The 72,089-nt window shown below is 47.0% G+C and overlaps 4 protein-coding genes across 4 annotated transcripts in view; 2 read left to right on the top strand and 2 right to left on the bottom strand.

The window, feature by feature from the left end:
- The first annotated feature begins 30,133 nt into the window (after window positions 1-30,133).
- Window positions 30,134-43,464, top strand: LOC119391536 (solute carrier family 22 member 7). Its single transcript, XM_037659215.1, has 3 exons — window positions 30,134-30,487; window positions 42,806-42,997; window positions 43,120-43,464. The coding sequence occupies exons 1-3, from the start codon at window positions 30,134-30,136 to the stop codon at window positions 43,462-43,464; spliced, it is 891 nt and encodes a 296-aa protein (XP_037515143.1).
- Window positions 43,465-43,487: 23 nt separating this feature from the next.
- Window positions 43,488-48,521, top strand: LOC119391535 (solute carrier family 22 member 5). The gene is made up of 2 exons (XM_037659214.1): window positions 43,488-44,222; window positions 48,495-48,521. The coding sequence occupies exons 1-2, from the start codon at window positions 43,488-43,490 to the stop codon at window positions 48,519-48,521; spliced, it is 762 nt and encodes a 253-aa protein (XP_037515142.1).
- A 2,332-nt stretch (window positions 48,522-50,853) lies between these two features.
- LOC119391534 (CRISP/Allergen/PR-1) lies at window positions 50,854-51,813 on the bottom strand. Its single transcript, XM_037659213.1, has one exon. It carries the CDS (start codon window positions 51,811-51,813, stop codon window positions 50,854-50,856), a length of 960 nt encoding a protein of 319 aa, XP_037515141.1.
- A 14,331-nt stretch (window positions 51,814-66,144) lies between these two features.
- LOC119391533 (CRISP/Allergen/PR-1) overlaps window positions 66,145-72,089 on the bottom strand; it is a 9,252-nt gene continuing 3,307 nt past the window's right edge. Inside the window, exon 2 of the mRNA XM_037659212.2 lies at window positions 66,145-66,725. Within this exon, the coding sequence (XP_037515140.1) occupies window positions 66,145-66,725 (581 nt within the window). The remainder of the gene's footprint in view (window positions 66,726-72,089) is intronic.

Genomic DNA, 72,089 nt, shown 5'->3' with positions numbered 1-72,089 from the left:
CCAAATAAACGGTTTGAATGAAAACGCCGGCTGCTGTCTTCATCGACGTCACGACCACGTGACAATATATGTGTGTGTGTGTGTGTGCGTGTGTTCATTCGCCAGCAGTTAGAATGCGCGTCATCTATTTTGTCCCCTTACCAAAATTACTTAATTACTAACTTAGAGCTTGCACAAAACCGTGCCGCCCGTTTTATTACTGGAAATTACGAGCGCAAGTCCGGTATTACGAAAATAAAACTCGAACATTCGCTGCACCCTCTTCAGGTTCGCCGGTACGTTTCCCTTTTGTGCCTGCTTCACAGATATATTCATAACACCAGGCCACATTCCCTCCCTTTGAAAACCCCACTGCGCATGTCTAGGCGGCTCCATAATCAGGACAGTTTCGCGCGCACCTTTGGCAAAACAAGGGCGTTTAATTGATTCTGCGCTGCCACATGCCGTTAAACCTTGGAACGATCTCCCTGGCGATATCAGTTCGATCACTAATCCCAAAGCCTTCCACGACCGTCCACTCGAACATTTCATGCTTACATAGTTATTTCTCATTTAATTCTTTCCAGACATGTCACCTCGTACGTTTTTTTTTCTTAAATAGCGTTTAACGCTGTATTATATCACATTGTAATATTGTAAACGTTGCCAAAATTTTTTTCGTTTCTCAATCCCTGACCGTTAATGTTAAATTCGCAATTTTCCCGCTTCGTGCATGCTCCTCCCTTATTTATTTTTTCTACCTGGGTGTTACTGTTCCTCTCCTGGCCATCGATTACATCACAGTATCTCAGTGCACCTTTCCGAATGTATAGTTTAGATTTCAACGTTTTCTGTATTTATCACATGTTATATTTAACCATGTATCGCCCCCTTGCACAATGCTCCGATAAGGAGCCTGTAAGGTATTGTGAATAAATGAATATATAATATAAATGAATGTCTGTTCGAAGCTGTGCGTCGAGCGAAAGCAAGCAGAAATCATGCTTACTTGGTTGACGTAGTCCGGATTTTCAGAGGAGATGGCGACATTTTGCAGGGTGTGTCTCACGCTCCGCACCTTGAGAGAAAAGGAAAATAGCATTGAAGGACATTGTGATGCAACGTACGGTTGTAAACAATTCAAATGAGAAGAGCGCTAATAAATGCGCATTCTTTCCTTCTTGTCACCGGCGGTGCGCATATCAGCATAATTTTTGCTTGCACACTTATACTGAGGCCTAAACCTTCTTTGTAAACCACATAACCACACTGTCCGAGATAGTGCTGTCCAGTCGAACGAACGAATGAACGAACGAACGAGTGAGTGAATGAATGAATGAATGAATGAATGAATGAATGAATGAATGAATGAATGAATGAATGAATGAATCATCGTTTATTTCCACAGTACGAACACACGTTGCGAACACTTGTCGGACTTGTAGCCGAACGCTAGTTCAAGGTCCGATAAACAAAAAGAAGTAAATCTTTACATAGCCGAGAAGAATAATGTCAAAATATAAATGAAGGTGAATTCTCATTAGCAAATAAAGTAAAGTCAAATCAAACTTGTAGAAATTTACATCTTGTTAAAGTGAGCAAGATAAAAAATGTCAGGCCTGCGCGGAAAGCGCAGTCGCAGCGAAAGCTCGAAGAGCGGCATTTCTAGAGCCGGTATAAACTCTCTTGTGGCTACTAATACAAGTACACTACCAACGTACCTACTACGCCACAAATCATAATTTTTGTGAAGTTGGGAAGCATCCACCACGACATTAGAGCTGTGCACGGGCCGCATTTCCGAGCCCGAGCCCGGCCCGGGCCCGCTGACTTTGTCGAAGGCCCGCCCGAGCCCGACGGCAAAGGGCTGCGAGCCCGCCCGGCCCGGCCCGACGTACGAAAACACAATCCCGGGCCCGGCCCGGTTCGGCCCGGCCCGGCTTTTTGAAGGTTCGCCGCGAAAACAAAACATCGTTTTCCGGTAATTTGGCATTTTATTGAGCATATCAAATATGATCAAACGACACATGACGAACGGTCTCTATTACACAAATTACACATTACAAGTAGACTGCCTCATGCCAGCAACAATGGAGTTCGCTCGCCAAAGCCGTCACGTGTATGGGGTATGCCCATGCAAGCTTGCACGAAGGCGATCTACGTCGGGTCACTCGTCGCTGTCGCGTGCATTTTCACTCATATGAGATTTGGCCTCAAATCTAACGCGAACATTCACGTGGCGCCGTCACTAGCTCAGGTGGTGTTACTTCTCTGTCTGTCGGAGTGCAACAGAGGCAGTGTTTTACCTGCTCCCCTTTTGTTTAAAGTAGCGAATGGAAAGGAAAAGCGGTAAAGGGCGGTCGCGGAAAAGGAGCTGTGTGCGTGCTCGAAAACAATTCCCGCTCATTCTCTATATTTCGGGCTTGAGTCGGGCTTTGCGCCGGGCCCGAGCCCGGCCCGACAAAACTCCAAGTAGCCCGAGCCCGGCCCGGGCCTGAGGCGAAAATACGTCGGCCCGCCCGAGCCCGACCCGCGGGCCGGGTCGGGCTCGGGCTTTCGGGCTACCCGGAGCCCGTGCACACCTCTACACGACATTACTCGTCATTCTGAGGAGAAGCGAGGTACCATCTGTAAGGCATTATGTGCAGTTTCTTGATGCGACGGCTGATGACGATGAAGAATTATGGCTGATCCCTTTGTAATAGGTTGGAAGCTTTAAAGGACCCACTAGTTACGTAATTCGCATTGTGTTACGCCCGGTCGTTACTTCACTCTCCCACCACGCTTTATAACATGCGTTAACCGGAGAAACGGAGAGCGAGAGAGAGAGAGAGAGAGAGAGAGAGAGAGGGAATTAACTTTATTCAGACCCCGAGGAAATGGATCATGGGAGCATTATGGGCTTCCTTGGCAACCAATAGAAATGCACTTGCGAGGAACCCGCTACACTATAAATACAGTGAAACCTCGGTGATACGAATCTCACGGGACCAAGAAAAATATTCGTATCATCCGAAATTCGTATCACCAGAAAGCGTGGAAAATGAGCATGCGAGAAAAGAAAGCTGGCGTACATTTTCATTTATTGTTTTTCAGGGCCGCAGCACGTCAGGAAGAACCCTGAATGATTGTCAGTTAAGTTTTTAGATGTCGGCAATCATACCAGCACTCGTAAATATGCGGCCCGTGCGCGCGTTTTTTATTAATGTACCAGGTGCGTTGTGACCCGCGACAGCAGTAGCCCATTCCAAATTCTAGTATGCTTTTTTGCATGACATCGGAGTAGTGTAGCGAAAGTAACGAAAGAAGCGCTTTGACGCGATGGATCAAGGCCACAAAATTACACAACCACGGTCCTGTGTTACGATTTTGTTATCGCGGAGGTGTTGTGGATGTTTTTTTGGGGAGATTTACGGCCGTACCCGCACAAGTGCGAGCTCAACGGTCGCGCATGATGACGTTGTGAGGCCCGACTCCTTCGCCAAGACCGTCCTCGCCTTCTTTCGGTCCTCGTCCACCTTTCATAGTATGTCTGATGCACGAGGCAGGCACGTGTAATCACAGTACAACGACAGCAGCCCGCGTCGACGCGTTAGAAAAAAAAAAGCATGGCGCTAATGTCCTCTGTAATCTAAACGCAAAGGCACACGGAGGCACATAAGAGCCTAAAAGATTCGCGCACAATCTCGGGGGGCCGTGACGCGTCTCTGAATGTTCATTCTGACCGTAGAAAAAGTGTTTTTCTTACAGCGTGATTCTGACAATTTGGCGGTGCGGCGCGCATGCCCACGCTTGCGTTCCCGCGCTCGCACGTGCTTGGCGCATCTTCCGCGGCAGCGCGGACAGCACCTCTTCGTACCTGGGCAGTAGCGTACGTTCGTATCAAACGTCACTGGGTGAAAAGTGATTCGCAACAACCGTACTCCATTACATTGCAGACCAATGAGTCTTGGCCGGGACCAATGAAAAATTTGTATCACCCCGAAATTCGTATGAGCTGTGATCGTATCACCGAGGTTTCACTGTATTGGGTTGGAAGCATTCAACAACCCACTCGTTGCGCAACTCGCTTTGCGTGAAGCCTGGTTACAGAATTTGCGTTGTGTGACGCTTGGTTGTTATTTTACACTTCTATAGCACGGTACATTACGCATGTTAATGTGGTTCCTTCTCGACATGAAGCCTGCTAGGGTCTTTTTGCAAAGCAGTTTCAAGCACCATCATGGCTCTGAGGTAAATTACAGAGCTCCCACGCAGAGGACCCAGGTTCGAACCTTGTTCCATCCTGGAATTTTTTTCTTATTTTGTTTTTTTTTATTTCGAGCGATATTGGTTACGAACACCGGCGGCAGCGGCCGACAACTACGGCGCCATAAACGGCCCTTGGTGTGATCTCATAACAGCTTTCGCTGTAATGACTACCTACAATACAGACTTACAAACATAATTTGCAATACCAAAAATAACACTACAAATTGTTAACACATATAGTAGTAGTCAGCGTACACAGAAAACCATTGGCTGAGCCGGCAGGTCGCGTGATCCCACTTTGACCAATCAGGTGTAAGCGCGCGCATTTAAAATCTAGCGGCCGATTGACATCACTTGATTTCATTAGCCAATCGCATAGACCCGCGCGTATTGACGACGCCGTGACGAAGAGGCGGTGTTCCGGACTCGCGAACCTGAGGCGGTTCTTTAGCGGACAGCCGAGGACTCCGAAGTGCGAAGTCACGAAGCCGAAGCAACACGGTAACGAACGGTTGCCGCCACTACAAAGGGCAGCAAGGACCACTGCAAGGAATGCCGCATCGAGTGTAGACACCATCGCTGTAAGACCATCTTCGCGTATTGGATGGGCCGTAGAACTTTTTTCGTATCCTACTAGAAATTACGGCATCAAATAAAGACATCATTCTTATAGGGATGGTCGATTAAAATTTTTAATCGATTAATCGTTAATTGTTAATCGATTTAGCCTTTAATCGAGTAATTGCTTTCGCTGGAACGTTTTAATCGATTAATCGACATTTTTTGTGGAAGCTTTAAAACCGATATCTCTGTCTGAGAGGCATCGTTCGTGTTTGATATGGACCGAAATCTTTTTATCAGACGTGCTGACGATCGAAAATTTCCTCTTACGAAAGTGCCGGCGACGGGCCCGTTGTGTACAGTGCACGAAAATTCCCACTTTCGCTCTCTGGACACAAGGGGCCCGTCGTCTTTGGTTGATGTCGCGGATTCAAGCATCTGTGGCCATCATCCCTGGACTATTTGGCAGCAGGTCGTATCTTCTCGAAGCCATGCCTACACGAGCTCATCGCAACCGGAGGCGCGTTCGGGGACCACACTGGTTGCAAAGTCGCAGCTGAAACATGCAGTTTGGCGGTGAGGAAATCTCAAGAAAGGAACAAGAGAGACGAGGAGGAAGAAGGATTAAATAAGACGCTCGCTCTCGTAAGCACGACATCTTTTCTCAGTTTGTCGGTTAGGTATTCTGGAAGCCCTACATAATACTATACTTGCGGACTGACGCGACCTTTCCCTTGAGGTCACCCATGAAAAGATTGCACAGAAACATACTGGCCTAAAACAGACCATCGGTACAGGCAACTGCGGGAAATAGAGTGACATGAGTTTCTGCCTCCCGGCTGGAACACACCACAGCTGCGCCAGTATACTCCACAGGTTTCATTTTATCGTTGCCTTAACACGGCGCCACTCGCTCCTTTTCAATCGTGCGTACATCCTGAACTGTGAGCTCTATCTCATGTATCAGACATTACAACATTAATTTCGCGACTGTCCTTCTTTCTTGTTACAGCAGAAGACGGGGGCCTCTAGCTGAAAGCTGTATTTTTCCTTAAATATGCGACCATACAGTATACTACGAAGTGCTACAAGGTCACTCCTTCAAGAGCAATGCACTGGATGCTAGACGTTCGGTAAACCGACGCGTAAAGTTGCAGATTACATAAAGGCTCTATAAGACCCTTTTCACAATTCGCGAGTGCGCATTCCTGCGCTACATTTTCTCTCAACTAATGGCAGCAACATTCGTGCTTCAAGAGAAGACGAGGTCGTAGTTGCACGTGCTGGCGTTTGTCGATTGTGCGTGTTCGAGTCAAGAGAGCCGAGTCTACATTTTCCGCGTCCCAGCGCAAGCAAACCGCGCTTGGACACTCTGTTTGAAGAAGTCACTAGCTGCCATTAATTGGGCTAACTGCATCACAAGAAAGCTAGCTGAACAATTATGAAAATGGTATATACGCTATAAGACGGACAGTTGGGCTAGTTGGTTTACAGCATAATAAAAGATGGTTACTAGCGTCCTTGTCTTCTTTACGTTAGCAAACGTGTCTTATTATGTATATACGGATTACCCAATCCTCTCTCCATCATCATACTTCATCACTCTTTTTTCCCCATTGCGTTTTCCCCGGTGAAGAGTAGAACGCAGGGGCGTACTAGCTCAGACCACCCTCTCTGCCTTGTAATATATTTTCTCTCTCTCTCTTTCGTTGCTAAACAATATTTTATTTGCTAAACAGTAAAACAGAACGGCACTAAGAACCAGTCAGGATATAAGCAGCGCATATTACAGTGCCGCACTTACACAAAAAAGAGTAAAATCTGAGGGTTGAATAAAGTACAAAGAAAGTTGTGATTGACACTACAGGCGACGAAAACTACTCGTTTATCAAGTGTAAGGAGAGATCCGTTTATACGGCAGCACGATAAAACAGCGCGGCGAAAAACGAAAACGAACTAAATAAGCACGTGTGAAATTTACAGAAAAGAATAAACTTCTGTGTTGATAGTTGGCGAATCGCCGTGCTGCTAACTTTCTCAACAGTCCACTTTTGTTTTGTTTCATGGGGTTGCTGCTCCGAACCACATGTATTTTTCTACTAGGTGAAGGAATATCAGTTGCCCGAGATGCTCTGGCGACAACCGACACCTCCTTTGGGTCGCCAGACATCCAGCATGCGAACAAGGGCGCTCGAATGCTACTGACGTAGCAGGAATTGCAAATACTTCATTGCAACCTCAAACACATGATCTAGGCCAGTTAGCATGCTGTGCCAAGTCTCAAGTGAATTCGAATTGGTGCGGCGATCGACTACAGGGTTACTATAGTATGTCTTGAACTGAGAAGGCATTTGGTTCATCGGATCGTCCTCCAGTGCAACTGGTGCAAAGCAGTTGCGTAGAAGTGCGCATCGTGCGCGGTCGACGGCAACCAGCTTAAAGGGACACTAAAGGCAAATATTAAGTCGACGTTGATTGTTGAAACAGCGGTCCAGAAACCTTGTAGTGCTACTTTTGTGCCAAGGAAGGGCTTATTTTGAAATAAAATGACGTTTTAGTGGTCTACATCACGTTAGTGCACTTCGAATCATCCGCCTGAAAGCGGCCTTTCTCACGTCACTGTTGCCGTGCCCAACGTTGCCCGCCTTTACTGCGCGGCGGCGTGCACCATTCGGGCATCTGGCAACATCACATGCACGAGGCATTTTGTCAAACTTCCTGTCAGAGCGACTTTCACGAGCGCGCAAAACACACGCGGCAGTACGCGATACCGAAACTACCACTGAGATGCAACCGCGTGAGCGAATCAGGGCGCCGGGCGAAGCGCAGTTCGGCGAAAACGGAACCTTTGAACCACACGCGCCGTTCACATGTCAACGCCAAAGAAGTTCTTTTTTCCGTGAATCAAACAGAAACCAACAAGCATCATTTAATTAGGTCTCTTGATGCACGGAAGGTTCTTCTTTTATTGCAGCTAGTTTGATTACGAGTGATTAATTGTAGTCGGACTCTCTCACGTCATCGGGGTCACTTCCAAAATTCCCCCCTCATCGCTCATCATGTGATACATTTTGCTTAATTTGTCGGTAAGTGAGGCACTGCTGTTGATAATATTGCTGTTTTGGACGTTGTCATACATTGAGCTTTCACTCTGACAAATTATTATTTGCCTTTAGTGTCCCTTTAATGGGGAGGAGGTTAAGGCAGTAGCAGCAGTAGACGTTGAGCCGGAGAGAAGCGGGCAAGTTCATTTCTGCCTCGATGGGGTGGAGCCGCCTCCTGCCCGGGCTTGAAGCACTGGGGAGTGCTTGGAGTGGGATGCCGTACGCGACGGAGATCAGGGCGACATCATATGTTTCTCTATGGGGTATGGCCGCCGCCACCTCCGGGCTCGTTCTGCTAGCGCAGGAATATGCGCTGTAGTGAAAGCAGTGAAAAAGAGACGATGTGCACGGCATCTGCGTCTCAGGATTGCGCGCCTCGCAGTCATGCGCTCCGGTCAAGGGGCGAGGTTGGGGGGCGGGATTAGGGGGGGGGGTGCCGTAATCGATTAATGGAATAGTTTTAATCGATTAATTTGATTTATCGAGCGGTGGAAATCGATGACGATTATTCGATTAATCGTGGACCTTTAATCGATTAACCGATTAAACGTTCATCGGTTTTACCATCCCTACATTCTTAACGAATCCTGATATTAAGCTACTAATCAATCGTTTTCCTTAAACACTGAGAACACAAAGAAAAATAAGCAACAAAAAACACAGAGACAAGAAAAGGAGAGAAAAGAAAATCATTGTGACAGAAGGTCATCAGCTAAAAATTGTAACCGATTTATAGCGCAATTTAAAAATTCACCGACGAATATGGTACTGCATAATGGGAATTTTGAGCGCAGCTTCGTGTTGGGGCAACGCCAACTGTGTTGCGCAGTCGTAGCAATGTAACATTCGTTAAATATTGGCACAAAAACTGCCAGCGCTCGAGTGCTACGCACAACACTCACTGCACTGTAGATGTCGCGAAACAAGCGAAACGCCGACAGCGACGCCAGGCCTGCGCGGAACGCGCAGCGCAGTCCCAGAGAAAGCTGGAAGAACGGCCTTTCTGGAGCCCGTTGTAAACTCTCTTGGGGCAACTAATACAAGTAGGCATGCAAGGCATCCACTACGCAATAAATAATTTTTGTTAAGTAGGGAAGCACCCACAACGCCATTATTGGTCTTTTTGCGGATAAGCGAGGTACACGCTACACATTTGTAAGGTAATATGTGCACTTTGTTGATGCTGCATGTGGTTGATGACGATGAAGAATTATGGCCAGGTACCCGCTAGAAATCTGCAATGTATTATGTGCAATTTGTTGGTGCTCCTTGTGGCTGATGACGATGAATGATTATGGCTGAGCGTTTTGCAGTGGGCGGGAAGCTTTCAACCACACACTTGTTGCGCAATTAGCATTGTATGACGCCTGGTTGTTATTTTACCCTTCCGCCACGTCATATAACATAGGTGAACGCGATTCCTTGCCTGGCATGACGCCTGTATAGGGTATTTTTGCAAATGAGTTTCATGCATCAGCGTGGCTCTGAGGTAGAATACTCGACTGCCACGCAGAAGGCCCGGCTTCAAATATCATTTGATCCTGGATACTTTTTTTTCTGGTGTTATTCTTTCATGTCTGTCGGTTACACTGACGCCAACGGCGGCGCCGCTCAGCGCAGGAATGGGCGCCTAAGAGATGCGCTCTAAAATACTCTTCTGGCATATACATTTTTCCACAGAAGCCCCAAATGACAATGGCCAAGTTGAAGTAACTGGCCTGAAATGTTGCTGCATTATAATTTCGATGGTTCCTCTTCTCATGGAGAGAAAAAGTCTGCAGTCGAGCAATAAGTCTTTGCCTCCCTGACAGCTCAGTTATTCATAGCCTTTACTGTGCCGCCCTAAAGCCCATACATTTTTTTCTCCTTTATTCTAGGGACTTTATGCCGATCGAGCGATTTCGTTATTTTCTCGCTAGTCAGTAGCGGGCGCATATGACAGCACGCCGCTGGATCGAACGTTTTTCGTCGAAGGGACTTCTCTTCCTTATTTGCGACCTTGACAAAGTTCTATTGTCAAAACATTGGCGCCAGCGACATTCCGTGTTAAGCGATTTATCATCGCTGCAATCCTCCTTTTTCTCCTGAACTGATGTCAACCAATGTAGTATATTAGCAAGGGCACTTCTAACTTTTCAACACCACAGCATGACTATGCACAAAAATCTTAAAGAAAGAAAACGCCAGATCGCGATATGTATACTTCTGTTCTACAAATGTCTGCGCGTCGGTTGTCCTTGCTGTAACAAATTTCTGTTAGAATTCGAGCCATTGATGACAGCATTAAACGAAGTACATGTTGGCATTATTAAATACCACTCCTTATAAAAGTTACTCTCTGAGCAGCAAGCACTTCCTTTTCTTTCGGCTAGCCTATTTAGCTCGACATCAGAAGGAACGTAATGTTTTTGTTGAATATCCAGATTCAGAGTCGCAATGTATTTACTTGCCAACAGATTTGTCTGGGTCCTTTAGGCAAAAAGCTGCTTCATATATTGCAACTGAAGCGTTCCGTATGCCATTCCAACAATTCCATATTTTCCCATATGGAATCCATATAGATTCTAAGTAGTTTTCCATATAGTTGCCGTATATTTCCGTAAGCATTTTGCGGAAACATATGGAAATATTGAAATGGCGTACGGAACTCTTAATTAGGGATGCAGCTTGAATGTGCTTAAAGGTCTCACAACCTTCTTGCAAGATCAGTTGATTACTCACCCCTTCGACCATCGCGTCACTGATGATAGCGATGTCCAAAAAATCGAGGCCCGCCAATACCGTGTAGAGTATGGCGATCAGGTTCTCAAGAGTCCAGAACTCTTCGACAAAGTTCAAGTAGACGCCGATGCAGGAGGTGCAGAGGAGCATGCCACCAGAGACCGCTATAGCACACCCCCAGACGTCGTTTAGACTTCGCTTGAGTTGCGATACGGTGTAGAGGTTCAACCTGACCCTCTCAACCAATCGTGCTCGCCTTTCCGGGCCGACGTCGTGCATGCCGCCTCTTCGCACGATGTAGCGAAGAACACCGTGCTGGTGCTCGATGTATGATAGGATCACTTCGCAGCATGGTCTGAGGACCAGGAAGGACGCCACGTCGTACACGTAAAACAAGAAGTGACCCGCGATGACCGTTATCTTCAAGGTAACGCTCAGGGCTGTGCCGTAGCCGAGGTGGTCTATCAATTCGAGGGAGAGGTAACTACAGATGCACACGTTCGCAGCGAATGCCGCCAATAACAGAGGCCGAATCAAGTAGGGGGTAAGCGCTGGCTTGCGACGATTCGTCGGTTCAACGAAATGGACCCGCTGCTCGTACTCGGACGATTCGTCGAAGAAACGCTGCAGGCTTCTTGCTTTGACGAACGGGAGAAACGCGTTCAGCGCTGCCTTGACAGCGTTGACGACATGGAGGACTGCGTTGACGGTCGTGGTGAAAATCAAATTGTGCATGAATATGTCGAGCCAAAGCTGGTAGAAGAAGATGAGCTCGACGAGGGCACACACCGAGAGGCAAGCGACGGAATAGATTAGATACAACTTATTCCAGGAGAAGTTGTTGATGTCCTCGTCACAATCTGAAGTCTGAGAACTGTGCGGGATTATGAGACCAGAAATTTTGCAGATCATCCCGTACCACTTGAAGTGACGCCTCATGAAAGACGACATAATGATAGCTTTTATATTGGTTAAACAGACGTGTATTTTGTTGTCTTTTATCGAATTGTAAGAATGCGCAAACGAGGCCTGTATAGCAAACCAGATGTTGTCGCTGTCTCGCGAGTTTTCTGGAAAATAGGAAGAAATAATAAAAATTGGACGAGGTTCTGGCGTTATACACTTCTCCACGATGATGCTTTATCATAAGAGAAAATAAGGGAATCATTTGTAAATTTCTTTTGCGTTAAAGAACTCGTATTGTGCAATTGTCTTCATGTGAAACATTGTTTTAAATTATGCTTGATGGCTTCGATATCTCTTGCATTATGCTTGCTCCATAATTTACAGGGGTGCAGAAGTGAATGCATCATAAATGCCCAAATGATGCACATAATAGGCTATTCAGCGACGTGTCTTTCACTACTCATGTCCACATAACTATATTCGCCTTAACTGTTCGAGCTTATAAAGTCGTTGCAAAAGTCATTATAGTTATACGCCTACGTACGTAAAATTGTGTTCTGTAAAAGGCCGTATGAGGTAATAATGAATGGGTGGAAGTTTACCCTCCCGCTTCAGCTTAACGTTATGACACCCAGGCCGGACGGCACGACACGTTAAACCCACAGACCTGTTCCACCACGTTCTGACATTTAAGTTGCCCAAACACTAACTGACACATCTGCAAGTGCCACTTGTATACGCGCTTACTTGATTGTCGATAACTTCAGATACACCACCAAGGATTCTCTCTCAAAAGCGCTTACCAAAATCAAGCGATCGCCCAACTGTTGACGTAATTCTTGCTCATACATTTCAAACGCAAACTAGCCTAATTGGGTGTTTTAAGGGCTACAGTCCTCCTTAATACTACCTGCATCTGGACGATACTGCCTTTTGGTGTAATAAGATGAGTTTAATAAGGTTCTGCGTCCTCAATTTTACTTGGTTACAAAATTAAGTGGGAGAAAGGAGGTAAATTCACGATCTGACGCCATTCGCCAAATGCAATTGAAGAACAAAACCAAGAAAACACTCCTAGTTTACCTCCTCTGGCATTTTTTTTCTCTTTATTTTTTCAAAAGCTTTCCATAATGCCTTCAGTGCTGGCGGGCATGCATGCAGCTGTGCGGTGGACAGTAAATTAAATAAATAAACTAAAAGGAAAAGCCTGCGAACCCTCGATGTGGTTGATCGGCACCGCATGTACACTCAGCGTTGTATAATGAATTGGCTTGAGGCGGCGTGGCTCAACGCGCTGAATAAAACCCCGTGCATGGATAGCCCGAAGAAAAAAAAAATAGGTGACGCTCTTCAAGAGGCCGCTCTGAACGGGTGCTGCATGCGTTCGAGAGGAACCGACAATGCGCTCTTTGAATTGGGCGGCCGCAGCCCGCTCGCTTGCCAAACGAGAGCCAGGTGCGGCGAAACCCAAGTGAAATGGGAGAAAGCTTTGCGACGCACGCACGCGCGAAGAAAAAAAAAAGGAAAAACATATGTATTGCAGATCCACTACGGTGAAACCTGATGAAGCGCGTAGCACGGGCACCCGTCAATTTCCGTTCCTGGAGTTCCCACTGCTCCGTTGAGCAAAGCGTCGACGACTTCAAATTTTGTCGAATTTTGAGGTAAGCATGTAGGGTTTCTCCTGCACGAGTAGAATTTCCTTAGGGAGATTCTCAGGCTCGGCGTGCGACATGTGCGCTACCTTTACTGCGCTTTATCGACTTCCTGCTTGTCATGGACGCTGAGATATGCGTCGGCTGCAGCGAGTTCCGTCAGGTTGTTTCCGCCATCAGATGCAGTGACGCAGCGCTGGCGGCGCCGGCGAAGTGCAGGGGAAGGGGCATTCGCTCGCTTGACGAGGCGGTGGCGCCCTCTCTTGCGCGGCATCTGAGTCAATCGCCTGTTTCTGAAACGTTTTTAGCTCTTTTAAGCTAAATAGTGCAATTACTTGGTTATTTCTGTTATATACATTATTTTAGACCTTGTTCGTTCATTTGAACCCGGTTTTGAGCATCGCTAGCTTCGTTATTGCCTGTATTGAGCGCTGTGCTGTGAGCGCGATCACGCCACATGAGATGCATGAATAGAGTCGAACAGACGACAAGCCGGGTCCCTGAAGTGCTCTGCACTTAAAAGAAATAAACGCGAGAAGAGAGTAGTTGAAGTTCCGAATTGCCAGCGGAGGCTGCCAGCGGCGTGTGTGATGCCGAAGCGAAGCCGCCGTGGAATTCTCCGAATCGTACCTTGCCCTTGTGAACGCCACAACTCAATTGCCCAGCTGTGTCGGCCGTGTGCGCGCGTTTCGTGCTTGCAGCCTCACTGTGTTCTCGCCGCTGGACGTGAAAGGCGCGTTTTGACGGCAGTGTAACATGCCGCAATGCGACTGCGATTGTTTGGCGATGGCTCGTCGACTCAAGCGAGCGTGCCGCTGTGTATTACGAAGCAGATGATGGGCCCCTTGCGTGCTCGGCACAGTCAGGAACAAAAATGGTAAACAGTACTTATGTTCTCTCTGCTGAAGCACCTGTAGGTGTCGTTCTGCACGTTGCGTCGCGTGAAAAGTGCAATGAAAAAAAAAAAAGCCATTAAGCTCATATAGCGACGATGTGCGATGCGTGTTTTGAAAGTCCTGTGAATATAGCTCATGCTTCGCACGACCAGTCAATCGACGCTCGAGTGCCCCTTAAAAAAGTCGTTTTGTACGAAATAATTTCCTTGCGTGCGATAAAACATGAATGAGGCAGAATGCTGTCAGGGAACATACACTGAAGCAAAGGGCCGCGATTATCGCGCTGTCATATGATGAAAAGTTCGTTTAAGGCCAACTTCGTTTCCTATTTATTCTGTTCCCAAACTTCTGCTGCCAAGCAACTGTGAGAACCCACCGAAGCACAATATCAGGAAGTGAGATGACTTTTCGACAACACTTTTATATTGCGCACTTTGCCCGTCTTTTAGAAAAAGAAGTGTAAAAGAATATCAAGCTACATTAGCACCATTTGCGTGGGTTCATTTAGTTTGAAAGAATAAATCATTTAAAAGCGATATAATTATGGCCATATGATCTGACAGAGATCTGCTAAGTGACAGTGTGTATTAGAGCTGTGCACGGGCCGTATTTCGGAGCCCGAGCCCGGCCCGGGCCCGCTGACTTTGTCGAAGGCCCGCCTGAGCCCGACGGCAAAGGGCTGCAAGCCCGCCCGGCCCGGCCCGACGTACGAAAACCCAATCCCGGGCCCGGCCCGGCCCGGCCCGGCGCGGCTTTTTGAAGGTTCGCTGCGAAAACAAAACATCGTTTTCCGGTAATTTGGCATTTTATTGAGCATATCAAATATGATCAAACGACACACGACGAACAGTCTCTATTCCACAGATTCCAAATTGTCGTGCCAAAACAGCAAGCAGTCCAACGATTCCGGCTTTAACGTAGTGCGGCGCTTTTGCATTATGTAGCCCGCCGAACTGAAGTTACGTTCGCTGCTTGCACTCGTCGCCGGAATTGCTAATATCTTTTTTGCCAGCCTGGCAAGGCTTGGGATATCTCTACTGCTTGTTTTTCCAGAAGACTAAAACTTTAGATGGACAGGAGGGCGAATCCATAGAGAGATAATCGGAGAGCTCATCCTTCGTGACTGCTACATTCTCACCACTGTCGCTCCACTCGCTAACAACTGCAATGGAAAAGAAAAGCGGTAACGGGCGGTAGCGGAAAAGGCGATGCATGCGTGCTGGAAAACAATTCCCGCTCATTCTCTATATTTCGGGCTTGAGTCGGGCTTTGCGCCGGGCCCGAGCCCGGCCCGATAAAACTCCAAGTAGCCCGAGCCCGGCCCGGGCCCGAGGTAAAAATACGTCGGCCCCAGGGGCGTAGCCACGTTAGGGCACACCCGGGCCCGTGCCCCCCCCCCCCCCGAATTTTTTTTTTGCCATAGCATACAGAGCAGAAAATGACACTCGATCACATCTGCCTGCTCGTCCCCACTACAGATCAAGCAGGTGCCCCCCCCCCCCCCCCCCCGAAAAAAATTTCTGCCTACGCCCCTGGTCGGCCCGCCCGAGCCCGGCCCGCGGGCCCGGTCGGGCTCGGGCTTTCGGGCTACCCGGAGCCCGTGCACACCTCTAGTGTGTATTGTGACGCACATGCATTTTATGGTATTGCCACTTTATTACACACATATCAGCACTGGAACTTGCCAGGGGGACATGTGCATATTTTTAGCCATCAGGAGATGTGCGAGTTGTGCAAGGCTAATTTAATCGCATTGATACAAGTTAGTTGAATCTGTTAAACCACGTTGTTGAATCACCTTGTTTCTTCCCTCTCGTTATTTTGCAGTTTTGCATTATATTGCTATACATTATTATGACCAGTACAAGAGGTTCCGACTGTGGACACAATTTCTGTCAAAGTAAAAGCACAAGTATTGTGTCGAGGTCTTATCTGCCCTCATCACAAGGTCGCTGTTTAATTTTACTATGAATAAATACCACGTTGCCCAAGTTTTGGTCCGCTCTAGGGCCGCGAATAAAAGTGGGCTGTAAAAGCTCTCAAAAGGAGCAGAAAAACTCCCAATGCGCTCCATTGCAGCCCCCAAAATGACTTAAATAAGAACACCAAAGTTTCCTTTTAAAGAATCTGTTAGTTCAACTTTATGACACCGTTAACAAAGGATGTTTTTAAACCCTCCTTTTATAGAGAGTTTTGCGTAGTACCCTTATGATGCACGCTGCACAACGAGCCTAAATATTGGGGGACGCTTAAGTTGTAGATGTGCCAACGCTTAAAGGCTACGCATTTAAGAGTTGAACGCGATAGCGATACCCGGCCCCATCATTATCGCGCTCTGTTTCGCTTGTCATTATTGTCAGTTACCCTGCCACAAATACACACAGACACAGACACGCACACACAAACGCGCGCGGGCGCGCGCGCACACGCACACACACACGGCATACCTATAGTAAAGGTAAAGGTTTCCGCCCTCTTCAACAGCACAATTATGACAATAGTGTACCCACTACGTGTGCAAGAGAATGCGCGCACTAATGTGTGTGCCCTTTGTAATGGGTGGCATTCTTCAAACCAGCTGCAGTTAGGCGCGCGATACTTTATCGAAGTTGCTATGCACCCATGGGTGTACGCAAGTGAATATGCACAGCAATGTGCGCCATTTTGTAATGGCTGGCCGGCTTTAAACCACCAACTCATTATGCACTTCACATGGTGTGACGCCCGATGGCAATGTACGCTTGTATCATGCTTTACTGCGGTATTACATGTCGGACTGGGACGGCTGTACGCAGGATGCTCATGTTTGTGAAGCATGAAAGTTACATTCAGTGCTGTTCCAAGAATTGGCTTGGCTCTGTGGTAGAAAACCTGCTTGCCACGCCGAAGCCCTGGGTTCGATCCCATCTCGGGTGCATGATGTTTTATTATTTGCATCCACGGTGGTTTTTTGGTCACGGACAATGATGAACTTTCGCTCACAACCAACAACTCCGACGCGGAAATTTTTGCGACACGAGCTCTTTAACGCTGTTGCGTTAAAACTCGCTAAAAGGCTGAAAGCCGTTTGCAGTGTGCCGCTGCTCTGTCGAGTTAGATTAGGTCGCGTTGCCGTGGCTACCGCGCTTGTACTCACTTACGAATGCTTCTTGCGTAAGCACGCGTGTTTCCCTTCCGTGGCCACCAGCCAGTGTCGCACAAGTCAGACCTTCGGTGTTTCGCCGAAAGCATGAATAGTTATCGCAGAAGAAACGCATCGACATGAGTGGCCCTTAAGCATTTCTCGAAATTTGTTCACCAAGATCAATATGCAGCGTGGGCTGACTAGTATTTTATTCTAAAAAGACAGGGCGTGCAAACACGGACACAAGAAAGAAGAATGAATTCTTCTTTTTAGAATGAATACTTACCAACTAGCTCAGCTCTCTGTTATTCTAAGCTTCATTTCTAGTATTTTATCACTGCAGCCGCATGCTGGGAGGAGGCAGGCAGAAAACAACTTTATTGAAAGCAAAATCTCGGTGCACGTACACGAAGAACAGTTAAAACGCCAACTTGGTCATTATTGATGTCTAACGCTCGAAGTGCGTGCTGGCTGAGGCTTTCTATTATGGCTTCTGATTGTTTTACCGAAGGCACGTGCTGCAGGCCCACCGGCCGTGTCGTAAGAGTCGGTGTTTACGTGGCCTCTGCAAGGTATGCGCAATAAAAAGGAAGTAACTCGGCGCGGACTAAACTGCTTCGAATCATTACGGAAACAGATCAATAAAAAATATGACCACTGGAGTACGTCACTTAATATACCTGCCGGTTTGTATTCGCTGAGGGATAGGAGTCTACCACCACAGTACAGCGCATTGTTTTAAGTGCGTAGCGCTTTAGGAGCCCGGCTTGTCTTCCATCCACTGTCTCATGTCGCATGGTCACGCAGTGGTTAATACAGGCCTAAAACAGGGCTAACAATGCTCAAGTAGACGAACAAGTAGTGGTGTGCGAATAGTGAATTTTGTAACCGAATCGAATGCGAATATAATAGCGATGAAACCGAAATGAATACGAGTACTAATCGAATACTCTTCGAGTAGATTTAGAGTAGTAAGACAACCATTTTCAAAACAGTCTTCGAACTCGAGAAAGGGAAATTGAAAACTATACCCTGTAGTAGCACGTAGCCACAAGGAAATCCGCACGGATTTCTCAGAAAGAAAGCTTCTTAGTTGCTGGCCGAAGGGTTCTTAACCCTTCCATCACCTTGCGGGATTTCGGAGAACCTACTTTGTAATATTATGTCTTAGAACTCTACAACATTTTACTTGAACCAAATATTCACAAACATTCACCGAAGAACATTACGGTTACCTTTAACCGACTGAAGATACCACAACCATGAAAACTGCAGCTGCAGTACATGTGGTAAGCTAGTATACAGGAACGCCTGGGCCCATCGAAATATTTTACGCCTGTAGGTTGAAATGCAGCGGTGACTACAGTAACCGAGGTAATACTTGGTCGCCTGCTTTAAATAAAATACATAACGGCTAAACAATTTTGCTGCAGCACCACAAATACGGCTAAAGATGTAATGAAACGGATAAACCTGTCATCACAACGTGGGCCTCGGCACCGAAAGAATGTAAGCGGTGTTGGAAGCTGAAGAGCAATTTACGCAAACGCAACACTTGCGTCTTTTATTCATGAAGCTGAACGCTGTCGTAGTGCCCACCTTCACTTACTACTGGATGAAGACAGGAACTCATTAGTGCCATGCAGATGCACCACAGTGAAAGCTGAGTGAGTGTGGAGTTTTCGGAAAAAGCGCCTTCATCTGGTAATAAATATAGCCTTGGTAGTCCCGTAAAAGCTTGAGCCGCATGCACGTTGGTAATTTAGAGACTTGAAAGGACAAAAACTGTCTTTAGCTGTTCCAAAGTTCCGTTCTTCTGTCGTTCTCCCGTCGGTGGTGATTATTCGAAAAATATTCGGCATTTCGAATACGTAATATTCGATTCGAGTACCAGATCGAATAGAATGCTATTCGATTCGTTACTCGAAATTTTCGAATATTCTGACACTTTTACTAATAAGAGGCGCGTTAAGTTAAGGAGCTCGAGCGCGCTCTAGCCGGCAGAGTGCACTTTTGTAAACTTAACGGTTGAAAAGCGACTTCCGGTGCGTGATTACGGAGCGCGCTCTGCGCGCTCCAACCCTGAGACGGTGCACGAGGGAGTGCGCGAGAGCTCGCGCCTGTTACGGCTTCCGAAGAAATGACGTGTTTCCGACTCTCTCCTCCGACGAGGTACGTTCTCCTTCTCCACTCGTTCCTACCGCGGAAGCAACATAACGTTCGCCATGTGACGCTTTCATGCCCCCGAAAGCAGTAGGCGGAAATCACCGTTAAGCTAAGCTCCGAAGGCGTTGCACTCGAGCGCATTCGAGCGCGTTCCTTTGGAGTTCAGAGCGCGCTAACTTAACGCGCCCAAGGTCTAAAACAATATAAACTATGCAGGAACAAAACCAACAATTAGTCGCAAGAATTTTTCTAAAATCGCGAAAACGCTTCTGAAAAATCTGGCTGATACCCGCGTCGCGCAAGAGAGAGCGCCACCGCCTTGGCAAGGACGTGTTTTTCAAGGGAATCGCTGGGTTGCCCGTGCTACGCAGTTCCTCATGTTTCACGCTAGTGGAACTGTATTAAAGAGACGCTAAAGTGAAACAATGAATCAATTAAACTGATGCATTGTGTTCTGAGAAGTCTAATGTCATTAATTTCACCATCATAAGTTCGTTAGTAGAGGAGAAAATAAAGATCAAAGTATCATTCTTAAGTTGGGCGCCCAAATTTTCTCTCGTCACGTCCCGAGTTTCAAGGTGCATTTGTCGTACTTTGGCGACGAAATTTCCTTCAACGAAATGTCCTCAAACTTGCTATGTTGAGTCTATGGCCCCTTCAAAGGTCGATGCACTTTATTTTTACAGATTAGGAACAACGTAGGACAGAGTAGACACCGTCAAAATCTATGACGTCACGGTGTTTGGTGCGGGAATTTCAAGGTGGCGTCGCCACACACATTTTCTCTTTTCGCGTTTCTCGCTTACCAAGCGTCTTTTCGCGGCAAACCACGGTCAGTTTGGAATTGTGAAAGGGTAATTTACTTATATGAGAAAAATCGTTTTTCACTGTAGTGTCTCTTTAAGCGACGGATTTAGAACTACACCAAGACCTACACAAAAATTACGTTAGCGCAGGATTTAGCGCGGGATTTAGAGCTACACCAGGACCTACACAAGAATGACGTTAGAGCAGAATTTAGCGCGGGATTTAGAACTAAACCAAGACCTACACAAGAATGACGTTAACGCAGGATTTAGCGCGAATTTTAGAACTACACCAAGACCTACACAATCTTGAATGACGTTAGCGCAGAATTTAGCGCGGGATTTAGAACTACACCAAGACCTACACAAGAAGGACGTTAGCGCAGGATTTAGCACGGGATTTAGAACTACACCAGCACCTACACAAGAATGGCGTTAGCGCAGGATTTGGCACGGGATTTAGAGCTACACCAGGACCTACACAAGAATGACGTTAGCGCATAATTTAGCGCGGGATTTAGAACTACACCAACACATACACAAGAATGACGTTAGCGCAGGATTTAGCGCGGGATTTAGAACTAAACCAAGACCTACACAAGAATGACGTTAGCGCAGGATTTAGCGCGGGATTTAGAACTACACCAGGACCTACACAAACTGACGTTAGCGCAGGAATTGGCACGGGATTTAGAGCTACACCAGGACCTACACAAGAATGACGTTAGCGCAGAATTCAGCGCGGGATTTAGAACTACACCAACACATACACAAGAATGAGATTAGCGCAGGATTTAGCGCGGGATTTAGAACTAAACCAAGACCTACACAAGAATGACGTTAGCGCAGGATTTAGCGCGGGATTTAGAACTGCACCAGGACCTACACAAAAATGACGTTAGCGCAGGAATTGGCACGGGATTTAGAGCTACACCAGGACCTACACAAGAATGACGTTAGCGCAGAATTTAGCGCGGGATTTAGAACGAAACGAAGACCTACACAAGAATGACGTTAGCGCAGGATTTAGCGCGGGATTTATAACTGCACCAGGACCTACACAAGGATGGCGTTAGCGTAGGATTTGGCACGGGATTTAGAGCTACACCAGGACCTACACAAGAATGACGTTAGCGCAGAATTTAGCGCGGTATTTAGAACTACACCAACACATACACAAGAATGACGTTAGCGCAGGATTTAGCGCAGGATTTAGAACTAAACCAAGACCTACACAAGAATGACGTTAGCGCAGGATTTAGCGCGGGATTTAGAACTACACCAGGACCTACACAAAAATGACGTTAGCGCAGGAATTGGCACGGGATTTAGAGCTACACCAGGACCTACATAAGAATGACGTTAGCGCAGGATTTAGCGCGGGATTTAGAACTAAACCGAGACCTACACAAGAATGAAGTTAGCGCATGATTTAGCACGGGATTTAGAGTTACACCAGGACCTACACAAGAATGACGTTAGCGCAGGATTTGGCACGGGATTTAGAGCTACACCAGGACCTACACAAGAATGACGTTAGCGCAGAATTTAGCGCGGGATTTAGAACTAAACCAAGACCTACACAAGAATGACGTTAGCGCAGGATTTAGCGCGGGATTTAGAACTACACCAGGACCTACACAAAAATGACGTTAGCGCAGGAATTGGCACGGGATTTAGAGCTACACCAGGACCTACATAAGAATGACGTTAGCGCAGGATTTAGCGCGGGATTTAGAACTAAACCGAGACCTACACAAGAATGAAGTTAGCGCATGATTTAGCACGGGATTTAGAGTTACACCAGGACCTACACAAGAATGACGTTAGCGCAGGATTTGGCACGGGATTTAGAGCTACACCAGGACCTACACAAGAATGACGTTAGCGCAGAATTTAGCGCGGGATTTAGAACTACACCAGGACCTACACAAGAATGACGTTAGCGCAGAATTTAGCGCGGGATTTAGAACTACACCAACACATACACAAGAATGACGTTAGCGCAGGATTTAGCGCGGGATTTAGAACTAAACCAAGACCTACACAAGAATGACGTTAGCACAGGATTTAGCGCGGGATTTAGAACTACACCAGGACCACCACAAAAATGACGTTAGCGCAGGATTTGGCACGGGATTTAGAGCTACACCAGGACCTACATAAGAATGACGTTAGCGCAGGATATAGCGCGGGATTTAGAACTACTACATGATCTACAAAAGAATGACGTTAGCGCGGGATTTAGAACTACACCATGATCTGCACAAGAATGACGTTAGTGATGGATTAGCACGGGATTTAGAACTACACCATGATCTACACAGGAATGACGTTAGCGCAGGACTTAGCGCGGTATTTAGAACTACACCATGATCTACACAAGAATGACGTTAGCGCAGGATTTAGCGCGGGATTTAGAGCTACACCATGATCTACACAAGAATGACGTTAGCGCAGGATTTAGCGCGGGATTTAGAACTATGCCAGGACCTACACAATAATGACGTTAGCGCAGGATTTAGCGCGCGATTTAGAACTACATCAGGACCTACACAAGAATGACGTTAGCACAGGATTTAGCGCGGGAGTTAGAACTACACCAAGACCTACAAAAGTAGGACAATAGCGCTACATGAACCGCATAATTAACGCTAAATTAAGCGCCGGATTTAGTTTTTTAAGGGATCAAACATATATGGCGACACCGCTCAAGCGATCGTATGTTACTCGTGAATGATACCGTCAAGTGGGCCCAGTTAACTGAGTAGCCTGGGAACGATGAATACTAGGGTTGTGCGAATAGCGAAATTTAATCTCGAATGGAATTCGAATCGAATAGTGCCGAATAGTGGCCAAATATGTCGAATATAGAATGGAATATCGAATATAAAGGATTTTATTGAAAATTGAAAGAAAGAAGAACGGCAACGCTGTGCTTCATCGTCATGAGTGCTCCAGGACTAAAAATCTTCGGCCGCCCGTCCACAGCAGCGTTTTTACTGCGCGACGGAACGATGGGAGTTTCTGAATGAGTGATGCATTGCGACAATGACAACTGCACAGCGTGAACAAAGTTTCACATGTCAAGCCAATCACAGATGGTTTCGCGGGCCAAATTCGAGACGTTTCATGGCGCTTGCGGCATACGCGACCGAACTACGCAAGAAATACGCGCCTTCGTTTCGGAAGCGATGTTGTGAAGGGCTTGATAGTTCTCCCGCGTGTACTTTTGGCCTACAGAAATGGCATAATCTCGTTTAAGATAAACATGTGGTCGCTTTGAACCAGGATATCGGTGAAAGTTTTAACGAAAGGCGTGCTGTACAGGCGTTAGCGTTAACTTTAGGCATCCCGGTCTAACCAAAATGCAGCATTGGCCTTTGTCGCGCTTTAGATACTCGTCATGTCGAATTATTGGAAACCTCGAATACTAGGTATTCGAAAGTCAAATCGAATTATTCAATTAGGTATTATTCGATTCGAATTCAAAACTCGAATATTCGCACCCCCCTAATGAATGCTTAACTACCCTGATTTATCAGGAAGACATAGGAATGAATAGCAGTGACTCTACTATAGAACAGGTTACTGGACGTATAAGTGCAACGCTGAGTTTATTTGAGTATAGAGGGGTGATACCGCATCACCGCACTTTTTGTTTAATTGTAAATAACTCGTTGCGTATTTCAGTTCTTGCACGTGCTAATATAACCAGCACAATGAGCCCATGTCATGTTTAACGTTTCTCTTTCACACCACGTTTTCGGCATCTGAGCGTGAATGCGCACACTATCCGTATGTATTGGTCATCACGGAAATGAAATAGGGTTCCTGACAGGCCACCATAAATGTACAGGCGTCATATTTATGAGAGGGAACGCGCGAGCGCGTGCGAGACAGCCTAGTGTCCAAACACACAGGCTTCAGTGACTTTCATGCAGGTGAAAGCGTTGCCACGTGGTAAGTTTCATATTTCGTGGAATTTTTCTATCATGCGGAAAAAATTAGCGTGTACCTAATAGTCTGCTAAAACAGAGCATTTTGCGATCACTTAGACATGCCTACAGATGAATCGTTGACTTTTATAACTAGGTGCCGAGTTCTCGAGGTGCAAAAGGTAACATTGTTAACTAATTAGAACTTATTAGCGAAAAGGTTCCTTCTGGCTACTGTAGTTTACGAGGAAGAACAATTAAGTCTTCTTCGACTAACACAATTCCTCTTTCCCAAAATCTTGATGCTCAGTAGCTGGCCCAGCCTGCGTAAGGCGATAGCCTTTTTCGCCTGGCCATATCGTTGTGTCGCGTTTTTTTTTTTTTAAATTTGCGCTTCGTTGCCCCGATCGTGTGTGCAGATGCCTGAAATTTCTCGAATGAATACAAAAGAATGGGTTAATATATATAAGACTTTTTTTCTGTAGTTGTCCGCTATTGTCTGATGTACTCGTGGTGCCAGGAGCCTAGTCATGCGTGACTAGGCTCCTGGCGCTGTGACAACTCGTGACTTGTCATGCACTGCCAGAACTGTCAATACAGTTTGATTCCTTTTTCGTTCGGGCGCTTTGCTTAGGTGCTAAACTGAACAAACGGTTCTTCAGAAATCACTCTTTTGTGCTTCAGCGTGTATGAGACAATCCCGTCACGTTCTTATATAGACTTTTTACCCTCGGCTGCCACAGCAGGAATATCCACGCCGCTGTTCAGGAATTCATTCTTGATTCCAATAGGTTAACCATTTAAATCTTCTTCCTTGATTATTATTACATTTTAGGGGTCTGTGATTATTGAAAATTTTGAATAGGAATCGAATACAATAAAAATACAGTAAGGGAAAAAAACTGTATTCGGATATTCAACGAAATATTGACAATGTGTGTTTATTTAAAAAGTTACGAATAGGGAACTACCATAGCTTTCATTGCGTTACTTAAAATAAATCAATGAAACTCCGATTCATTAGGATGCAGAAAATGGACGATACTTCCGGTAATGCAGTCGTTACAAACTGTCACGCGAAAAAATTAACTACTTGACATCTTTACATGGTAAGCACTCATTATTTGCTCTAAGAACACATCTGAAAGTGGAAAAAAATCCATCTGCCTCGGAGTTGAAGTGACAAGATGTATTGTAATGCGCACACATAGCATTTTATTTTCCCCAGCATTTAAACACGATTTAGGTAACATACTTGACTGTTATTTTATTGGGTCTATTTACAGAGCGCGAAAGCACAATATGTGCTGCATAAGAAAGCTCTAGAATTAAAGTCGGTGAAAAATAAACCGCTCCTGCGGGCCTACACCGTAACACGAAATACAGGAATACTATTAGGAAAAGCGGCTCAATATTCGGAAAAATACGAAGATGCATTTTTTTCGAGTCGATTATGCTTCGAATAAGGAAAACATTCGATTCATATTAGAAATTTCAGATATTTGCGCACTCCTAATATTTCTGAAATTTTCAACTCACGCGGCTGCATTCTTTTATTGGAATCGGTCGCATTGAAGTCACAATTTCTAGCAAATTCTGAAGTCAGTCAGTGAAGAACTTTATCGAAAGGTCCTGGGGAGTTTAGGCCGCCGGGGTATCCACGAGGGACATCCTAGCAGGCGCCACCGTAGGCGACACCTGAGTCGGGGCGGGGACGTGGTAGCGATCCGCCAGTTCTTGGGCCGTCTGGACTGCATTGAGTTTGTGTTGGAGCTCGGAGCTCCTGAGTGCCTCTTCCCAGTCGCACTCACTGGTGAGATCCCTGAGGTAACGCGGGACATTGCCAGAGCATGTGCGAGAGTGAACAATAGAGTTCTGTGCAATCTGGGCATTGCCGAGTGATGTCTGAGTGATGTCTGAGCACGTGAAAGGCTCCACTTGCGCGCGTTCGAGCTTTGTGTGTGGTAATTCTGAAGCGAACTCTTAATTTTTTTTATTAACCAATCAGGCACCTTGAGCCCCTGCTTCCGCCAGTCCCCGTGGTGGGAATGAGCCATGGGTTAAGAATATAATACTAATAACAAATTGTCCTTAGAAATACAGAATCAATAGAACATTACTTTTTTGTCATTTCACCGCTCTAAGAAAAGGTAACCTGGATATCGGGCTTCCTAATTTAAGGTTAAATTTCACAGCAGAAATTGTTGTCACCTTCAGCGATTTGGTTCTGGGATTTAGTCATAGGGGTAGTGATGCAGAACTATCGGTAAATTGACTATCGATAGTATCGATAGTTTTTTTTTTTTGAAACTATCGATAGTGTAAACAAACTATCGATAGTGCTACTATCGGCAAACTATTGATAGTGCAATCGGTAGTATTATTTTGAATATTACTATAGCGATATTATTGCCACGCGTGTTTGTTGCTCTGTTTTAATGTACGCGTGTTTCACCCACAAAGACCGTTAGTAGCAACGTTTGACGCAGACTGCGCCGCAGTGTCTGAGAAGTTCCGCGATTGTTTGAGATCGCTCTGTTAAGACTACGGCCCGGACGCGAATAGTCAAGTTTATTCGAGAGCGTGCGCGAGCATCTGGAAGGTTCGATGACTGATGTATAAAAGACGACGCGTTCCACCGATGATCAGATTACTCAACGGCCGACGACTGTACACTCCGCTATCAGTGCGCAGTGTCTATCGCTTGTATAGAGAGTTTTGATTTTATGCATGTTGAGTGCCTGCAGCAAAAAATTAGAGGCACAGATGAAGGAAAGAAACACGAAGACGCTGCTGACACTGCTTCTTTCCTTCGTCCTTGCGTCTAATTCTGCGCTGGAGCCACTCAACATGCAAGATCACTGACTAGCCCAGTTACAAATCATTCTAATTAATTTTATGGGCTGGAGTTCGCCCAAATAGAAAGCTCCGTATTTCCAATTCTTGCCTCCAAGTAACGCAGAACAATGACTCAGCGTTGCCTAAATGCAACTAATGTGACTCAAGTCACGCAACGGTAAACAGTGAAATGTAATGTTATATTAATGTTACTGGTTCTACATTGCCTTGACGTCGTGTTTTTAATGTTGAAATAACAATCAAATGATCAGGTTCCATCAACATTATACGTAGACATCGTGCCGATGTTTAAACGATAACGTAGAAGCAACATAGAGAAAATAATCTCTGAAACATCCAATAACACAAATGAAAACATTCTCGACTTTTGTGTAAGCTCATATTTGAAAAAAAGTTGACAATGGCTAGCTTCACAATTCTTCACCGTCACAACCACGTGACAATACTATCGACAGTGATGTGAATAATGATGCTGTTGCTGGCCGGTCATATTGCCAAAATATTTGCCATAGCCAACTATCAGCTTCGCTTAATTTATGAGCAATTTTTGGCGAGAGAAATAAATTGTTTTCGCAGTGAGAATGGCGGATTATGTCCAGCAATAAATTCATATTCAAAAGCAACCAGTTACACTTTACAATTAACAAACGAAGTTCTTCATATTTTATATTTGTATTTTGAAATCATAAAATGCAAAGTAAATTGAAGCTGCGCAGTTCCACCACATGTAACGGCTTCCTTTCGACTACAGCTGAACAGTTTGGCTTTATGATCATTAGACAGCAAAGGACTTTTGGTTAAGAATACAAGCACGTCAACTTCCTTGCCCTTCAGCCTGCTCCTCCGGCTCACCTATGTACTACGCACGCGGGGAACCAAGTTTATGCTGCAATGAGTTCGTGCTGTTGATTTTATACTCTCGATAGTACCATCGAATTTACTGTCGATAGCGCTATCGATAGTATCTTTTACCATCGATAGTACGATAGTGAGTCAGCTATCGATAGTATCGATAGTGTAGCGAGAGAGAGAGAGGTCAAGGCGGCCGACGTGGCCGTGCCGAAATCTCGCCACTTTTATTCAAGAGACGACCGACCTTATGACGGCGGCTGCCAGCGTCCAAACCGCCAGGAGCCTGGGCACGTTCTACTCCTCGCGCCTCGAGCTCTCAGCATGAGCTGCGCGAGAGGCGCGGCGCGTAAATGGTCAAACGATGATGATGATCGTGAGCGATGATGATGATGCCGCTACAGATAGTACCATCGATAGTTCTGCATCACTACATAGGGGTCTCAGTGATGCCGTTTGCGGTTTCAGTCACGCAACGAAACGATCGAATACTACTTTAGTTTTCACTTTTACAAATATTCTAATAGTAGTAATGAACAAACAAAAAAACGCCAGGCCTGCGCTGAAACGGCAGCACGGTCACAGCGAAAGCTAGAAGAGCGGCGTTTCTAGAGCCCGTTGTATGCTCTCTTGGGGCTACTAATACAAGTACACTAGAATGGTACCCACTACGCCAAAAATCACAATTTTTGTGAAGTTGGGAAGCACCTACTAAGCCAATATTCGTCATTCTGCGGAGAATCGAGGCACCAGCTACACGTCTGTAAGGCATTATGTGCACTTTGTTGAAGCGACGACGGATGAAGATGGAGAATTATGGCTCAGCCCTTTGTAATGGGTTGGAATCTTTAAACGGCCCACCAGTTATGTAATTTGCATTGGGTGACGCCCGGTCGCTATTTCCCTCTCTCGCCATGCTGTATAACATACATTGACGTGTAAGAGAGGGGGGGGGGGGGGGCGAAGAACTTTATAGAGACCCCGAGGAAATGGATCATGCGCTTAAGGGCTTCCTTGGATACCAATATAAGTGCACTTGCGACGTACCCACTACGCTATAAATCATTGTAATTTTGAGAAGTAGGGAAGCAGGCACTATACCATTTTTCGTCATTCTACGGACAGCCGTGGTACCTGCTAAACGCATGTAAGGCATTATGCGCACTTTGTTGATGCTGTGCCTGATGACGATGAAGAATTATGGCGAAGCCCTTTGTAATGGGTTGGAAGCAGTCAACAACGTACTCGTTGCGCATTTCGCATTGTGTGACGCCTGTTTACAGAATTCGCGTTGTGCGACGCTTGGTGCTTATTTTACTCTTCTACCACGCTATATTGCATATGTTAATGTGGTTCCTTCCCGACTTGAAGCCTGTATAGGGTCTTTTTGCAAAGCAGTTTCAAACACTGGACGAAATGATGAGCCACAAGCGCGATCGGTTAACGCCTATTTTGTTGAACAGATCACGAAAGCTCAGAGAAGTGCTGGAGCACCGAGGGGCTAGTGATGAAATAATTTGTATATTAGATACACTGAAACAGTTAAAAGTGCATAAGTAGATCCAGCCAGCCTTACGCATGCTGGTGGGTGATGTGTGGCACATGTGTGTATGTATATAACGTATTAACATTACTATAAAGAAAAAAAAAACCCGGCATGGCTCAGAGGTTGAATACTGGGCTCCCACGCAGAGGGCCAAAGGTTCGAACCTTGTTCCATCCTGAAATTTTCTTCTTATTTCGTTTGTTTCTTATTTCGAGCGATAGTGGTTACGGACACCGGCAGCAGCGGCGGCGGACAACTACGGCGCCAAAAACGGCCGGTGAAATGATCTCATAACAGCCTTCGCTGTAAAATAAAGTTGGGTTCTGTTCCCTTACCAACATTATATATGTTCTGTGAAGCTGTCTGGTATGATTGTACTAGCGCACAATTGTTAGAGTTTCGTCGTGTACGTTTTCATTAATTTTATCTTTATGCTACAATATTTTCAGTATCTCGTCGTTCGGGCCTGGCGATAGGTGCAGGCAATGGGGGTCCTGGAATAAGGGACCGTCCCACCTTAAACCACTCCTCTGTCAACATAAGTGCTTATTATCCCTCAAAGTATAATTTATGAGTTCAGACGACCAATCTCCAAGCGTGGGTACGAGCCATCTTAGAAGTTCATCATCATCATCGTCATGAAGGTCGAGTGCTCGTGATAACGCGATCTCAGAAGAAGAAACGCGCCATCGGTACAGGCGGCTCTGCACGATTCCCCTTGGCAAATTGTGTGACCTGACGTCACGGAGCGTCGTCGCATCGAGCGGTCGTGATGACCCCAAGCACGTCAGCCCAGGCGACACCCGTCAACAGTCCAGGACCCGAAGCGAGCCTGATAACGGGCTTCTCCATAGCCGAGACGCACAAGGCGATCCAGGACAACGTCTACGTCATAGTGGGACACGGGACCTTCCAGCGTCGCGTCCTCTTCACCGGAATGCTGTCCGTTGTGACGCTACTGATGCACGCCCTTGGAAGCCAGCTTTTTACCCACGACGTTCTCCACTGGTGCGCACCGCCGTACGAGCTTCGCGACGTCCCCGCGAGCGTCTGGAGGAACGTGGCCATCCCGCTGGGTCTTGATGGCGAGCCCAGCCAGTGTAGCGTCTACGATCCACCCATTCCGGTGAGTGGTATGCTCATGGGCGTCGATCTTGAAGGCCTAGCCGCCCACTTCTTAGTTTGTCCTGGGAGCAGATTTTTAGAGCGCAGCTCTTTGGCGCCCGTTCCTGAGTTGAACCACGTCTTAATTAATCCTGTGGACCAGATTTTTAGTGCGCAGCTCTTGGGCGCACGTTCCTGGGTTGAGGGTCATCCTTTGGTCCACGATCGCCGTAGCAGAGCGAGCGAGCGAGCGCAGCGAAACACCTCCGAGCTCACGCTCCTCGAGCCACGCGACGTTTTTCTTCTTGTGCACTACAGTTCACGCCGCCGAAAAAAAAAAGAAAAATGTCAATAAACAATGAAACACAAAATGTGGAATAAATAATAAAAACATAGAAAGAGTTATCTGTAGCTGTAGGAGGCGCCGCAGGACAGAAGAAAAATAATAAAATTAAGAAAACAAGGAATATCACTGCCATATCCACGAAGTGAATTATGTCAGAGGAGCTTGCTCGGAGATGATCGGGTAACCCGCGAATCCACCGTACATATTCCTCTACCATCATATATAGACGTGACAACATTGTTATATATACATTAGCCCTCTTCGCTTCGGCCTCCCGGGCTCTCACCACAGGGTCTTGGCGGCGAGCCCGACTGCTGCTGCGTTGCGAGCCCACCGCACTGCTGCCTTGGCTGGAGTGCTCATCTAGCGGAGCGGCCACGAATAGTGTTCACTGAGTGGGCTCCCGGCGAATAGAAAGGAAGCGCGCCAAACGAGAGGCGCAGTCCTCTGCCAACGCTGCCTCTGATCAATGAGTGAACTCCCGGCGAAGAGAAGGCACTGACTACGGTGACGGGCCCTTCAGCGCAGTACCGTCATAAAGGTGACGAGGCCCGTCACCGTAGTGAAAATTGTAATAATGACGGGGCCCGTCATAATAGCGACGTACTTATAGTGACGGGGCCCGTCATAATAGCGACGTACTCATAGTGACGGGCCCCGTCGTCGTAAAGCGGGTAAAGCGGTGACTACGGTGACGGGGCCCGTCAGCGCAGTACCGTCGTAAAAGTGACGGGGCCCCTTTACCGTAGATTTCTGGTCGTTTTAGACGCCCACGTCGTGTGGTGTTCGTGGCGTAGTTTGTTGGCGCGCTCTCCATAGTATTATGGCTGCAGGTCGTCAGTTCGATTCCTCCCGTTTTTTTTTTTTGTCAGGTTATGCGTCAACGTCAACGTTACTGCTCTGACGGAGTCGTAACTTTTTCGTTCATGTCTGCGGCGGTTAGAGAGCCCTAGCGTTCCTGTGCGACCTCGGTTCTAATCACGCTGAATAAGAAAATTTTTCCGTTTTTTTTTCTTTTTTCAATATTGTTTCACAATACCGTCCCGAGCTTCCGGCTAGTCAACAATAGTTACTCATTCGTGGTAGCACGGCTCAGCATGGGAGAGCGGAGCCCGTTAATTAGCTTGTCGCTGCGCCGCTGACCCTGCATATTAGCATGCCGCCAATGTCGCTGCGTCGCTGCTCCCCCCCCCCCCCCCCCCCCGAAATGTTTTCGTAGTGACGTGCACCGCCGACCACAACAGCCATGAAGTCTTCCTGGATTTTTTCTAGAATTGCTTTCCATGGTCGAAAGAGACCTCGGAGGGAACATTGCTGATTTGACTGGCTGTCCTCGCTGCGCCCATGGCGTCCCTGTAACTGGCTGCGCAGCGCATGACCGTCAACGGCGCAGCGACATGCTGATTAACGGGCTCCGCTCTCCCACGCTGAGCCGTGCTACCACGAATGAGTAACTATTGTTGACTAGCCGGAAGCTCGGGACAGTATTGTGAAACAATACTGAAAAAAGAAAAAAAAAAGGAAACATTTTCTTACTCAGCACGATTAGAACCGAGGTCGCATAGGAACAACTAGGCTTGTGCGAATAGTAAATTTTAGGTCCGAAGCTAATTCGAAGCAACTTTGACTAGTAGCAGGATTTGACTTTCGGTTGAATGCAAGTTATAACCTGTAAAATACGCTAATTAAAATTTACTATAATTAGAGCATATAAGCCGGTATAACAAGCTTTTAAACTTAATGATGAATCGATGTGAGGGTAATACAGTAAAACCTAATTAATTCGAACTTTTATTTCGAAATCCCGCATAATTAGGATTTCTATGGCCCTGTATTTTGCAATGTAAATCTGAGTGGATAATTTGAAGCGGCGGTGAGTACCAGCCCGGTTAATTCAAAAACTTTGTATGCCATGTGCCAATTCCCGATCCCGATTTAGCTGCAAATCCGCAGAAACGTTGGCCCTTAGGAGCCACACGGCAATGCAATGTAGCGATACTAATGAGTGACAAGTGAAGCATCCCAGCCTCGCTGCTGCCAGCGCAAGAAAAAAACAAAACAAAAGGCGGTCTCGTGGTCAACTGAAATGTGCGCCTGCGGAAAAGAAGACGTGCTTCACTGCAGCACAGTGGTGACACGCGGGCAGCATGACGAATGCTTCTCTCAACGTCAGTGCGTCATGATTTACCCATTCGTTCATGGAAAATGGAGAAATTAATAAAGGGCGGTTTGACGGAATTCGCGTTGTGTGTGAACCTCCGATTGGCGGTTGTTCCGGCAATTTGCGCACTTGCACTGCTGGCAGAGTACTTACTTCGAAAACTCAGTTAGAAAGCTTGAATTATCCTCTTTTCCCACCCAGAACACATCGCGAATTCCGTCACACTGGTCATTATTACAATATTTTACCAGAAAGGATGGGCGAATGGCCGCATCATGACGCACTGACGCTGCGAGGAGCAGGTGACATGCTGCCCGTGTGTCACCACTGTGTTGCAGCGAAGGACGTCTTCCGCAGGCGCGCATTTCAATTGACCACGAGACCGTTTTTTTCCCTCTTTCTTTTTTTTCTTGCTCTGGCCTCAGCGAGGCCCGCCGTTTCCCCGGTTTAGCGGCAAAATTCGGACCAAGTATTGCTGAAAAAAAAAACCTTGTAGCCGCAGACTAGGAGGCACAGCAAACGACCACCTCTGATTACTTCCAGTAATACAAAGTTTCTTGCATCCCGCCTTTTGTATGTTTGGTTAATTCGAAAACCCGCTTAATTAAATTTGTCACAGTCCCAGTGATTCTGAATTAACCAGGTTTTACTACATGCTCATTTAACCTTGAATTGGGGTTTCGCGGCAGTGCGGATTTTTCCTGGAAAGGTGCGTTCACGGTATAGCACGCTTCCACTGCAGCGAAACCACATTTACAGGAGGTTACATGCGGTTTATATATGTCTACTCGTTCATTTCGAATACTTCGAAATTTCCTAGAATTTAAATTCGTTTAGAAGCGAATTCGAATACTGTAATATTCGTTCGAATATTCGAAGTGCTCGAATATTCGCTCAAGCCTAGGAACAACGCATCATCCGAACGCTAGGGCTGTGTAACCGCCGCAGACATGAACGAAAAAGTTACGACTCGAGCAGTAACGTTGTTGTTGACGCATAACCTGAAAAAAAGGAAGAAAAAACGGGTGGAATCGAACTGACGACCTGCAGCCCTAACATTCCATGGAGAGTGCGCCAACCAACTACACCATGAACGCTTTTTTTTTTCTTCATTGCCTCAAACAAGTAACTACTACGCCACGAACACCACACGACGAGTTCGTCTAAAACGACCAAAAATCTACGGTAAAGGGGCCCCGTCACTTTTACGATGGTACTGCGCTGACGGGCCCCGTCACCGTAGTCACCGCTTTACGATGACGGGGCCCGTTACTATAAGTACGTCGCTATTATGACGGGCCCCGTCACTATTACAATTTACACTACGGTGACGGGCCCCGTCACCGTAGTCCCGAGGAGAAAGGGAGCGCGCCAAATTAGAGTTACTGTATATATGCTACCTTTAGGTAGCAGAGTTGCGCATAGGTCCGGCTAGCAACCACAGCTGTGCGGTGAAGTAGCACTTCGTTTGTGCAGGTCACATGCCTATGGTGTCGGTAATTAACATGTCCGGCGTGTCGAAGACCGGCGATAAACATTGATTATCGATGACTAGTGTTAATTCAGTTCGCTACAGCGGCGGCGTCCAAAAATACAAAAGTTGGCGCGAGCGTCAGCTTCTCCGCAATGCATGGTTGCTAGCGGCGTTTGGAAGAGAGATGCGCAACTCTGCTACCTAAAGGTAGCATATACAGTAACTCTACGCCAAACTATAGGCGCGGTCCTCTAGCGGTCACCTATCTAACTAGCGCATGCTCCGAGCGTGGTGTGCGCCGCCCAACGAGGATACGTAGAATTTGCTGGAGTGGAGGGGGTGCTCGTCGAGTGAAACCGGCGTCGCCATCTTGCCAGAGGCAGAAAGCGCGCTCCACGCAGTCGCGCGCTGCTGCTTGCGTGCGTTATTTGACGCTGTGAGCATGCAAACACTAACAGTTTGACAATGGTTGCCTCTTGTGTCGCTTATAAATGTGCAAACAGGCTAAAGAAAGGTTGTGACCTCACATTCTGTCCGTAAGTACGCGAAAAGGTCTTCGATTGAGCCAATCCGCGCGCGTTACTGAGATGTGCTGACGTGGTATGAGCTTGCAACAAATAATAGCCGTGATATTTTTGACAGGTTTCCTAAAGGAGAGAGCCATTCACCGTGTAAAGCGGAATGCCAAAGACGAAGATCATCTATATGCTCCGTGCACTTCGCGCCATATTATTTTGACTGCTTGTTAGAAGGCATTTTTTTTCTTAGGCTCGAGCATATGCAAATGGGCTGAGAGATCCGCGGCAGGAAGTGCAGTGACAGAAGAACTGAAAAAAAAAACACTGGATTTGTTGGCTTTTTGATATGCATATGGCAAGCAACCGAAAGAATACTTGACGAGGTTGTCGGCCAGGATCAGCTGAAGTACTTGCTGACACACAAACTCAGTCAATACGATGCCGAAAACCTCTTTGGGTTAATACGTGGATGAGGCGGACATAACAATGCAACAGCTGCACAGCCTATGGCTGTATATAAGCGCCTGTTGGTTCAGACGGAACTTATGGTTCAGGAAATTGCTCCCAAGACCTTGTCTTCATCTTGAATGCAGCCACTATTGCTGCCATAGCAGATGCAAAAAGCACGCTCATTGACAAGCGCAGATCATCAGCCCTGCAGGCCGATACTGACCCGAAAGCCTCTCTGCTTTTGCCAGTTTCATGGTGCCACACGTAGCAAGCTTCAATGCTCGAAAAGTTTTATTCGTGCAACAACTACATCTGAGCAGTGCATCACAGCCCTGCACTCAGGTGGGTTGCACCTTTAATTAAACAGAAGAGCAGAGGTGCAATTATTTCACCGTCGCAAGACGTCACTGGCATCAGTGGCATGTGTGAAGAAGTAGAGAAAGGACTGGTAGCTACAGGCTGCATGTGATGCCATCATAACCGCGAAGAAGGGCAAAACACCTCATCTCGGAAGTCCTGGTAGCTTCCTCCGAGAAAAAGTGGTTCCATAAACTGGAGCAGCGCATCCTTGACTTCGACCCGCTTGAACGTTTACAATTTGTGCAAGCAAATCGCTGAAGAATACGTAAAAGTGGGTATACGCCACATGACGAATGAACGAAATTGAGAATGGTTCAATAATAAGGTGAGACCATCTCTGTCGAAGGCGCTTATCTTCAATCACCAGTAGGGCTCCGGTCATCATGTTTTTCACCGTGCGTGTGATTTAAGCGTCTCTACTAAATGCCTGTGCAAGTGAATTCACTTCTATACGGGTCACTTGGCTTCTTACAAGTCGGAAATAAATGTTTGCAACCAGAACTACTTGATTTCAGAACTACTTGGTTTACAAACGCGAGCAACTTTATCGGCAGCGCGAAGAAGCGGCAGCGCTTGGCTCCTTTCTGCCACTGGGTGCATAGGCGGCTTCCACTCCAGCAAGTCTTATGTATCCTCCTTGGCGCCGTCTTGAGCGGCGGCGCGCCATCTAGAGTGCATTCTTGAAATCGCCGGAGAGAGTGCAGCTGCGCCTCTGGCGGGACCAATGAGAAGTAGTGTAGACGCCGCCGATAACGGACGAGGCGCGAGCGAAGGAGCAAGCTCCTAAAAAAGAGAGAAACAAGAAATAAAATATATAATAAATAATAAAGAGCTGTCTGTAGCATCGTCTTTCTCAGATTATTTGCCTCAATATATTGTCGCAACGTCAAAACAGAGGGCTTAACGCACTGACCGAGAGGAACAGCACCAAGGCAGTTTTTTGTTATAACCGCTCGCTAGGGAGTTGCTCTTGTTTGTCGTTTGTGCCTGTATTAAATAGCTTATGCGTATTGCATTGTCGTCGTTCCCACAGTATGGTCACGGCATTCGCCTCCCGCCGAAAGAAGCATGGTCCCGATGCGCTGTCTAGGCTATCTACTTAGCAAAATGCACACATATCCGCTGGCGTATACCCACACGACAAATGTGAGTTAACTGGATATGCGTGGCTTCATCCGCGCCATATGCATGATTTCGGTTTAATGCTTCCGGTGTCGAATGAAACTGAGAAACAGCTGCGCTTGCGTTAGGTTGCGCATTAGGAATGACAGTCAAATTCTTATATATCGATTCGCAAAAAAAAGGAGCTAGTTCGATATATCGTATACGTCGATATACAATTTTTCAGATATATTTGCCGTATTTTCGATGCTCAAGTTGGCTTCACGACACTGCCTCATGATAAACCAAGGAAGGTGGCTTCACAGTAATACGCGGGGATTGCGGGGATCGCTTTTTCATTTTTTTTTTCAAGTTTCTTTCGCGATGTTTTGTTGGGGCTGTGGGTTATATGCAAAGGGCGGGTTATACGCGAGAAAATATGGTGTCGATGTAAACAGCACATCTCATAAGCCTGCGTTCTGTTTTCTAAATACATGCGCCGCAAGCGTAATATTTCGCGAAGCAAACGGCGACCGCGCACGACGGGCCGAAGGGCGCGGTCACGAGGATTCATGGGGAAAAGCACGTGATGGTGAGCGATAATTTCTAGTCGCGCCACGCGACCATGAGGAAAAGCCAACAACTTGTGAGGGAAAGCCAAGTTTTTGGGGCATTTCGCGCTGTCCGATGTTCGATTTATGAACTATTCCAGCCGTTTTTGTTCGATGCAGCCGTATATATTCCGATACATTGTCGGTAAAGCATTCTCGCGGTCGAAAATAGTTCGATATGAAGGATAATTCAATTTACCCGAGTTTGATATAGTAGGGTTTGAATGTATCGCAATCCTTGGCAGTTCTTAGTACTGTCCCACTTGTGTGTACAGCAACAATACATAATTGCGGCACAATTTTTCACCCGTTGGCGCGGCCAGCACAATGATTGAGGGTTCGGTGACGCAGCAGCTGACTACGAGCGGCAAGCGTACGATACGCGTAGCGGTCGGGCTCTACAGGGTGTTTCAGCTAAAAAGCACCAAGTAATAAAAAATTAAGCATAGGCGCTACGCGTCTGCAATTAGCGTAATATTGTTCTGAGCCATATAGAGCATGGCAGAATATTTTTTTCAATCCGCCAAGCTCGGCAATTAACAAAGATTGCTTAATGAACTCTTTAAATAATAACTCTGGAGAACAGTTTTCAGTACAAAAGTTGTAGCGCTTGTTCAAAAACATCCAATTTTTCAATCTGTGTTAAGATAACTCCCTGCTTAATTTTTTCCGGCCTTTCTTTAAAGGGCTCGAATTAAAAAAAAAATACCACGTGACTGCCGCCAAACGTGCGGCGCTTTCAGTGCCCTCAAATGTAAGTTGAACGAAATATCAAAGGCTGCTTCGTGCACGAAGGTCGGTGTAGCAGGTTATCGGTCACTGCGATGGACGTTAAGCGACAAAATGAGCATACCGTTTCAACAACAACAAATAAAAATTCTTCAACAAAATGCCAGGCCTGCGCTGAAAGCGCAGCACAGTCACAGCGAAAGCTGGAAGAGCGGCATTTCTAGAGCCCATTGTAAACTCTCTTGGGGCTACTAATACAAGTACACTAGCAAGGTACCCACTACGCCATAAATCACAATATTTGTGAAATTTGAAAGCACCTACAACGCCATTATTCGTCATTGTGCGCAGAAGCGAGGTTCCAGCTACACATATGTAAGGCATTATGTGCACTTTGTTTACGTGACGACTGATGACGATGAAGAACTGTGGCTCAGCCCTTTGTAACGGGTTGGAAGCTTTAAACGGCTCACCAGTTACGTAATTCGCATTGTGTGACGCCCGGTCGCTATTTAACTCTCCCACCATGCAACATAACATACATTGACGTGAGAAAGAGAGACAGAGAGAGGGGGGAAGAACTTTATTGAGAGCCTGAGGAAATGGATGATGGGCTCATGGGCTTCCTTGGCAACCAAAGCAAGTGCACTTGCGAGGAACCCACTACGCTATAAATCATAATTTCTGTGGGGAAGTAGGGAAGCAGCCACTATGCCATTTTTCGTCATTCAACGGAGAGCCGTGGTACCCGTTAAAAACATTTAAGGCATTATGCGCACTTTGTTGGTGTTGTGCCTGATGACGATGAAGAATTATTGCAAAGCCCCTTGTAGTGGGTTGGAAGCATGCAACAGCCACTCGTTGCGCAATTCGCATTGTGTGACGCCTGGTACAGAATTCGCGTGTGTGGTGCGTGGTTGTTATTTCACTCTTCTACCACACTAAATTACATATGGTAATGTGGTTCCTTCTGGACATGAAGCCTGTAAGCGTCGTTTTGCAAGGCAGTTCCAAGCACCGGCATGGCTCTGAGGTACAACACTGGGCTCCCACGCAGAGGGCCCAGGTTCGAACCCCGTTTCATCCTGGAAATTTTTTCTTATTTCGTTTTTTTTTCTTATTTCGAGCGATAGTGGTTACGGACACCGGCGGCGGCGGCGGACAACTACGCCACCATAAACGGCCGTTGAAATGATCTCATAACAGCTTTCGCTGTAAAAAAGCGGCAGCCACGGACCAAATGCTACATGAGACCGCAGGTAGCATTTGGTGCAGCGTAGGCATTTTTTCTTTTCTTTTCGCACCAATGAAGAAACACAGTGGAAGGGACGAGGGTGACAGCGTGGTGAAAGGCCGAGATGAAAGATGCACTCACACGTGACGGCCGCTCTTTCGTAGGTCTTTTTTTTTTTTTTTTGATGGTACGCCTCTATCATCATTTAGCGTCCATCGCAGTCACCGGCAGCCTGCTCAGTCGACCTTCGTGCGCGGAGCAGCCTTTGATAATTCGTTCAACTTACATTTGAGGGCACTAAAAGCGCCGCGCGTTAGGCGGCAGTCACGTGCCATTTTTTTTTTTAAATTCGCGCGCTTTAAAGAAAGGCCGGAAAAAAATTAAGCGGGGGAGTTATCTTAGCATAGATTAAAAAATTCGATGTTTCTGAACAAGCGCTACAGCTTCTGTAGTGAAAACGTTTCTCTAGAGTTACTATTTAAAAAATTCTTTAAGCAATCTTTGTTAATTACCGAGCTTGGCGAATTCGAAGAAATATTCTGACGTGCTCTATATGGCTCAGAACAATACTGCACTAATTGGAGATGCATAGCACCTATGTTTAATTTTTTAATACTTGGTGCTTTTTAGCTGAAACACCCTGCATAATAGTCGCTTGATTCACCTGACGCGCATCCTCACTCCAAAGACGGCCGCCACCTTCAAGTGATAGATTCTCGCCTGTTTAGTAGATCCCACAACTCGCTAGAATCTCGTGGACAACGTTACAATGCGTCGTATAGTTCCGATGCTTGGTTCGAGCAATGTAGTGCAATGTTCTCCAGAAGATTCCACTGAGTTGTGGTCACCATCTGTGTATCATAGAATGGGAGGTCATTTAACGAAAGAACAAACACACTTTGAATGCCAGCATGCGAGTGGAAGCTTTTGCAAACAATGAGAATGGGCGCTTAGCTTAGAGAATACTCAATTTTCAGTTAACGCTAAAGACGAGCTTGAGTGTCATAACACTAATGTGCTTTTTTTGTACTTTAATAACACGGAAACAGTCTCATCAGCTTGCCGTTTGTTTACTTTACAACGAAGATATCGAGTGTGCCAAACTTTTCATGCCCGGCATTTCTTCATCCAGCGTTTTGATTGGGTATGCACTAGTTTTAGCAGCCTGTTGGAAGAGAGGTGTTGCTTTGGTTTAGGCGTGCTTTCTTGAGAAGGTTTTGTTGGCTCTTACAATATATTTCTGTTGTTTCTAGTTTGTCATATTTCGCTACACAAAACCTCGACATAACGAAGTCGGTAAAATTATCAATTTACTTCGTTATACCAAAACGTCGATAAATTGAATTTCGTCACATTAAGCAAACTATGGTTGCCAAATGCTTCTTTTTTTGTTCGCTTAGTGCCGGAAAAATGTTTGAATAATGCGGCAATACTAAAAACTAATCAGATTAACGCGACAAAAAAGTCACTTTTGCTGAACCCGAGATATGACGCCCGCGGCCTGATGCTGCGCCGGAGAAGAAGTACTCTTGACAGCGGCGGGACATCATGCGTGAACCCGAGAAAATGCTGGTACAACGTACTGTGGTAATACAGCGCTCGCAAAAACCGCGTGTAACTTTGCCATATGACCTCTGGCCCCAGCAGAAGCCTCAGTTTATCGCCTCTGTCTTCCTCTGGGGCCGCACTGAAACTAAATTTGGGAGATCGACATCGCGGAGAGCAATATTTGCTATTATATCGAGGTTCAAAATATATAGTGTTCCATGTACATGAAACGGCGAAAAGTGAAATCAATTCAAATAAAATCAAATCAAAATTTGATTTTGATGATGTAGAATTTTACGGACGGAGTACAACGAAAAAAAAAAAGCTGTCAGTAGACGTCTTGACTATACAACTTAGGAAGCTCGGAGAAGCCCCGCCCTTATGACTGGTGTGCGGTGGCCGATCGCCTCCGTGATTTAAGAAATAGTGCCCCTCATGCGCTCGGCAGCGTTCTCCGAAGGCGAGGTCACCGGCCTTCCGGCTCATGGCATGGTTGCGCACCCATTGGTGGAGGCTTGTGTGCATCCGCCTTTGAAAAGAAAATGCCGCGGACTTTTAAAATTGTATCTGACTATAGTTCGCAGCACCACAATCCTTAGTATATCGAGAATTCCGTTGTATTGAGGTTCTTTGTATCGAATTTTACCTGAATTTAGTATTTTGTAGCTATTTTTTGCCTTTTCATTCGGCCGTGGTTGTGTTTTACACAGTGTTTCGCGTCTGCCACGCTGATCTTAAAGTACGTGCGAACGTTGCGTGTTAATTGGCGGATTTGATATTCTGGCGATTTGGTGAGAAAGTGCGCATATGAATATGAACCCTGGCACTGTGCACCCACAAAAACGCGATTGCTGCAATAAATTCAGGGCCCGTATTCACAAAATTATCATACGCTCAATTTTTTCGGAAGAGAATGCTTCAGCTATGCACACTGCGGGACATATTATTGGCGAAGCCGGCTGACAATGGAAATACGCACTTAGGAAAAAAAAACTTTTGTCAAATTGTCACCAGTTGCAAGTATACAGTGTGCCCTCTTTGTTTCTTTTCTCTTGTGCGGCGTTGCCCGAGTGCAATACGAAGTACCAGTCCTGCCTGAGCTGATGAAGTCGTACATTGGTAACTTTAAGTCGCGTGATGCAAAAGCGAGATTGAGGACGTGCAGTGAAATTTTTGTCCCATCCGCAAAGCCCTAAGAGTAGCAGCACGTTTTATTTCATCTGTCGACAGAAACTGAACTCTGTTTCAGGATATAAATCTGAAAGATTTGTTGAACTCCGCATTCCCGTCACAAATTTTCCCGAAATTTTAAAAGGACAGTTTCGGGAAACATGTTACTGGAACGCTAGTGGCGCGTTTAGTTCCACGTTTTTAAGGTCACATATCTAAAGAGTTTTGCTGGTTGCAGGGTTTCTGTTTAGTGGACATAATCGCGGATGTCTTCGGCTGTGCCTAATTTCGGAAAAAAAAATTGCGGACCTAATTCATATGTTTCGTAATTTTCAAGATTATCATTAATATGAAAATATTAGCAAATTAGGTTTGCAATTAGTCATGTCATATACTGCGGAAACAGCAGGCTCGTGATATCAGAGAAGTTTGTTCAAAAAATTCTTCCTCTTATTTGAGCTGCAGCTTCCCGTTTTTGGAGCCACGTTTCTTTATGCAATGACAAAGCTTCGGTAATACCGAACAAAAGTCAAGTGCAGTGGCTGAATAATGTAGATAGTCGAATGACAGGTTCTCGACTTAGGACGCGTTTCAAGATGAAAGTCTAGTTCTCGATCAAGGATGGTTTTTATATGCAGCACGGTGAAGACGACGAACGCCGTGTGGTGCCCTGCGACCGTTGGCAGTACGACACCGCCGACGAAGGCGACAGCATTGTCAGCCGGTGGGACCTGGTGTGCGGGCACGTCTGGCTATTCAAGGCCATCAAGGCGGCTAACATGATGGGCGCGGTAATGTGCGTGCCAATGGCCGGTTTGCTTGCGGACAAGGTTGGTCGGCGACCCACCATTCTGGCCTGCGCTGTGGCCCTGCTATGTTTTAGCATCGGTTGCGGAGCCTCGCAGACACTCGCTATGTTCTTGGTGAGCCGGTTTTTCGTGTCAGCGACTAGCTGCTCGGTGCAGCTGTGATATTCATCCTGCTCTACGAGGTGACCGGCAACGAGCGACGCGCCCTCTACGGAGTCCTAGACACGGCCGTCGGAACGACGACCGTGCCGCCCGTAGTCCACTTGGTAGCTCAGCTGAATCCGCGCTGGAACATGGCGCACGCGTTCCTGTCTCTGCCGACGGCCATACTCGTGCTCTGGTGCTACCTCCTCGATGAATCCCCCAGCTGGCTCCTAGCGACGTGGAAGACGCGGTCTGCCGAGCAGGTCATCATAGCTGCCGCCATACCAACGGCGTCGACATCGCAAAAGCTCGCCTCACCTATAAGGCTCTCAGGGAGCAGGTGAAGAAGCTTGAGCCCATGTCCACCATGTCGAGTGCTAGCGACGCCGTCACCATGACAGCTGCATTTCGGCGGCGCGCATTTGCTGTGGTTCTCTGCTGGTTCAGCGTCAACTTCACATACTACGGCCTGCTGGCACGTGACGCCTCCACCGAAGACTTGTCTCTCGCTGTGCGCACTCTTGTACAGGTGGCGCTCTACACTGCGGTCTGGCGGCACCTGCACAGCCACGGTCAGCGCGAGACCTTCTTCCTCATGCTCGGTCTTCTGGGTGTCCTCTTGGCGGTGCGAGTGGCCGTCAATTTGGCCGGCATCGCTGTGCTGTTAGCACTGGCCAACGCGGTCGTAGTGAGCGCGTCCGCCGTCACGCTGAGTGTGAACTACGGCTACACAGCCGAGGTGTTCCCCACCATCATCAGGAGCCGGGGCCTGGCCGTCTCGTATGCCGTTGGACGGCTAGGAGTACTGACAGCAAGCTTTCTGGAGATATTTATTACAGAAGGAGAGTACTCCGTCAACCTGGTGATGACTGGGCTGGTGCTACTCAGCGCAGCTGCCCTTCAATGGCTGCCTGAAATCTTCGTGGAGAAGCGCAAGGTGGCGCCGCCCGAGGCCTGCCTGAGCCCAGACCAGCGCAAGAAGGTCCTCCAAGCTTCCCTTTCGCCTACGATCACTACACCAAAGGAGATACGCACAGGAAAGCGCTTCAAGAAAGCTCGCAAAGTAAAACATGAAGTCGCGGAACACCGTTACATCACCAGGGTCAGAGGACATCGCGGAAAACCAGGAGGTGGCGAAACCGTAATGTGGAGCGTCGGCCCTGGTACAACTAACGTGTCGCAGCTTATATACATATATATATATATATATATATATATATATATATATATATATATATATATATATATATATATATATGCGTTTCTTGTTTCCCACTGTCCTGTGTGTTTGATCTTACTGCTGCCATATATAGTTTGTTTCCTGCACACACTTTCCAACCGCCATGCGTCAACCGCCTCCTTGAATAAATGATTATAGATAAGAAACAACATTGAGCATGGAAGCACATTGGAAGAATCTCGCGCCATAAACAGCGCCTTGTAACAAAGTGTGCAATGCTTTAAACATAGTGCTTAAGACCGATTCGCTCACATATGCAATGGGCTAGCTTTGGTAAGTGAAGCGCACGAATGGATTACGTAGGGACGGCCGATTGTCAGTCAAGCAGGTGTAGTGTTAAGCTATCCATGGCAAGGTACGGATACGCGAGCGCACCAACTTAATATCCATTGGTGTTTTGAATGTGAAAACAACGACATGATTCAGGCAGGCCCCCGTGGAAGGCTCGGAGAATTTCACCCATCTGAGGCTTTTTTAGATGCGAAGCAGCTTTTGCTCGAGGCTGTGTCCGTCCGCTCGGGAACCACGTGTCGTGGCACGCGCTAGCGCGTTCGGGCTTGTGTAAGGGGCTGTGGCCTCTTCCCCTTACACTCTCGGGAACCATGTGTGCTGGCACGTGCTAGCGCGTTCGGGCTTGTGTAAGGGGCTGGGTAAGATGCTGCAGCCTCTCCCTCTTACACTCTCTCAGCAATCACGTAATGGCGTCGGGGAACGATATTCTGCAGACTCCACTTGCAAGGACGCGTCAACATCGGGCTAGGTGCCCATGATGAACGGAACATTAAAAGTCAACTAATGCGCTGCTTCGCATCCCCACATATCTCCCCTTAGTGGGAAATGGTGTAATCCTTTATTGCGATAGCATTTATATGGACAGTCTCGGCTGATTTTTGCCGTCGCCGCCGTCGTCATGCACTGTATATATATATATATATATATATATATATATATATATATATATATATATATATATATATATATATATATATACGGTGTTTCAGCTAAAAAGCACCAAGTATTAAAAATTAGGCATAGGCGCTACGCGTCTCCAATTAGCTCAGTATTGTTCTGAGCCATATAGAGCACGTCAGAATTTTTTTTCCAATCCGCCAAGCTCGGCAATTAACTAAAATTGCTTAATGAACTTTTTGAATAGTAACTCTAGAGAAAATTTTTCAATACAAAAGTTGTAGCGCTTGTTCAGAAACATCGAATATTTCAATCTGTGTTAAGATAACTCCCCTGCCTAAATTTTTTCCGGCCTTTCTTTCAAGCACGCGAATTTTAAGAAATACCACGTGACTGCCGCCAAAAGCGCGGCGCTTTCAGTGCTCTCAAATGTAAGTTGAACGAATTATCAAAGGCTGCTCCGCGCACGAAGTTCGATTGAACAGGCTACCGGTGACTACTATGGACGCTAAATTATGATAGAGGCGTACCATCTAAAAAAAAAAAGATCTACGAAAGAGCAGCCGTCACATGTGAGTGCATCTTTTATCTCGATCCTTCATCACGCTGTCACCCTCGCCCCTTCCAATGCGTTTCTTCATTGGTGCGAAAAAAAAAGAAAAAATGCCTACACTGCATCAAATGCTGCCTACGGTCTTATGCAGCATTTGCATGGCTACCGCTTTGTCGTTGAAGAAATTTTTTTGTTGTTGTTGAAACGGTATCCTCATTTTGTCGCTTAACGTCCATCGCAGTCACCGATAGCCTGTTCCATCGATCTTCGTGCGCGAAGCAGCCTTTGATAATTCGTTCAGCTTACATTTGGGGGCACTAAAAGCGCCGCGCGTTTGGCGGCAGTCATGTGGTATTTTTTAAAATTCGCGCGCTTGAAAGAAAGGCCGGAAAAAATTTAGGCAGGGGAGTTATCTTAACACAGAATGAAAAATCGATGTTTCTGAACAAGCGCTACAACTTTTGTATGGAAAACTTTTCTCTAGAGTTACTATTTAAAAAGTTCATTAAGCAATCATTGTTAATTGCAAGCTTGGCGGATTGGAAAAAATATTCTGACGTGCTCTATATGGCTCAGAACAATACTGCACTAATTGTAGACGCGTACCGCCTATGCTTAATTTTTTAAACACTTGGCGCTTTTTAGCTGAAATACCCTGTATATATATATATATATTATATATATATACTATATTATATATAATATATATATATATAAGCCACAAAGAAAAATAATTCAGAAAAACTTCGCCGCGCGGAATCGAACGGGCGACCTGTCGCTTTCCAGCTCGCGGCGTTAGACGGTTACGCCTCCAACAGTACCGTCTTTCAGCCTGCTACCGGCGAGCTATTATTGCGATAGCAATTATATGGACAGTCTCGGCTGGATTTTGCCGTCGCCGTCGCCGCCGTCATGCACCGTATATGTATAAGTATGTATATATATATAAAAGCCCAAAGAAAGATAATTCAGAAAAATGCTCCCGAAGCGCGGAATCGGAACCAGGGACCTCTTGCTCCGCAGCGAGTGGCGCTATCCACTACGCCACGAAACGCAGTTCCTCCACGTAACTAACGGCGAGCGTTATATGCATACCCTTTACCGCTGGACGGACTCAGACACGGCAGGCGATAATAAGCGTTTCTTCATTACCAGCGAGATGGCCGCTAGCAGCGCGACGGGCGCATTTAAAAGTCGTCGCCGAGCTCGCTCGCTTCTTATATTTGCGCAGCGAGAACATTGCCCTTCCGTTGTCTGCTCGCGCGGTTTTTCTCGCGGTGAGGGGAGCCCCGCCACGGTGGTCTAGTGGTTATGGCGCTCGACTGCTGACCCGAAGGTCGCGGGATCGAATCCCGGCCCGCGGCGGCTGCATTTTCGATGGAGGCGAAAATGTTTGAGGCCAGTGTACTTAGATTTAGGTGCACGTTAAAGAACCCCGGGTGGTCAAATTCCGGAGCCCTCCACTACGGCGTCTCTCATAATCATATCGTGGTTTTGGGACGTTAAACCCAGATATTATTATTATTATTATCGCGGTGAGGGGAAGAGGAATGTTTCACGCTTTCACCGTGATGTCCGCGCTCATGTTACCGAGCGTACGAAAGTCACTCGAGCTGAAGGGACTCCGCTAAACGAACAAACAGAAGATGAGCGCGAACTATCAAGTGTCACAGCTCGACACTTGAAGCACGCTAGTTTCCTTCGCTGCTTCGGCCGCCTTTGCAGCAGGAACGCTGAGTATCCATTGGCGAGCCTCACTTCGTATAGCATTAATTTCTTGCTATCGCATTCATTGCTTCGCCCTTGCGGCGAAACCAGCGAAACTGTGACTTTTTTTTATATAGACCATTTCCTTCAGCATGCTTTCTGAGTCACCACATAGATGGCGCGATGTGCGCGCGGTGCGCGCTTTAAAGATCGTCTCCGCACTTCCTACGAACGCCGTTGCTCTTTGCCCTACAGGGCGTGGTCGCCTTCGTGCGCTTATTTCGAGGAAAGAAGGGGGCGGCGGAGCGGGCGGTTGTATGTCCTGTGCTTTCCCCGCGATGTCCGCGCTTCGCTCGCTGCCGCGGCCGCGTTTGCGAATGGAGCGCGCTGTTCAAACAGAAATAAGTAACAACTGTAACAGTTAGTTCGCGCTCGTCCTGTGTCTACCTGTTAGTTCGTTTCGTGCGTCCTGCTTTATGTTTGAACAGTGCGCTTCAAGTGTCGAGCTGTGACGCATGATAGTTCGCGCTCGTCCTGTGTGCGTTCTTTTCGCGCGTCCTTTGGCCTCGAGCGACGCGCTGGTAATTTCGAGCTGCTTTCCGTTCCTCGCGTTACATTCCAGTTTATTGCTATCGCATTCATTGCTTCGCCGTTCCGGCGAAACTCTGACTTTTTTTTAGTATGCACCTAACTCTACGAACACGGGTACATTTGGCGCACCAGCTTGCAGTCATTTCCGTGCAATTCGATTGCCGAGCATTAAATTCTCCTACACGAAGGCTCAATGAGTCCCTTTTCATTGTCTTCACGTGTCCCCTCATTTACACTCGATGGGATGCATATTAAGACACGCAGCTATCTGACCTGATGGAAGGCAGGAACCTACGGTCGCGTGAATTCTCGACGTTACCGGTGATTATTGCGCGTTTGCCGCATACGCGTGTTTGCGTGTGACACTCCAACAGCAGCCAGCTGTTGCCGCTGCAGCTTGATGTCGTTTAACTTGAGCGGGGCGTACTCGAAAGTGGCGTTGCGTGGAAACTGTGTCTGCTAAGTTAGCACTCAGCGCAAGCGTTCCGAACAACACTAGTTCTGCTTCCTGCTCGACAGCAAGTATGCTGCAAAGCCTCCCAAAATGGTTTCGCGTTCTGTACTTGATGAAACCGGTATTTCTAAAGGATGATGATAGATGCCGCGTCCCTCCGTTCGCGCTGCTACTAGCGGTGCTGCTATATCGAAGCTCCATACAGTGATTCCGCTGTACCGAGAGGGAGAGAGAGAGAGAGAATGAGAAACAACATTTATTGAAGGAAATGCCGCTTGGTTACTGTTCGTTGAGGCTCCCTTTTAGGGCTCCACTAGCTATTGCGGCTTACCGGCCCTGTCGAGGGTCGTTAAGAGTCGCGCAAAGCCACGACCAACTAGTGAGTGTCTCGTTAAGTAGCGGTGCGACGGCGTGAGCGGAAGCTACGTGCATTGATATCTTATGTCTCCGAGTGTCGTGGTGGATCCGCACCATGAAGATTTCCGAGAAAATTGTTCTTGCCGAGAAAACTTCTGCGGTCTATGTAAGTCTGGGTAAGCGTTTGTCGGCATTCGGCGCCATTCACACGCCTGTCGAAATTGGGGTGGCGCGTCATGCCCACCCGTAAAGAAAAACGAAAGCGGATTTAGTCGCTTGCAGATGCGTTAACATGCTTTACCAAAGCAGACTGATCTGCACTGAAGAGAAAAAAATGCACAGACAGACAAGCAAATGCCGACTGTTGCGTCTGTCGGCTACTTCAGCAACTTTATAGCAGAAGCCTTAGATGCCTCATTAAATGCGAATGTGACCGTCGGCGTCAACTCGAACATGCAAAAAAAAAAGAATAATTTTTTTAATGACTTACCATATGCGCCATAATGACGTCACAGATCGTCAGTTTTGTGGCGTTATCATGAAGTCATTGACGGTAATGCAGTGCGAGTCACATGAACGATGCAAAAAAAAAAGAATAATTTTTTTATGACGCCATCACATACGTTAACGCTTGCTATAGGTGGGCCGATCCCGGATGCATCGTAAAACACGTTAGGTGCAGTAAGTTTCGGGGTTGGGGGGGGGGGGCGGAAGGGTGGGCAATACATTCGTCTTCGGGTCGATCTTAGGCGAACTAGACCTAAGAAACGGCCGCGATTGCCTCCGTTCATCACTTTCTCGAACAGCTTCTTCGTAGCAGGGTGCGCCTCGAAGGGTCATGCGTTCATTAAAAGGGCGTCTCTTTTCCACGAAATGATTTAAGACCAGTCGGCTATGCTTTCAGGCACGAAGTCTTCGTTCGTGCGCACGACTGACTTTCGCCAGTTCTCTGCAGTATTGGCGAGGAGGGTACCAGGAACACAGACTTACCGTATTTACTGAATCTAGGCCGGCGCAGATTCTAAGCCGAAACCCGAAATTCGCAAAGCCTGAACAAAAAACGTAATCATTGTACTCTAATCTAAGCCGACTGCTCCCTCATTCACACATCGTTTTTTTTTTTCGAAAAAACATCGGCTTAGATTCGAATAAATACGGTATAATAAGTTCAACATTGTACTTAGGGAAAATTATAGAACTTCTGAGTGAAATAGTTTGCTACATAGGTCCGCTTTGGTGAAGGCACTACCGTGTTCAGCAAGACGTCGGGTGTGGGGTGTTTCGGCCAGGAATTATTTCGAAATATTTTTCCCTTTATAGGAATGCTTAGCGTCCACTGTTACTCTCGTGTAATTTGATTGGGTGCTTCAGTTCGGTTTACTTAAAAAATGTATGGCATGAGTTACCGTACAAGAATTACATTATTACGTTGTAACTGAATTTAGTGGCTATGAAATGCGTAAGAAATTCTCCTAATACTTCCGCTGGCTTTATATTGGAGCTCCAGAATCATCTCCGCAAGTTATGCAAATTTTACGCATTTACAGACAGTCGACCATAATGCTAGAACACACGAATCAGGACGCAATAACGAGAGCTGGTCCGTTTTATGTGGTCTGTGTTTTCTAGCGCTTTTTCACAATGACGGTGGCACGCCAACTGGCTCGCGCTGACACCCCACTGCGATGCACCCAACTGCGCTCGGGGATATGTTCTCTCTGGTTAATCGAGGAGCATTCGTAAACACTATTTCGTAATGCTCAAGGCGACAACCACGTGCGTCATTCTCAACAACCGTATAGCAATATGCCATTTTGATGTGCGCTACGGTCGCGAATACAGGTGGTTCTGTAAACGCAGAGCTGCAGTGCAATAAGAAGACCTAATCATTGTCAGTACTCGCTTATGCCATAGTGTCGCCTCTACTCGAGGGACGTAACCCAGGTGAACACGGTTACATAGGTCGCAGCAAATACGGCAAAGACAGCGGTCCAAGATGGCGTAAAGATTATACCGGCGTCGTTCTTTCGATACGGCGTGGATGGTTTGATTTGCCCGTCCTTACTCTTTTTACGCTGCCCGAGTGAATTGGTGTCCCTTTCCTCGTCGACCGCCGCAGTTGCTTCAGGAGGGGAACACAAGCCGGTTTCCTTGACACAGGCGGTGCCTTTGGGGCAGGCGGAGCACACAGGCCCGGCCAGGTAAACGGGGCGCGTCAGCACGTTACCTGTTGTGCCGTAGTTGCACACGTACAGCTGCATGTACGGCATCTGCTTGACGCCGGCGACGGTGTAATCGGCGTAGCCGCAACCAACGTAGCCCGTCGTGGCCCACACAACCTGCGTAAAGTGTCCAGTCGGCTCATCGGAAGGAGGCGAGAAACTGTTCACGCTGTCCGGCGGGTAGTGATAATATTCGTCGAACCACGCCTTGATCTGACCGGGCCAGTCAGTTCCCTTGAAGGAGGCGCTGCTTCTCCGGAAGGCCAAGTTTTGTCCTACGGATTTAAACTTGGTAGTGAACCTGTCTGCAGCCTTATCGTGATCCAGTTTTCCATTGGCGTTCGTGCACTGATCCGCCTTGGCCTGTGCCACAGAAGCAAGCTCTTCATCCCATAGCAGCTGCTGCATGTTTGTGGCCGTCGAGAACTTCGGGAGCTTTCCCATGGCCACCATGCTTCTATAGTGGTTGTGCGTTCTGAGGATGAGCTGGATACCGGCTTTGCTTACGTGCGTGGCCTTAATGGTGCACTCCTTGTTGGGCGGCAAGCAGGCGGTGTGTGCGGGCCGCTGCTTCTTGTACTCCTCGAGGCATTTCTGGACACTGCTTCCGACCGTCGACCATAACCACAGAGTCGTGAAAAGGATCCTCTCTGTTTTCATACCGTCGCCGTGGCTTCTTGTTCTTGTTCACCTCTAACCACCCACTGATGATGGTGGTGATGTCCTCTTCCTGATGGCGCTCACCCACAAAGGGCCAAGAACCGGGAGGCAGGCGCTTAAGGTAAAGACCTATGAAGCTAAACGAAGCTGGAAATTTAGCTTCAAAATGCAACATCGAATAAATGAAATTACTTAATGAGCAAGCAGTCAGACCATCATTTGGGTTTTCTAAGATAAATAATGACAGATTTCAAATCAAGATTATGAACAGAGAAAAATAGACTAACACGGTCATCTTTTTGTTTCACTTATGTAACCAAACACAGCAGAGCAGACCATCCCTGTGGCTATAACCTAATTCTCCTTCTGCTTGCGGGGCTCTTCTTCTAATAGTATGGCGCCTCCCCACTCCAGTGACTGTCGAAGGGTGTATGCAAAACATTGACGACGATATCTATTATGAGTTTAATTTGTTACATGTTTTAAAGGCCCCATCTCGCCACTTCGCGGGCGCTGTGCGTTGCATGCTTGTCGCTGTCTAGATGATACCATATTTTAAGGAATCAGACCTACGTCACTGTCCGTGCCTGAATAAAAAACGAAAAAAAAATTACGGCAGGTCTCACGCATTGTGGGAATCTAATGCGAAGCACACGGCCGATAGATGCCTACGCCGGATTTTTCGCGTTGAGCAAGGTATTACGAGCAAGGTGTCGGAACGGAACGAAAACCGAAAACGAAAAACGAAAAAAGCGATATTTTTGACCGGAACGAAAACGTAACCGAAACATTATATCTTATTTCGTTTCGGAGTGAAACCGAAATTTTTTCAATCGTTTTTCGGGTCATGAGAAAACTTCGCAACCCGGAGCAACTCAGCTCGTCCAGTGTGAGCATATCTTAGGGTGCAGTATTTGAGCGTACCTCAGGCAGGAATTCCAAAGCAAAGATATGCTGAAATTGTGAGAAAAATGAGAACAGTGGCAACGAGAGATGTTTATATTAACGCAAGTGGACTTTTGCGCGCCTGTCACGCAGGCCGAAGTGGAGAGGGCATTGTCGGCGCTGAAGTTTGTTACAGCGAAAGCTGTTATGAGATCACAACAGCTGATTTTGGCGCCATAGTTGTCTGCCGCTGCCGGTGTTCGTGACCGCTATCGCGTGAAAAAAAGGAAAAAAATTGAATGAGATACGAATTTCTAGGATCGGATGGGATTTTAACCCGCGCCTTCTGCGTGGCAGTCGGGTCTTCCACCACATTGCCACGCTAGTGCTTGTAACTCCTTCGCAAAAATACTCGATACAGGCGTCATGTCGGGCAAGAAATCGCGTTAACATACGTAATATAGCGTGACAGAAGAGTGAAATAACAACCAGTCATTCCACAATGGTAATAGCGCTAAGTGTGGTTTAATGCTTCCCACCAGTGTTGCGGAGTTGCCACTCCAGAATTGGAATCACTCCGAAATCATTCCACATTTTCGCGACCCCGGAATGGAATGGGGACAACGCTTGGAGGAATGGAATGAGAATGAATTTAAGCGCCTTTTGCACGGAATGTAATGGGAATGGAATTACGTCCTTTTCCAAAATTGAGCACGTTTTTGTCTACCTGCTGTTTTTCAAACTGCAAACATTAGTAAGTCAGAGCCTCGAATTTAACAATAAAGCAGTATTTTTTAAATGGCTTGGCTGATTACAAGCACGGTACATTTATAAGCAACCCGCCTACTACAAACCGCGGCATAAGTTAGTGTACAAACAAATGCATTATCGCAGCAGATACTGAAGGGAGAAACAAACTACCCGGCACGTTGGTTTGCATTGATACCCCCCCCCCCCCCCCCACGAAAGTGGCGAATACTCTATGCATAGCCTGATCTTTTACAGCGAAAGCTTTTATGAGATCATTTCACCGGCCGTTTTTGGCGCCGTAGTTGTCCGCCGCCGCCGCCGCCGCCGCCGGTGTCCGTAACCAGTATCGCTCGAAATAAGAAAAAAAAAAATAAGAAAAAAATTCCAGGATGGAACGAGGTTCAAACCTGGGCCCTCTGCGTGGGAGCCCAGTATTCAACCTCTGAGCCATGCCGGTGCTTGAAACTGCTTTGCATCCTATACAGGCTTCATGTCGGGAAGGAACCACATTAGCATATGCAATATAGCGTGGTAGAAGAGTAAAATAAGCACCAAGTGTCGCACAACGCGAATTCTGTAACCAGGCGTCACACAATGCGAATCGCGCAACGAGTAGGTTGTTGAATGCTTCCAACCCATTACAAAGGACTCTGCCATAATTCTTCATCGTCATCAGGCACATCATCAACAAAGTGCGCATAATGCCTTACATGGGTTTAGCAGGTACCAACGCTCTCCGTAGAATGACGAAAAATGGCACAGTGCCTGCTGCCCTACTTCTCAAAAACTACAATGATTTATAGCGTAGTGGGTTCCTCGCAAGTGCACTTGTATTGGTTGTCAAGGAAGCCCATAAGCGCATGATCCATTTCCTCGGGGTCTCAATAAAGTTCTTCGCCCCCCCCCCCCCCCGTCTCTCTCCCACGTCAACATATGTTATACAGCATGACGGGAGAGGGAATTAGCGACCGGGCGTCACCCAATGCAAATTACATAACTGGTGGGCCGTTTAAAGATTCCAACCCATTACAAAGGGCTGAGCCATAATTCTTCATCGTCATCAGTCGTCGCGTCAACAAAGTGCACATAATACCTTATAGACGTGTAGCTGGTGCCTCGCTTCTCCGCAGAATGACGAATAATGGCTTAGTAGGTGCTTCCCAACTTCACAAAAATTGTGATTTATGACGTAGTGGGTACCTTTCTAGTGTACTTGTATTGTAGCCCCAAGAGAGCTTAACGGGCTCTAGAAACGCCGCTCTTCCAGCTTTCGCTGTGACTGTGCTGCGGTTTCAGCGCAGGCCTGGCGTTTTTTTCTCACGAGCAGTTTAGTGCTTGACACACGCAAATAACCTTTGCGACAAGGAAGACACTGCACACCTGCGCACAGGCGAACAGAAAAAGTTCTCCTCACCCCATCCATGGTTGCGAGGTGCGCTTGACAATCGTCAGTGCTGAGGAGCAGTGTGGCCCGGCGTTCCGTATTCGATGAAATCGCACAAGGTGGCCTAGCGGTGCATTGTTCCAACTAATACCAGCAGATCTAGAGGGTTTTAGATCTAGAAGTGCTCAGCCATAATTCTTCATCATCATCAGCCACAGCACAAAGTGCGCATGCCTTATGTATATGTAGCGGGTACCACGATTTTCCGAAAAATGACAAAAAATGTCGTAGTGGGAACTTCGCTACTTCAAAAAAAATAACGATGATTTATCGCGTAATGAGTAGCTTGTATGTGTACTTGTATTAGTTGCCCCAAGAGACTTTACAACGGGCTCTACAAAGTCCGTTCTTCCAGTTTTCTCTGTGACTGTGCTGCGTGTTCCGCGCAGGCCTGGTGATCCTGTTATCAGAACAGCGGTCTCGGGCATCAGAGAATACACTCGAGGACGTGCTGCTTCTGGGATCGTGCTCACTCCCTTGACACAAAGCATGGAGCCCACTAAAAGAAAGCCGTATTTGTCTTTTGCGAAAACGAATACTATGACTGAAATTAATACTGGTTTGTGCTAGTTGGTAAGAATTCGTGGTACAGTTACTTCTGCTCCTCTGCATAACGTGTTTTACCATTGTCGCACTTTCCTAAGAGGAGGGCAAGTAACTACATCACAAATCCAATGTTTTTTATGATTACCTTAACTTCAAATTTTTCCATAAAAAACCCGTTACGAACCATTACGGAACATTTTTTTTTCGTTCCGTAACAGCAACGAAACGGAACTTTTTACGGTGGAACGAAACTAAAACCGAAACGAAAAACATTTCGTTCCGACACCCTGATTACGAGGTCTAATGACGCATTTGTGTGAATTTAGCAACTGCGCGCATATCATGGGCCAGGCACGCCGGCTACACGCGCGTGTATATGATAGGTCATTGTCCGAAGTAGCGTCGGCACTCACATTAGAGCAGCGAAGTCCACGGTACGGTCCGATGAGGTGCATACGTTAAGTAGGGTTCGTCGGCGTATTCGAGCAACGATTGACGATAGCTTGCGCAGTCAGTGGGCTGTTTTTGGCGCCGTAGTTGCCCGCCGCCGCCGGTGTCCGTAACCGCTATCGCGCGAAAAAAAAAAACGAAATAAGAAAAAATTTCCATGATAGAATGATGTTCGAACCTTGGCCCTCTGTGTTGGAGCCCAGCATTCTATTTCACAGCCACGCCTGTGCTTGAAATTGCTTTGCAAAAAGACCTTATACAGGCTTCATGTCGGGAACGAAACACATTAACTTGTGTAATGTAGCGTGGTAGAAGAGTAAAAAATTACACCATCTCCCACTAAAGGGAACCATGTGTGGATGCGAAGCAGCGGGGAGATGGTTCGCTTGAGCGGGAGATGGTGTGATTTTTTTAGGAGCTGGCTCGCCAGGTTCTTAAGCTGGTGCGAAGTCCCGCGCTGTAAGCTGCATCCATCCATTCAAAGCGTCGTGGAACGCGAAGAGGAACTCTACGCGCGTCGTGTCTTCCCTGTAGCCTGGCCGTTAATTCTCACAGGGCGAATGGGGAACGCGGTCGATAGGCGCTCGAGAGGTGGGGCGCGTAGAAGAGGAGAGAGGGGGAGGGGACGAGCATGCGCTGGCGCTCATCGCGGCGTTGCGCAGGAGAGAATGAGGCACGTGAGAGGGGGGGAGCGTAGGAGAGGAGGGAGAGGAGGATGCGCATGCGCAGTAAGGGTGGTCACACCGCACGCCACCACCACCACCGGATTGAACTCCGCCATAAGCTGCTTCGCACCTAATAACAACCAGGCGTCGCACAACGAAAATTCTGTAACCAGGTGTCACGTAATGCGAATTGCGGAACGAGTGGGTTGTTGAATGCTTCCACCCCCACCCCATTACAAAGGATTCTGTCATAATTCTTCATCGTCATCAGCCACAGCATCAACAAAGTGCACATAATGCCTTACAGGTGTTTAGCGAGTACCACGGTTCTCCGCAGAATGACGAAAAATGGCGTAACGGCTGCTTCCCTACTTCGCAAAACTTACAGCGTAGTGGATTCCTCGCAAGTGCACTTCCATTGGTTGCCAAGGAGGTGATCTATTTCCTCAGGGTCTCAATAAAGTTCTTTCTCGCTCTCTCTCACGTCAACATATGTTATATAGCATAGTGGAAGAGTGAAATAACGAACGGGCGTCACACAATGCGAATTACGTAATTAGTGGGTAGCTTAAAGCTTCAAACCCATTACAAAGGGCTCAGCCATAATTCTCCATCGTCATCAGCCCTCGCATCAACAAAGGGCACAAAATACCTCACAGATGGTACCTCACTTCTTCGCAGAATTACGAATATGGCGTACTGGGTGGTACCCAATTTCACAAAAATGGTGATTTCTGGCGTAGTGGGTGCGTTGCGAGTGTACTTATCCCAAGAGAGTTTAAAACGGGCTCTAGAAATACCGCTCTTTGAGCTTTCGCTGTGACTGTGCTGCGCTTTCCGCGCAGGCCTGGAGTTTTTTATCAAAACGGATAGCCTCTACTGCAACCACATTTGGCTTTGCTTCAGCAGCACGCTTGAGCGGGGTCTTTTTCCTAAGAACTTTGAATTACTAGCGTGGTTTTGTGGTATACTTGAGTGTCATGCAGAATGCCTGGGTTCGATTCCGACTCTAGGCTTGATTTTTATTCGTTGCTTCCATCGGGAGTTCTTGTTTATTGACAGCGCCGGCGCCGCATTCTTTGCGACTCGAGCTCCTTAACGCTTTCACGTTAATATTTTCAAAGTCGATTCTCGCTTGTCCTGGTTTGATACACACTGTGAATCACTTGTGGCGCATACCCGTATACCACGGGCCATGTTATGCGGGTATGTGTCACACGATACTGCTAGAGAGGGTGTCAGGACGTATGCGGCAGGAAAGTCACGTTGTTCATGTCAGAACCCGTGAATCGTGTTCATCATACACTCGTTTCCGCCTATGCCAACTTTGGAACATACCACGTTATGCATAGGACTACAACAGTGCCCAGTTGTAGGCGGCTACAGAGATAGATAGACTGATAGAAGCGGTTAAACTGCCTTTGGTTCGCTAAGGAATGCTTGACACTTATAAACTAAAGCCACTTCATATGTGCCACTTGGCAGGTGCGAATGGGTACGTAAACATGGCTCGTCTCGTCCTTTCTTTTTATGTGCTTTTCTTGTGCCGCGTGAAGCTGTCATGCGTATGTGAGTACGTTTTCGAAATTAAGGCCTCCAATTAACCAACACTCATCAAATGTCGCAGTCCACCAAAAGCGTAGCATTCAGAATCGTGGCATGGCGCGCTGTTGCGAAATGGGAGGACGGTTATGTTGACGCACTCTGAGCGCTTTGACTTACTGTGTTAAGAATTTTTGAGATGCCGGAAATATAAATCATGCCTAATTGGGCTTCCTAAAATGCTTTATTTACCCAATACAGCCGTGAGCCAAACCTATCATCATCACGAACCGGTACGCGCTCGGTTCGTCCTCTTGTTAAATGCGAAGCATTTCTTAGCGAACTTCTGCGACTTTGAGCGTATCTATCTATCTATCTATCTATCTATCTATCTATCTATCTATCTATCTATCTATCTATCTATCTATCTATCTATCTATCTATCTATCTATCTATCTATCTATCTATCTATCTATCTATCTATCTATCTATCTATCTATCTATCTATCTAGCCGCCTACGACTTTGTGCTCTCCTGGTCGCTTGGTTCATCGAATGTGCGCCAAAATTGGCATGGCGTAGCATGAGTGCAAGACGAACATAAATGACAAGTCATAACATGAAAATCATGACACGCATGTCATGTACAGCATGATTTACATGCTACGCTCATGGTGCGCTGGCGGCCGTTTCGCTAGTTTGACATACACCAAAATTGGTATCTTGCGACGTGACTGTGTGACGAACATAAATAACACGAGTTAACATAAAAATCATGACACGCATGTCATGCACAGCATGACTTACGTGTCACGCTCATGGTGCGCTGGCGGCCGTTTCGCTAGCTTTATATACACCAAAATTGGTATCTTGCGACGTGACCGTGTAACGAACATAAATAACACGAGATAACACGAAAATCATGATACGCATGTCATGTACAGCATGACTTACGTGGCACGCTCATGGAGCGCTGGCGGCAGTTTCGCTAGCTTGATCTACCCCGAAATTTGTATTCCGCGACGTGACTGTGTGACGAACATAAAAACTCGTGTTAACATGAAAATCATGACACGCATGTCATGTACAGCATGACTTCCGTGCCACGCTCATGGGGTGCTGGCGGCCGTTTCGCTAGATTGATATACACCAAAATTGGTATCTTGAGACGTGGCCGTGTGAGGAACATAAATAACACGAGTTAACATGAAAGTCATGACACGTATGTCATATACAGCATGACTTGCGTGCCACGCTCATGGGGCGCTGGCGGCCGTTTCGCTAGATTTATATACACCAAAATTGGTATCTTGTGACGTGACTATGTAACGAACATAAATAACACGAGATAACATGAAAATCATGACACGCATATCATGTACAGCATGACTTACGTGCCACGCTCATGGGGCGCTGGAGGCGGTTTCGCTAGCTTGACCTACCCCGAAATTGGTATAGCGTGACGTGACTGTGTAACGAACACAAATAACGCGAGTTAACATGAAAATCATGACACGCATGTCATGTACAGCATGACTTACGTGCCACGCTCATGAGGCGCTGGCGGCGGTTTCGCTAGATTTGTATACACCAAAATTGGTATCTTGTGACGTGACTGTGTGACGAACATAAAAACACGAGTTACCATGACAATCATGACTCGCATGTCATGCACAGCAGGACTTACGTGGCACGCTCATGGGGCGCTGGCGGCGGCTTCGCTAGCTTGATCTACGCCGAAATTGGTATTGCGCGACGTGACTGTGTAACGAACATAAATAACACGAGTTAACATGAAAATCATGACACGCATGTCACGTACAGCATGACTTACGTGCAACGCTCATGGGGCGCTGGCAGCCGTTTCGCTAGCTTAATCTACCCCGAAATTGGTATTGCGCGACGTGACTATGTGACGAACATAATAACATGAGTTAACATGAAAATAATGACACGCATGTCATGTACAGCATGACTTACGTGCCACGCTCATGGGGTGCTGGCGGCCGTTTCTCTAGCTTGATCGACACCGAAGTTGGTATTGCGCGACGTTACTGTGTGACGAACATAAATAATAGGAGTTCACATGAAAACCATGACACGCATTTTCCTCAATGACATGCAAGACGATGTATGCAGCTCTTTGCTGGCTGCTTCGCATTACATCGATTCCCACAAGGCGTGGGATCTGCCGGCTTTTTCCTCTCCTTCATCTTCTGCTTCGCTCCCAGAACACGTGCGCCGATCTCTACGGCGTGGCCTGTAATAACCCTGATGGGTGAGAGTGTGAGTACAGAGAGATAGAGAAAGATATAAAAAAAGAAAGAGAGAAATACTTGCCGAAAAGAAATTCTTCACGAGGCGGGATTCGAACCCGCGGGCCGTTGATTCGAAGGCGAGCGTCCCAACCACTCGGCTATCCAGGCACGCTAGCCGAGCATAACATAGCCTTGTATAGTATAGAGTAGCGAAGGGGTGTGAAATGGAAGCGAGCGGGAAGAGGGGGGATGTGATGGGGAGGAGGAGGGAATGGAGAAGGGGAGAGAGAAAAGCGTAGCACTCAAAGAATGAGAAAGGGACATAGAGAGAGAGAAATGCAGAAAGAGAGAGAAATACAGAAGATCACAACGAAAAAGAGAAAGAAACTTGAGAGCGAGAGGGAAAAGTTATAGAAAGAGAGAAAAAGCAAGCATCGCCTCGTCTAGCGACCTGATACCGCACCACCTGGCCAGGCCACGCATGCGCAGTAGCTAAGCCACGCCCACCGACAGATACATCGCGCGTAACCTCCGCTCTGCAGTGCATGGCCTGGCTGCGACCGATCGTGCCCAGGCAGTGATGTGGCGTCCTCAGAAAGTGGATACTCCCGAGAAGGAAGCCGCGCATCTCGAAGCTAGCCGGGTCGGTCGACGGGGAGTACGGACGGCGACGGGCCTGGGCTTCGCTGTGCCAAGCTTTACGCGACTTAATAATAATATCTGGGGTTTAAGCTCTGAAAATTGGTCATGATTATGAGGGACGCCGTAGTGGAGGGCTCCGGAAATTTCGACCATCCGATATTCTTTAACGTGCACTGATAGCGCGCAGTACACGGGGCTCTAGCATTTCGCCTCCATCGAAATGCTGCCGCCACGGCCGGGATCGAATCCGGGACCTTCAGGTCTGCAGCCGAGCGCCGTAACAGCTACATCATCGCGGCGGAATTTGCGCCAGTTAGTGCAAACTTCCCGATTTTTCCCCCGGTTTATTCGCACTGTTCTTGCTGCTTTAATAATCATAATCAGGCACTTATGATAGGAGGTCCCCCTGAGAGCTTCTAACTTTGGGACCTTCTGATGCTGTATATATTGATAATTGATGATTGAATGAACTTTTTTTTCTATTATGTAAGTACATTTCTTTGTACATGCAACAACAATGGATAAACTTGAATTTCATCCACCACCTGAAGGGAGTTTGCGAAGCGGGCAACACTAATTTCAGCTGTAATAATGAACAGTGATGTAGCTAATAAGGATAGTGCTGTATTTGTTACATGGTGATGACTGTGAAAAAGTAATACGTTTAACGGAAGCATATGAGATTGTACGTTGCATGAGAATTGAAGAAGGATATTACAAATTTGTGAGAAGGCGCAAAACACCCTGGAATTATTTCTGCCCTGGTGGAGGTGCTGCAACACCCGGGGGTCCACGAATTTGTTAGGGCCTTTGTTTGACGGCACTCAGCGACAATGCGGTACTCAGTGACTCAATGGCGACAGCCAGGTCAAAGCGCGAGCGGCATTCTTTCAAGAGGAGCCGAAGAAAACGACCCACAAAAACGCCAGGCCTGCGCTGAAACCGCAGGACAGTCACGGCGAAAGCTGGAAGAGCGGCGTTTCTAGAGCCCGTTGTAAGCTCTCTTGGGGCTACAAGTACATTAGAAAGGTACCCACTACGCCATAAATCACAATTTTTGTGAAGTTGGGAAGCACCTACTAGGCCATTATTCGTCATTCTGCGGAGAAGCGGGGCACCAGCTACACATCTGTAAGGCATTATGTGTACTTTGTTGACGCGACGACTGATGACAATGAAGAATTATGGCTCAGTCCTTTGTAATGGGTTGGAAGCTTTAAACGGCCCACCAGTTATGTAATTTGCATTGGGTGACGCCCGGTCGCTATTTCCCTCTCCCGCTATGCTGTATAACATACGTTGACGTGGGAGAGAGACGGGGGGGGGGGGGGGACGAAGAACTTTACTGAGACCCCGAGGAAATGGATCATGCGCTTATGGGCTTCCTTGGCAACCAATACAAGTGCACTTGCGAGGAACCCACTACGCTATAAATCATTGTAATTTTACTGAGACCCCAAGGAAATGGACCATGCGCTTATGGGCTTCCTTGGCAACCAATACAAGTGCACTTGCGAGGAACCCGCTACGCTCTAAATTATTGTAATTTTACTGAGACCCCGAGGAAATGGATCATGCGCTTATGGGCTTCCTTGGCAACCAATACAAGTGCACTTGCAAGGACGTACCCACCACGCCATAAATCATTGTAATTTTTGAGAAGTAGGGCAGCAGGCACTGTGCCATTTTTCGTCATTCTACGGAGAGCCGTGGTACCTGCTGAACGCATGTAAGGCATTATGCGCACTTTGTTGATGCTGTGCCTGATGACGATGAAGAATTATGGCAGAGACCTTTGTAATGGGTTGGAAGGATTCAATAACCTACTCGTTGCGCAATTCGCATTGTGTGACGCCTGGTTACAGAATTCGCACTGTGCGACGCTTGGTGTTTATTTTACTCTTCTACCACGCGATATTGCATATGCTAATGTGGTTCCTTCCCAACATGAAGTCTGTATAGGACCTTTTTTCAAAGCAGTTTCAAGCAGCGGCATGGCTCAGAGGTTGAATACTGGGCTCCCACGCAGAGGGCCCAGGTTCGAACCTCGTTCCATCTTAAAATTTCTTTCTTATTTCGTTTTTTTTTCTTATTTCGAGCGACACTGGTTACGGACACCGGCGGCGGCGGCGGCGGCGGCGGCGGCGGCGCACAACTACGGCGCCAAAAACGGCCGGTGAAATGATCTCATAACAGCTTTCGCTGTAAAAGGCGCTGGAGAGCACAACTCATTACTCAGTTCCAAGGCTTCGCTACAGAAACTATAAAATGCGCCACGAGCTTTCATGACATTCCGCATACCTGCACCGTATTGTTTAATATCCCCCGTGTTAATTTTCTCCGTGCCCTGCAAGCTCACTTTCGCCGTCATGCTTAGGTTGTTCAGTGCTTGAGGGCTTTCACTGCGCACGCAATGTTTCTCTGTAGCAGACAATGTCGAAACGGCGCCATATTATGTTAAGCCCTTTATGAGGGTGAGCCATGAGCTCTGTGGTTATAGACCGTGGTCAAGAGTTTAGCCTCAGAGATCCCTGGTCACCATTCTTGAAGCTTACTGCAAACTGTGAGAAAACGTACGGTTGTGTACAACCTCAGCGGGAGACGTTCCTTGTTTCTGGAATGTTCGTAACTTGGAAGAAAAGCGCCACACTTATAGCACCATAACTTCCCGGATGCTTCAATCTTGTCGTAATATTATTGCAAAATTTATGGACTCTCATTCATATTGCAGAAAAGACAATTAAATAAATTTCGTCACTGATAATGTGATGCCTTATTCAAAACTCACCATCCTTTCATCACAAAATTCGAAACGAAAATGCGCTTTCGCTCGGTCAAAGCGTGAGGTACGCATGCGTGTGCCGTGATTTCTCGTACCCTGTCTGTGAAGGTTGCGCTATGGTAGCATCAGTGAAGTACACACCGGGAAGAACTTTTTGATTCACACATGCTTGTGCAAGATTCTCAAAATTAGCTTTTTGGTCTGTAAGGGCGCTTTAGCTTTCTTAGTCACTTGATTGTGGTGCTTCCCGTTTTACGTGCTTCCTGTTTGATCTACCTCACAAGATTGTCGTATGCTCACAGCGATACAGTAGTTTGGATGACCCGCTGAAGACAGCCTAGATAAGTGCTCCTGGACGCTTCCGAACGCCTATAATCTTGATACTTTTCCAGGTGGCGTGCTTGGGCAGATTTCAGGATATCACAGAAATGTTAGCAAAGTACGCTAGTAACACTGGGCTGCTGCATGCGCAGGTCTTTTCTCCGTCGAGTAGCTGCGAAAATACATGTTCTGTGTTCACCGCAATGCAATGGTTGTACGTTGAGCTTGCTGGGGCGTAACCTTAAATGGTCATTGTGTAGCACGCACGCACGCACGCACGCACGCACACACACACACACACACACACACACACACACGCACACACACACACACACACACACACGCACACACACACACACACACACACGCACACACACACGCACACACACACACACACACACACACGCACACACACACACACAAAGCGCTAGCTCTTAAAATTTCGGAAACAAAATGAGGTGTGAAAAGCTGCAAAGTGAGCGTTGTGCGCTCACTTTGCACGCACTACGACAATGGACTACGACAATGGACTTTCATGCACACCACGTCGCCATTAAGACTGTCAAGGACATAGGCGATAACCACCCAGCACTTTGAGCGTCACCTGCTTGGATAAGGCGGATTAACGCGTTCACTTGTACAGGACAGAGGCCTTAACTAAAGGGCTACACAGAGTGTGGGAAGGCGAGCAAGGACCCAGAGCCAGCCAGAGAAGAAAACCGCCTTTAATGGCCAAGCTCCGGCTCCCGGCTGCCCACGCAACCGCAGCAACCATAACTCCCTTCAAACCCTCACCACGAAAGAAGATGAGCCTTCCCTCTTTCTCCCAAGGTGGTCCGTGTGAGAAGTTAATGGTTGCACCTCGACACCTCCGCAGTCACTCCCCCTCAAGATGGAATGGAGAAGATACCGAAATCGTCGGGAAACAAAGCTATTTTTCGGCTGGACCCTTATGACAGTCTTAGCCCAACCAGACATAATCGTAAACTGTTGCGCGGAAAGACGTAGACGGGGAACACAAAAGACACACACGGAGCGCACTTTTGTGTTCCCCGTCTACGTCTTTCCGCGCAACAGTTTACGATTATGACAAACCAACAAGCCCAAGTCGACACCCTAACCAACCAGACAGGCAACTCTGTCAAAATATTCAGCTTTAAGAGGAATGGTAATATCAGATTAATTTATTTCTTTTTTTTAGGCGCAATATGCATGACCTCTTTAAGACCGTCTCTCCTGATATGAGTGGTTTAAAAACAAAAGAAAAGAAAACAGTTGTGAGCATTTCAGCGAAAGAATTAAAAGCAATCACTGTAGGTAATACCTAGGTAAAACTTGATTGCTTCAGTTCTCATCGGGCACAAGAGCAAGATGTCGCAAATTGATTTCCGGCCCCTCTTGGAAGGATCGGAAGTAAACGGCCCGGTATTCACAAATGAAGGCGTACACAGTGGTCGAGAGTAAAGCGTACGTTTGTTCACAGGGAGAATAAGTAACGGCACCTCCACTGGTACGCCAGGTAAATCCGAAGTACACGCAATTAACTCGACAAGAATATCCGAGCAGCGGGCCCCTTGGTCATGAGATAATGCTGTCCATACATCTGTCATCTCTACGCATATTTGGTGGTCTAACTGCAGCTCGTGCAAATCTATCCGTTCATGGGAGAATAACGTCAGTGTCAAGAAGACAGATGTCAAAAGAAGACATGAGAGATTATGCTCTGCGTGGAATTCCGGTTACATGACAGATGCCCACTAGTCCAATATCATATCGCAGACTGCAGCAATCACACACACCGTGGCACTAGACCTCAACGGCTGAACATTTCCAGGCGCTGTGCTTTTTCGAGTTGACGCAGAGTGGTCGCCGCGTTCACCGCGACGCGCTTCCGGAAACCCCGCCTTCATTCCAGACTAGCCGCGTTCTTCGAGAGAGGAGCACAGTCCGGTATCTTCGACACAAGCGGTACCTTCGGGGCAGGCTGAGCACATGTCACCTGCACGGGAAACGTGCGGACGTTGCCAGCGTCGGCGTAGCTGCACACTTACAGCTGCATGTACGGCAACTTCGAGTAACCAATGACGTTGTAACTGACGTAGCCGCAGCCCACGTAGCGCGTCGTCGCCCACACAAGCTGCGTAAAGTGTACAGTAGGATCTCTGGAGCGAGAGGAGAAGTTACCCAGTCTGCTCGGCAGGTAGTGCGGGTACTCGTGCAACCACGCTTCGATCCGACCGGGCCAGTCGGGGCCTTTGAAAGGGGCACTGCTTGCGCGGACGGCCAAGTTTTGTCCCGTGAAGCTGAACTTGGTGGTGAAACGGGCATCAGGTTCATCGTGAATTAGCTTTCCCTTGTCTGGTGTGTACTGGTCGGCCAGCGCCTGTGCCACGGAAGCCAGCTCTTCATCCCAGAACAGCTGCTGCATATTCTTAGCCTCGGGAAAGTACCTGATTTTGCCCATGGCCACCATGCTCCTGTAGGCGTTGTGCGTTTCGAGGATGACTCTCCGTTCAGCAGCGTTCACTTCTCTGGCCGCGATGGCGCACTTCGCGTTCGGCGGTAAGCAGGCGGTGTGTGTTGGCCCCGGCTTCTTGTACTCCTCCCGGCACTCCTGGAGGCTTTGTTCTGTAATCGACGAAAGCTAGAGAGTCGTAAGAACGAATCTTCGCGCCTTCATACCCGCTCATACCGTCATGGCTATGCCTCGAAGAAATGATGATAGCAAGCATCCCGAAAATGTGGAACACGCCCACTACTAGGCACTAGTCAGGAACCTGGAGGTGCACGCAAAATGTATTACTCGAATCCGCTTATAACGACAGGACTTTGAATTATCATTACGAACAAGAGAGTGGAGGTATTGCCTATATTTATGCTTTATTTCCGAGACTACTGCAACAATTTAGTAGAGGCTGCTCTCATTGAGCTAGGCAAGACATGCGCCTCCACGCAGAGAAAGAATGATCATGTAAAATACGAAACGTTGGCAAATCTGTGTTTAGCAAAAAAGGAAGCGCCAGGTCTGCATGAAACACGCAACATAGTCACAGCAAAAGCTAGAGGCGGAACCTTTTCGGAACCTGTTACAAACTCTCTCGGGACGACTACTGCAATTACAGTTGGAAGGCACCCACTGCAACATAAATAGTCATAATTTTGCGCTATAGAAAAATAGCCACTATGCCATTATTCATCATTATGCGTAGAAGCGAGCTACCCAATACGCTTCTGTTAGGCTTTGTTGATTATTATTTGTTTTTGCTCTGACCGATAGCTGTTACCGACACTGGCGACAGCGGACAACTACGGCACCGAAATCGGTTGTGATCTCACAACAGCCTTCGCTGGAAAACGCCAGGCCTGCGCGGAACACGCAGCATGGTCGCAGCGTAAACTGGAAGAGCGGCTTTCACAGAGCCCGCTGTAAACTTTTTGAGGGCACCTAAAGCAAGTTGCGAGGTACCCATTACGCTGTATCATCATTTACTGAAGTAGTGAAGTACCCACCACGCCATAATTGAGTTCGCGAAGTAGCAACTACCCACCGCGTCTTTAAGGAAATACGCGCACCTACGTTTCTGCACACTTTGTTGATGCTGTGGCGGATGATAATGATGGTGATCAATTATGGCTGAGCTCTTTGTAATGGTTGGGAAACTTTAAACCGCCCACTTGTTACGCAGTACACATGTCCTGACGCCTGGAGCAATTCTACTCTTCTTCCACACAATATTAGACCTGTTAACGTGATTTCTCATCTGACGTGACGTGACATGTATAGGGTCTTTTTCCGAAGAATTTTCGAAAACTGGCCTGGCTAGATGTACGGTAGCGTACTTGATTGCTGTGCATGCAGAATGCCTGGGTTCTATCATGGTTCGAACCTTGCTTTTTTGTCATTGCGCGCGATAACTGCGATAGGCACCGCGGCGGCAACGGCGGCGGTCAACATTGCCACCAAAATTGGCTTTTGTTGCGAGCCCACAGAAGGTTACGCTAGAAAGCTGACTAATACGTATGCGAAATATTAAGCACAGTGGTATATATATATATATATATATATATATATATATATATATATATATATATATATATATATTATATATATATATATATATATATATATATATATATATATATATATATATATGTAACGTTACAAAACAGAGACACGTCGTGGTTCGGTTGCCATGCATTATTCTAATGCACGCGCACCTCTTCTTCGTCGCCTTCTCCTACCATCGCCTTGTTCATACGTTACATATATATATATATATATATATATATATATATATATATATATATATATATAATATATATATATATATATTATATATATATATATATATATATATATATATATATATATATAGTGCACAAAATTTCAGCGGTGGCCGCTTCTGCGCAAGTTCGACAGAAACTTGCGCATTTCCTTCGGGTCTCAGTAATTGAACAAAATTGTCATGTAACGTGATAGTGACGGTGAAGAAAACGGCAGTCACGCCGGTAGAGACGAAACTTTTCATTGGGTGAACGTATGCCCAGAAAACTAATTCAAAGTACAAGCAGTGGACTCTGATAACGGCAATCACAGTCGTCTGCCGTCGGTAATCTGCCCGTCTGTGGAGCTCATCAGCTTTGACACATGTCTTATCGAATCTTCCAGCGTTACCGCTGGTGCTCGAATTTAATCTAGAATAGGGAACCCAAGCCCAAGTTTGGGCGCGACGCTTGGGTGCCCGAGTCACGCGTTACTACGGATAGACGCTGCGGCGAAGGCGGTTGGTTGCTGCATTTCGCAGCGGCGGCGGCGGCAAGACCAGGCGCGCGCAGGCGCTGCTCATTCGACCGAAAGCACTTTTAGTGAGCTATAGTTACATCGTGACGCACCGCGGATGCAATCCGAGAAGTCTGCGTGTGCGCGGAAGCAAGAGCAGCAGTGTTGTGGCGAAAGACGCGCCGTGGATGTTCCGAGTTACAATAAGTGCACTGGCACCGCTCGACGTTGCTTTGGAAGCATATAAACTTAGTTACTCGTGTCCTGCATGTAATCAACAAAACAGTCTGAAACAGGCACGAAGTTTCCAAGAAATGCGGCGCTGCCTTCGACGAGCGATGGTAATAGGTTTTTGTGGTGAAACCTAATCACATTAAAATAGAATAAATAAGCAAGCGTGGCAGTATCCTATCCACAGAAGTTGTGATGAAAATTCGTAAACAGGGGGTGTGCTGGAGCCGACGCTTTGACAAGCCTTGAAGAAGACAAGTCCGCCTGTCGAAACGTCTGTTCCAGCGCACCACCTGTTTACGAATTTTTATTAAAAGCTTCCAACTTCCCCTGACTCCTGCCTTCTTTCGGATTTCCACAGAAATTGTGTGTCACATGATGCAACAGAAGCCACGAAAACACTCTATCGCGTGATGACCCCTAATGATTATGTCGAACATAAAAGAATTAGTTGCTGTGGTACTGCATCTTCCTTGTCATAAGTCCTTCACTATTGGCCAGAAACTTTTGATATGCTCTAAAGCCGCCTGCCTGCCATGCGATGTCCCAAAACCGCGAAAACGCGCAGCATCAAAACCTGCACGCTTTAAACATGCCTTATTTAATAGTATGGAGAGCTGGGCAAGTTGGTTTGAGGACATTCTTGGAAACATTTCGGCGCGCACACAAAAGACGAAAACGAAAGGCGAGAAGACAAACGGGCGCGAACTGACAACGAAGTTTATTGAAGGAAGTACACGAAATATATAACCCAGGGTAGCTCAAGAGCGCATGTGCGTAAAAAGAATCAAACAAGCAAACAAGCAACACATAAGGAAACAAAAGAAAAAACACATCATGACAGTAATTTTGCAAAAGTATCTACAACGTGCAGCAGATTGTAAAAGTCAACTGCTACTCAAAAAGGCGAACTCCTTGTCAATCGATGGGTTGCTTACGCATTTATCAGCACACCTTCTAATATGGAAAGCTTCAACTATTTCCCAAGTTGTCTTGTCTTTATGATAAAACAAAATGTTAGTATCACACCACACAGGATGACATTGGCAGTTCCTACAATGCTTGGCTAGATGGGAGTTATTGCTATTATCCAATGACTTCATATGTTTATTAAGGCGAGTGTTGATGCATCGGCCAGTCTGACCTATATACACATGACCGCAGGTTAAGGGCAACAAATAAACTGCCCCTATCCTGCACCTCGCGAACTTTCCGCTTTCTTTTGAAAGGCAAGCACATTTATTCTTCTTTTTTTGGTCCACCGCACGACAGATGCGTTGAATCTTGTTGGGTGCACTGAAAACAACCTCTACACCAAACCGATTGGCTATGTGCTTTAGCTGATGGGAAAAACGATGAATGTAAGGTAAAACAGCGAAGCGTTTGCGTTGAGTGTCTTTCTTTGTAGAAGTGTGCTCTGATCTAGCTTTTAACGCAAACGCATCGCTGTTTTACCTTACATTCATCGTTTTTCCCATCAGCTAAACCACATAGCCAATCGGTTTGGTGTAGAGGTTGTTTTCAGTGCACCCAACAAGATTCAACGCATCTGTGATGCGGTGGACCAAAAATTCGACAAAAAAAAATCAAGTAGAATAAATGTAATTGCCTTTCAAAAGAAAGCTGAAAGTTCGTTAGGTGCAGGATAGGGGCAGTTTATTTGTTGCCCTTAACCTGCGGCCGTGTGTATAAACACCAACGCGAAGGGTGACTTCAGGTTCCGACATGTCGCTGGCTCTATCGACAGACACTTTGTCGACCAAATGACCGAGGCATCCACGATTTCCAACCACTGTACCCATACTTAACTACACATGGACCCCTCGTCACCGCGATCATGACCGGATCCAATAACGAGTCATGACCAGCTCCTGGTGCTCACTGATCACGGTGATGATGACATTGTTCAAGAACTGTCACGAACCTCTTCCACACATGCACACGGGTTCGTGAAACGAGCGTGCGTTCTCCATCATAAGTGACAAGTATAAGCACTACATATCAGCTTACCGCCTTTGGTGTTAGTAATACCCATGTTGCCGTTGGCAGCGCTATGCCAGTGTAAAGAACTAGTTATATAACACATATGCCGCTCTTCAACATATATGTGCGCGTATAAAATTTATGCAAATATTTAGCGTCATTTTGTAACGTTTCGCTCAGTACAAAAATGACGCCACAGTCACCTTCGAGCCGCATGCTTCGCATAACATCGACTCTCACGGTACGTGGGATGTGCCGAATTTTTCTCTTTTTCGTCAACTAAATTGTTCTTTTCTCTGAAATTGTGTGCCTGCGAACACTAGGGCGGGGCACACCAGTGCTGCATGGGTCGAGCGAGAACGTGGTAGGCGAGCGAGTGCGTCAGTGGAAAGGCGATGGAGTGCACCGCGCAGCCGAAGAGGCGGCGCTGGTAAGCACCGTGGCCCGTCACGTCGGACACATCGTGAGGCGTGCGCGGGTCGATGGAAAACGCAGTATGCATGGTCGGCGCCCGGTGGGCACTTTCTGGGCATCCTCTCCGTCTCGGTCTTTGAGAACGCTGGGAAGGTCAATGACGATAATTCTAGCATATTGGCATCTACCCGCTTACGAGGTTTCACCAAAAGTTGGGCCGATTCAGATAAGATGTTGTAAGTTTGAAATCAGTGTAAGAGGTCGGAAATCTATTATTGTGAATGGCTTCTATTTGTCCATGTAGATATCCTTAGTATTAATGAGCCATTTCGACTCGCGCCGTGGTAACTCAGTAGGGAAGATGTCAAGCTGCGAATCTCCAGGACGCGGATTCAGTTCCCGAAGACCGAAGCCGCAGTTCGATTGAGGTGGTGTGCACGGACTCCCGTGTTCCTAGATTTATGTGCAGAACCTCAGGGAGTCAAAATCATTCCGGAGCCATCTACAACGCCGTGCCTTTTCTCTTGAGCGTTTTCTCTTAAGCTCGTCAGTGTTCGAGCACAACCCCAACCTTTGTGGCGTTC

The sequence above is a fragment of the Rhipicephalus sanguineus genome, chromosome 4, assembly GCF_013339695.2.
Source record: "Rhipicephalus sanguineus isolate Rsan-2018 chromosome 4, BIME_Rsan_1.4, whole genome shotgun sequence".
NCBI classification, from domain to species: domain Eukaryota; kingdom Metazoa; phylum Arthropoda; class Arachnida; order Ixodida; family Ixodidae; genus Rhipicephalus; species Rhipicephalus sanguineus.
The sequence above is the reverse complement of the archived record's forward strand: the minus strand, read 5'-3'. Positions and strand labels throughout refer to the sequence as shown.

Excerpts from the sequence above, each read along its gene's own strand:
- LOC119391536 (XM_037659215.1), top strand. The coding sequence starts at position 30,134 with ATGACCCCAAGCACGTCAGCCCAGGCGACACCCGTCAACAGTCCAGGA. Across the intron at positions 30,488-42,805 it reads TCTACGATCCACCCATTCCG|CACGGTGAAGACGACGAACG; the intron begins GTGAGTGGTATG and ends TTTTATATGCAG. Across the intron at positions 42,998-43,119 it reads CCGGTTTGCTTGCGGACAAG|CTGCTCGGTGCAGCTGTGAT; the intron begins GTTGGTCGGCGA and ends GTCAGCGACTAG.
- LOC119391535 (XM_037659214.1), top strand. The coding sequence starts at position 43,488 with ATGTCGAGTGCTAGCGACGCCGTCACCATGACAGCTGCATTTCGGCGG. Across the intron at positions 44,223-48,494 it reads AACACCGTTACATCACCAGG|CAGCCAGCTGTTGCCGCTGC; the intron begins GTCAGAGGACAT and ends ACACTCCAACAG.
- LOC119391534 (XM_037659213.1), bottom strand. The coding sequence starts at position 51,813 with ATGAAAACAGAGAGGATCCTTTTCACGACTCTGTGGTTATGGTCGACG.